This window comes from Malania oleifera, chromosome 12, assembly GCF_029873635.1.
Source record: "Malania oleifera isolate guangnan ecotype guangnan chromosome 12, ASM2987363v1, whole genome shotgun sequence".
Lineage (NCBI taxonomy): Eukaryota > Viridiplantae > Streptophyta > Magnoliopsida > Santalales > Ximeniaceae > Malania > Malania oleifera.
This window is the reverse complement of record NC_080428.1, coordinates 64,246,004-64,317,198: the sequence shown is the minus strand read 5'-3', so window position 1 is coordinate 64,317,198 and position 71,195 is coordinate 64,246,004. Positions and strand designations below refer to the sequence as shown.

The window sequence follows — 71,195 nt, the reverse complement described above, 5'->3', positions numbered from 1 at the left end:
TCGTTAATGAAATTATACAACAATAATTAAATAATGAAATACTTTTGAGTAAAATGAAATAAAAGTAAAAATATTTAAAATTAAAAATTTTAATGAAATTTTCCAATCGATAATCATTTATGCCCACTCAACTGTGTCATTTGCACATCATTAATCAAATCTTCTACCTCTCATCATCTCTCCAACTGACAATTTAGCCATGGTGGATCGATGAACTGCACAAAGACCAACCATACTCTCTCCCTCTAAAATTTTTCAAATTATGAATTTATTAATTTATTTATACTTAATTATCTTTTTTAATATTTTCTTTTAATCATTTAAGAAGCCAACTATGCAATACTCGAGTATTAGAAACATTAGCTGGTAATTCCTAGTATCGCATTTTTTGCACATAACTATCTCTAAAGATTGTTAATGGTTAAAAATAAATAAACAATTTTGTTTGATAAACTTTTTTAATTACAATTGTTAGTTCTCAATGCTAATTCAATAGATCTATTTGATTAAACATGAGCATTTTGATTCCTAAAAATTGTAAATTCCAAATACTCCATTACACAAAATTTGATATTCACTATTGTTTAATTTGTAAGAAAATTATATCTCGTTATAAATTTTTAATTTTTCATTATTGAAATTCATTTATTTATTTATTTGTTATGATTGATCATGGTGGTCGGAGCGCGCGCAACAGGGACGGCTTTGTTTTTTTTTTTTTTCTTTCTTCTTTTAGATATGTAAATGTATGACGTTAATTAGAACATTTGACATTAATTAGAACATTATATAGGGTAGTCGAGATTTTTCCCCACTAAGTTCAAGATGTTTTCTAATTTCTCTATGTAGGTCTTTACTTAATTGCTCACCAACTTATACACTAAATCAATGATGAATTAAAAAAAAAAAATTGATAGCAGAAATTTAACTTTCCATTGTAGTCAAAAAATACCAAGGGCTTGTTCACGTATTTAATCAATTTAACTTTCCATTGTAGATATATTTTTCTAAAAAATACAAAAATGACACTTATTTTTCAATTTTTGGAGTTTTGTCTAAAAAGGTTGAAAATTGCTTTTCATTATTTTCTATTTTTTTATATTAATGATAAAAAACTAAAAAATAATGTGACGCATTTATAATTATTCAAAAGTTTTGAAGCAAAATACACTAATTTCTCTTGCGGTTTGATAAAAAGGGAGGAACATTTTATGAGATTTTAGAAATTTTATTGATCTCACCTCATTGAGGTTTCAAAAATGTCATAGACCTCACTTGAAATTTGGCAAAAAGAGACAAATTTTGTCTCAAAATACTTGTCTTCTTACAAAATATAAGGGAAAGTTTTGTGTCTTTTTGAAAAATCTCAGGGAAAGTCTCTAAAATTCTCAAAATCTCAAGAATGGTTTTTGAAATTTTTGAAACCTCAAAGAAAGTCTGTATCCTTTTATCAAATCTCAAGAGAAGTCAAATATTTTTACAAGATTTTACCGTTATTGTGAGCAACTAAACATGTTCTAATATTTTCATAATATTTAACCAATTTTCATGAGTTATTGATTCTTTTTGCTATTCCTCTAGTCTCTCCAGATTTATTCAAAATTTTAGACACGTTTATGAACATTTCCCTCTCTAAAAAGTTGCTAGATTTAATTAGTTTGTTGCTCGCCTTACATATAATAATATTTCTTATCAAGACCATATATTGACTCTAGCATCACCTTTGGTTTGCAAAGTAAAATGCGATGAGACTTGAAAAGATCGAGTGAAAATTTTGATTTTGTTCTATTCTCATCCAATGTATCAAAAACCAACCAACATAAACATTAATTGATGCACTTTATGTTAGAAAACGAAGACACAAAATTAGTCGAGGAGAAGTGGAGAAAGAATAAAACACTTTGAAACTTGATGCAAATGGTTTGAGTACATGACTATGCATAGGCTTTAAACATATGCTTGTACATGTATTAATGTTAATTACAATTAACATATTTAACGTGATCTATTTATTTAGATACATAAATTCCTATAGACACATCGCTTCATTCGAGAAATCCTCCAACTACGAACCAACACAAAGAAGATCCGATTTAATTTAATATCCAACATGCATGGTTGATAGTGTACTTACAGTCAAGTTTATCCCCCATTAGAAAACACCATATAATTAAATTACACAAACACGCGCGCGCGCGCACACATATATATATATATATATATATATATATATATATATATATATATGGCAGATGAATTCTACATGGGCATTTGAAAAGACAAATTTGCCCTCGCAAGAAAACTGACCCACGTACAGATAGCAAGCTATATATATGGTATAGCTCCAAATTAATGGAAGTCATGGGTTTCCCTTGAAATGTACTTCCACTATATGAGTAATTAATTAATGGGATACACGTACTTACCTACTACGCACACTTAGTTTTGATTAATTAAGCTAACATTTCCAGGCTTGTTTCTGCTGAATTGCAGCTGGTATCACCGAGTTTCTGAGAAGTACTCCACCAGCACTGATCCATCCATGGTCGCCTCCGGCCTCCATCATCATCGCTAGCTTGAAATTAAATTAATTACCCATAAGATGAATTCCAAAAACAAACGTGGAAATAGCAGCGGCAATTAATTCGTATAATCCCCCATGACAGAACAGTAGCAAAATTACGGATGCAGGGAAAGAAAAAGGAACTCGATCCATGCATGGAAAGATGCCAAGAAGGTGAAGAAACTAATGGATAAATTAGAAAGAAGGAAAGAAAGATGAAGGAAATTACTAAAGATTGGGTTGAGAACTTGAGGGTTGGCTTCTTGAATCTTCTTCAATTCATGGGTATGGGCGAAAACGATGATATATATATATATATGCAGAATATGTGAGGAATTTTATACTTATAATTAATTGTGAAGGGGGTTTGGGCCGGAGGGGACTAGTCTCTTCTGCACGCCGTATCTTGGGTCAATCTCGTCCGGCTCCGGCGGCGGCGGTGGAATGCTGCGAGAATAATAATAATAATAATAAGGCTTGTGGTGGCGGTGGAGGTGGCGGTGGCGGCGGGCCATGATGAGGAGGTGCCGTGAGCCTGAAGAAGAAGGGGCGTTTGGGTTGTTGGAGGAGATGATGAATTGGGCGGGAGATGCGTGTGGAACGACGTCAAAGAGGAGAATAATAATAATAATTAGAAGAACCTGCAGGGTTGTTCTTCTGCCGCTCCTGCAGCATATTGAAGAGAGAGGGCTCTTCTTCATGCTGAGAGAGAGAGAGAGAGAGAGAGAGAGAGAGAGAGGATGATGATTTGGGAGTGATGGGTAAGAAGAAGGTATTGTGATATCTGCAGGAGTGGGGAGGAAATTAAACTATTAAAGAGAGAAGAGTATTTTCTCGTGATTGATTGATAACGGGGATAGCAATTAAAAGGAGGAGGGGAGTAATGGGGATGGGAGTTGGAGAAGAAAGTGAGTCACGTAAGTACACGCGTGTGATGTCGTATTTATGTATTATGGAGGGGTAGTGATCAATTTTCAGCACTAACTTGTTGGGATTTTGGACTACACCCATTTAAAGAATGTGGGACACCCTTCTTCATATCATCCACATCCCACTCAAATATATATGTTTAATTTAATTTTTTACTATACTTATATTCTCTAAATCATCTAACACTCAAAAATTCTTTCTTTACGAATGTAAAACTCCTATATCTTAGATAATATTAAGTATTAAATCGTCGTTTGGGATACAAAAATCAAAAAGATTAGTAAAGTACATCAAAATTTATACTAATTAAGCCTCCCAACCAACTCGATCTAGAGCGTCAAATTCTTATGCCTCCACTCTCTTTTCACCTTTTGATTGGATTCGAAAACGAAATATTAGGTAGTAATCTTGTGTGGCGTCAGTATTGTGTTTTTTTATGATATATCTTGTAAGTTAGATATGTATTAGCTTTTTAGTTTATATAATTTGAGAAATATTAAGTGTAAATATTTTATATATATATATATATATATATCTTAATTTATACTATTGAATAAATGGAACCATAAATTAGCAAATATTTTTTGCTTTGGAAGTGTAAAAGTAATTGTTTTCATGCAAAAGAGTTAAGGGAATGCATATTTAAGAAAATAATTTTTTTTTTTTCATTCTCAATTTTTTAAAGAACTACAAAGATGCCCCCTTATTTTTATTTTTAACATTTTTATAAGATAATTATATGAAATATAAAAAAGAATTCAAAATTTCTATACATATATTAGAAATTAGGAAATAACATGTAATTTTATAATTTTTAGAAGTTTAAAAATAAAATATTCTCTTTTCCACAATTGAGTACACCAACAAGCCCTAATTTCATGCACTTTGGTGTTTTGATTTTGCAAGAAAAGAACTAAATGAAAGGAAGATAAAGAAGTTGTTACGTACATGGCTAGTCTATCACATATAATAATGTTACACAACATTTAATATTGCCAAAAATTGTATGGTTTTTGTTAATTAAACTATCATTCGATTGCAACCACTTGAAAGGAATCAAGCAAGAATGACTTTAAGAACTCGGGGTGTACTCTGAGGATCACTCTGATGTCTAAATTAAGGAATGAGAGATTCAGATTGCAACAGTAAGTGAGAATGAGATGTTTACCTCCTCCTATGATCCCCTTTTTATAGTGGTGGAGGCAGACTCTCCTTTAGTTTGGCATTTATGAGTGTGTCGTTATACTTAGGGGGTTATGGGTAACTTAAGGGCAGTTATTGAGGATATCAATAGTGGCTCTTATAACCGTACCAAGGGTTATAGATAACCTAAAGGTAATTATGTGAGGCACCAAATGTTGGTCTTATAATTATTTGACCCTATAAGCGTGCCTATCAATTTTGGATGTATTAGTTGTCCCCCTTACTCTCAAATTTTTTAAATAGGTTTCTTTTATTCAAGAGCTTTTCGAGGTCAACTATACAAGCTTTCATCGTAATTCGAGCTAGTTACTAGGCAACCAGCTCAATTTGGGTGTTCTTTGTCGAGCTAGTTACCGTACGAGTTGGCTCCATCTGAGCTGATTGCTTTCTTTTTTGGCTCAATCTGAGTCGCATACTTCAGTGTTTGGCTCAGTTTGAGTCAGTTGCCTCCGTGCTTGGCTTAGTCCGAGCCGGATGCTTCATTGTTTAGCTAAATTCGAGTCGATGACTTCACTATTATGCTCAAATGGTTGCTTCAATATACGACCCAATCCGAGCCAATGCCTTTACTATTCAACTCGATCTAATCCTATTGCTTAACTCTTTGGCTTAATCCGAGCCAATGCCTGCACTGTTTGGCTGAATTCTGAGCGGATACATTCACTATTCGGCTCAATCTAAGTCGGTTACTGCATCTTTTGGCTCAATTTGAGCCAACTACTTTACTCTTTGTCCTAATCCGAGCTGATAGCTTCAATGTTTGGCTCAACCCGAGTAGGTTGCTACATCTTCTGACTCAACACAAACCCGTTACTTCACTATTTGGCCCAATTTGAGCCGATAGCTTCACTATTCAGCTCACTTCGGGCCAGTTAAATAGCTTTTTGGCTCTATCTTAGCCGAAATCTCCATTAGTCAACTAAATCCAAGTCGTGGCGTGTGCTTGGTTGTCTGATGAGCAATGCTCATCAATATGGGCGCATCTTTTGGGTTCTCATTAGTGGTGTTCATCATATGGGCCATTGTTGGTGAGTCATGCTCACTCCTTCCTTGTCTCATGAACTATGCTCATCAATTGGGCATATTTTTGGGGCCTCATGAGTGGTACTTTGCAGGTGAGTCATGCTAACTCATTCCTTGCCTCATGAGCTATACTAATCAAATGGGTAAGTCTTCAGGGCTCATGAGTGGTGCTTATCAGAGGGGTCGTTGCTGGTGAGTCGTGCTCACTCATTTGTTGCCTCGTGAGCTAGGTTTATCAAATGGGCAAGTCTTCGGGGTCTCATGAGCAATGCTCATTAGATGGGTCATTGTTGGTCTAGGTATGTTGATTCGCACTATTGGGATTCGCATCATTGGGATTCTCGCCATTGAGGTTCACACCACTGGGTTCAAGCATTGTGAGTCTATAAGTTGATTCCTTCCCCTCTTTAACAGCTTTATCCAAGTCCCTCTGACACTCCTTCCTTGTCTCATGTGCTATGCTCATCAATTGGGCATCGAGGCCTTATGAGTGGTACTTTTCGGGTGAGTCATGCTGACTCATTCCTTGCCTCATGAGCTATGCTAATCAAATGGGTAAGTCTTCAGGGCCTCATGAGTGGTGCTCATCAGATGGGTCGTTGCTGGTGAGTCGTGCTCACTCATTTGTTGCCTCATGAGCTGGGCTTATCAAATGGGCAAGTCTTCAAGGTCTCATGAGTAATGCTCATTAGATGGGTCATTGTTGGTCTAGGCATGTTGATTCACACTATTGGGATTCACATCATTGGGATTCTCACCATTGGGGTTCACACCACTATGGTTCACGCATCATGAGTCTATAAGTTGATTCCTTCCCCTCTTTAACAACTTTATCCAAGTCCCTCTGACTCTTCCTTTTTAAATCAGTTTGTTGGCCCGGTTGAGCGTCTAGAGGGGGGTGAATAGACGTTTCTTGCAGATATACAAATTTTCTACAAACACAAAAATATTGCCAAGAACAAGTGCATAAAATCACAATATAAAAGTGCAACAAACCATAATGAATAAGCAGTATAAAAGAGAGATGAGAGAAGAGAAACTTAACACGGCGATATTAACGTGGTTCGGCACCCAGCCAATGTCCACGCCTTGAGACCAATTTAAGGATTCCCAAAATCCACTATACGATCCTCCTTCAGGCGGAGAAGCCAATACACACAACTGCTCACAAAGAGCTTCAACAAGGTACTCACTTAGAGATACCCTACAATGGCTCACAAAGGGCCTTTCTTTATAAGTAGTTAATGAGAGGTGAATACAATATTGAATGCTCCCTTTGAGCTGAGTATCAAAACAATATCCTCACACTAAGTCCTCTTTTCAATGGAGTAAGAACAAAAGCAAAAGCAGCAAGAAGAGGGCAAGTGAGTATTAGGGAAACCCTAAAATGAAAGCACAATAAATGATCTTGATGAGTAAATGAGCTTTCTTGGTGAGAAGTAAATGCAATAATAACCCTTATTTAAACACCAAATGGACAAGCTGGGTGCTGGAGAGCCGTTGGGCATTTATTGATGCAAGACAAGGGTCAAACTAGCCATTCTTGTGCATTTAATGAACCCTGCAGCCCGATATTCGTCGACGAGGTCTGTACTTCGTTGACGAGCTCTTCAGTAAATTCGTCGACGAAGCCCTATGTTCGTCGACGAGTTGCTAGTTCTGAATTCATACAGGTCTCAGTTTCTTTTCATCGATGAGAACCATGTGTTCGTCAACGAGCTCTTCAATATATTCGTCGACAAAACCCTATATTCGTCGACGAGTTGCTGGTTCTGAATTCAGGTGGCTCTCGGTTTGTTTTCATCGATGAGAACCCTGTGTTCGTCGACGAGGTATGTGTTGTACTCATCGATGAAACCCTGTGTTCGTTGACGAGTCCCTTCTTACTTCTTTAGAAAAAATCCATTTAAGTTCTAAGAAAGGCCCTTGTCTGTTTTAAGGGTTTTTGTACACCTTAAGTAGATTTACTTGTTTTTGTTGTGTGTGTGTGATATGCCCATTTCTTGCTCTTTATTTGAGTCACTCCATATACAAGGGATTTTACAAAATAATCTCTCTCACTTTCACACTCAGTCTTTAGCACACTTGCATATGATGTAGAGTCCATGAATCCTTTGAGTGGCTGAACTTTTGGTCATGTCACGAGTTGCTTCTGGCTTATTTGAACTTATTGCTTTGGTGCCATTCTGTGCAGCTGATCATGACTAGAGAAAAAGGTTAGTAGCCTTAAAGAACTGCTAATGGGTTGTTGTCATCAAAATATAGTTGGAATGAAAGACTCTTAACCACTTGGTCAAACATAGTTCGACTTATTCTTGTGGTTATGACTTCTTATAAATCAATGTATTTATGGGCTTGTGTGACCAATTCCCCCATATTGGCTAGGGTTTTTTTCCCCAAAGAGTTTAAGAAGTTCCTCAATTGAAGATTTATTGTTAAAGCTGCTATAGCTACCCCACGATCCAGATTTCAAATCTTTAAAGTGGCGTTGACAAAGCGGCACATGAACTATGTTGACTCTATGAGCCTGATCCCGTTTTGAGTATGACAAAACCAATGTTTCTCACCTGTGCATTAAACTTCTTGAACAGGTTCATCCTTAGCATGCACTAATGGTAGGAACTCAAGGAGGCCATACGGACGACAAAGATCGTGCTTCATATATATGACATTTGAAGAAGCAAAAGAATGAAGACATTTTTTATATTGTATTTGCATTCAATTTTTGCTTGGCCTATAACATAATATGGTCTATAATAACTACATCACATGCATGATAGAACTAAATGCTCAAGACCATAGATTGACCTTAAAGATCACCCTTCGGTGTCAACCGACACCGGCCTTTTAGTACTAAGTAAAAAGACCTTAGATAGACCCTAGGTCCTTGCACAAACACTTAGAATAATCCACACTATCAACTATGTAATCAAGGGTGAACTTTAAGTCATAAACATGACCTAATCTTAAAAGTGTAAGGGTCTCGAGCGACCGAACTTGCGCGTTGAAAATGCCTCGGTAGACCAAATGTAGAAAAGTAAATAATGTTGACCTGACTTCGGGCGACCGAATCAATTTGAACTAAGTGTCATCGGTTGACCGAACTCAAATCCTAACTTTTTTCAACATCCTCGGGTGCTCGAACTCCACTGTCATTTTGACCTCGGACGACCAAACTGAGAGGTTCGGCAGACCGAACTTAGGTTCAAGTGATCGAACCTCGGACATTTTCAAAATCGCCTTGACCTCAACCACCTGAACTTAATCTCGTGCACCCAAACTTCAAAAGTAGCTTTTTGTATGTGAGTGTTTAGGCGACCGAACCTATAACTCGGTCGACTGAAACTCTCGAGTTGCATATTTTTTAACTATGGTAATTAAGAGTAAAATAGGTTAAAAGGTCATTAAACATTTTTCAAAATTCCAAATAGGTCCCCAATAGTCAAAATTTTAGCATTTCATTTGACCTAATTAGCAACTTGATCAGTAAAAGTGATTATAATTTTTCCTCTCAAATTTTCCGTACTCTTTTGCTATACTATTTTCATTCCAAGCTCATATTTGTGAAAACACTCATTCATACTCTCTTGTAAACATCTTTTGAGATTGAGTGTTGGTTTTATTTGTTCCCATCTCTTGCAAATCGATTGCAAGATAGAAGGGAAGTGATTGTGGTTATTACATACATTTTTACAAATCCTTCCTTTGGCAAATACTCTCTCAAACGCATACATTTTGAAAAACCATTTTGAGAGTTCTTGTTTATTTGATCTTTCCCATAGTATTTCATTTATAAATACTCGATTGGGAAGGTCTCGATATTTGCTTGCTAGTTTTGGCACTTATATTGCAAGACTTGAAGGCTTGCATATTATCCTTAATATTGATTTTGCCAAACTCAATCCAAATATTTAGTGTGCTCTTCATTTGCAAAATCTTTGAGATATTTGACTTGGATTGTGTTTAACTTCCTTTGATAAATTGTTTGTTGAATATCATAACTTGAATCAAAGGTTGAAACTCTCACATATACTTTCACTCACACATTTTGGAGAGTTTACATATTGGATCTCACCTGAGCATTAAATCCATATCATCTATGAGTGCATATTTAATAGGATTATATTGTGGTACATATATGCTTGTGTAGAAGCACTTAAATAGTACGTAAATTTCAATTATTTGTTGTATTCCAGGCGTGGCCTGAGGAGGTTTGATCTAACCCGGAAGGATAAGTTGTTTAGGGTATACTCTGCCCTACAAGGAGAGTGTGTAAAGGTTGAGGTTAGCCCTGCTTTAATTTGACCTAGTTGTAAACGGCGTCACTCCACCCGTTAAGTGAGCCGTAGTGAAATATTTCAGCTTGTGAGCCAAGGCGGAGACGTAGGCATAGTTGCTGAACCTCGATAACATATCTAGTGTTATATCTCTTTACTTGATTTACTGTGCATGCTTGAATATTTTAATTGTGCAATTTAAATTTCAGCTGCGTTTATTAGTTCATTTCATTATCTGCTTTAGATTGACCCTAGGTTGTGTAATACTACTGCTGGATAATTGACCTAGGGGAGAAGAATTTTTAAAATACAAATTCACTCCCCCCCCCCTCCCTCCTTGGATTGCACCAAAGTCAACAAACTCCTTAAGTGTCTCATTTTTCCCTTGGACAAGACTCATTAGATGAACTGAAGCTTTTTGCAATTTTCCTGTTGTTGACAAAATGCCCGAAAAATTGAAGCTCCATTTCAGAAAAAGGATTCAATAGAGTTAGGCTTTAGGATTCGATACCATGCCCTGACATTCCCCATTAGGGTGGTTGCAAATGCTCGGCAAATGATTGCATCAGGCTCGGCTTATAATTACATCAACACCCTAAAGATGTCTATATGGTCCAAAGGATCGGTCAAGCCATCATACCCTTCAATACTTGACATTTTTAAATTACTTGATAAAGGGATCTTTACCTATTTGGTAAAAGGAGGGTCCAAATATTTGGTTGATGATTCTCCCACGAAGGGGTAGTTGCGTACTTCCTTCCCCAGTTTTTTCAATTGGTCAATTTTTTTGAACTTTTCCTCCAGCTCGTTGGACCTTTGTTCATAGATGCCCACATTATTTGCATCCTCAACCTTCACTACTAGATTTGAGGCCTTCACAGCAACTTCTTGTGGGGCAATTGCCTTCCTACCAAATATTGCTTCTATCCAGTTAGCCTCGGGACCATGCTCCCCATTGTAACGACCTTCTTAGATATTTATATAATAAAAGCAAAATAAATAAAATAGTCAACCCAAACTCATGGGTAGCGGGGACACCTGTCATACACAGCAGAACCTAGACAGCAGTAAATGTAAATCACATTCATCAACCAATAATTACATAATACTAGAGTCTACTATATTCCTATAGATACTGTATTTATATATACAATCTCCAAATATCAAAATAAACCTAGGATTTTATAACAAAAATCTTCTGATCATAGATTATAACTTACCCTTCTAACAGGGAAGCTCAACTCACTCAGTGGCGGCCCTGACCCGTCGGTCTCTCTAGGTTTCCTGAAATAGTTTAAACTTAGGCTGAGACACCTCTTAGTAAGGATAGATAAATTAAAATCAGTTGTATGGCAACATGAATATTTATGTTGTAATACATATACCGTACATTTCACATAGCATAAAGCATAAATCGTAATATGGTTAGATAAACATATAATTTCATACTTCCAAGTAATCATACTAATCATGTGTTATCTGATATAATCTATTATACTAAAACCTACCCAAAATGTATAGCTAGTTGATGTCATGTATTACCCCCCATGACGGGGCTGTGCAGCCCGAAGGCGAGACCCGACAATGGCTGGCTGACCACTACCGAGTCAAAAATGTCTCTAAGTACGATGTGCCCGCCACACCCTGGTCCGGACTGACATGTGGACGTCTACACTCTACACTAAAAGTCACATCGACTATCCATCTCCCACCCCCTCATGGGGTGGTTAGCACCAATCTAATCATAGATATCGGATCTATAAGCTACGGTACCGTGCTCCTGAAACTGAACTAAACTAACATCCGGATTCTGATAACATATAGTATATAAACATATACTGTTTATCGTAAATCAAATAATAACATGTTCTGAATCTTATATTAACATAATAATTACAGCCTCGTGCCGAAAAACATGAATGAATGCGGCCTTGTGCCGAATAACATGAATAATTGCGGCCTTGCGCCGATCATCAATTACAGCCTTGCACCGAACATATCATATATTCTGAAATCATAATTTACTGTGTTTATCATGTTATTCCTGAAAAGATTTGTAAACATGCTTTATTTTGCAAATCTAACTTAACATGATATAGTATATATTTATAAAATAATATTCACGCCACACGAATTGAATGAAACCATATATTTTGTTCTGAAATCACATTTCCTATAACAATTGTAGTATTTTCCCAAACTTACATTTTCTCTATTATACTCATATATAATCACATGCTTTCAGAAAATTATTCTACTATTAAATAATATTAATTTCAATGAAAAATAACTGTTTTAATTTATCCCCTTTCCCTTACCTGGCAACTGAAAAGCCCCTCTATAATACTGGTCTTACACCCGTAGGAAACCTTAAGCAGTACCCTGAAAATGATAATTTTCAGAACTAAATTTCAGTATTTATTCGAGTACATCATTTCCTTCAACTGTGGAAAGAACAAATTTCGAATAAAAAACCTTACCTCAACTCAGGGATGAATTTCAACGGAGTTCCACCGACGATCTGCTCCGTTAGGTATGCAAAAAACTTCTCCAAGAGCGTCGTGGTGGCTTCAGATCCTCGAACCGGTGAAAATTCAGCCCGAAATTGAAGAGAGAAAGGTGAAGAACCGAAGGGAGGAGAGAGAGAGAGAGAGGGTTTTGCGCCGAAAATTATACTTAAAAATGAAGTTCGGGCATTAGGCTTCATTGACCAGCCACGTCACCTCGTCGACAAGGTCAAGAAGGCTCCTCGTCGACGAACTCTCCCCTTCGTCAACGAAATACAGAGTTGCCCAAAAACCCCTCTCGGTATCTTCTCGTCGAAGAAACTCACCCTCGTCGGCGAGACCCTATGTTATCCTCGTCGATGAATCCCCTGAATTTGTCGACGAGTCCTTAATCTAAATTCCTCAATTATTACTCCCAAAGTGCAATGTTGTATCATTATTCTTCGGGTCTTTACATTCTCCCCTCCTTATAAAATTTCGTCCTTGAAATTTACTATCCATATAATTCATCATCCCTTAATAGGCAAAATGGTCTACTTATTTTATTACTTGCCCTCACTTATGGCGGAGGAATACAGTAGTTACATTTCAAGTCCTGGGAGATTACATATACAAAAGAAAATTTCCCCCAAAACTAAAATATCATTTACTACCTAAAGCATTACATGTACCTGCAAAAGAAACATTACATATTTACTCACATTTCTTAATCACATATGGACTTCTTGAAATAATTGCGGGTATTTTTGTCTAATTTGTTCCTCGAGCTCCCAAGAAGCCTCTTCTATTGCATGATTCCTCCATAGAACTTTTACCAAAGGAATCTTCTTATTACGCAGTTCTTGTTCCTTTCTGTCCAGAACTGCACTGGTACCTCATAAACTAGTGAATCTTTGAGCTCTAACTCACTATAGCTGATAATATGAGAAGGATCTAAGATGTATTTCCTCAATATAGATACTCGGAATACGTCGTGCATCCTGAATAGTGTAGGTGGCAAAGCTAGCCTATAGGCCACTGGCCCCACTTTCTCTAAAATCTCAAACGGATCGATAAACCTAGGGCTAAGTTTACCATTCCTACCAAACCTCATAACCCCTTTTAATGGAGCTATCTTCAAAAATACATTATCACCCACATCGAACTCCAAATTCCTGTGGCGACTGACGACATAACTCTTCTATCGGCTCTGAGCTGTACTGATTCTATCCCTGATGAGTTGAACCTTATCGTACGCCTATTGCACCAGTTCTGGCCCCACAACTGGCCGCTCACCCATCTCGTCCCAATATAAAGGAGATTGACATATCCTACCGTACAATGCCTTAAATGGTGCCATACCAATGCTGGCATGAAAACTGTTATTATACGCAAATTCCACCAGCGGCATGAACTAAGTCCAACTACCCCCAAAATCTAATACACATGCTTGGAACATATCTTCTAGTATCTGTATCGTCCTCTCAGTCTGCCCATCTAACTAAGGATGGAATGTCATGCTAAATGATACCTGAGACCCTAGAGCTTCCTGCAAGCTTCTCCAGAACTGTGACCTAAAACGGGGTCTCGATCTGACACTATAGATATGGGCACTCCATGAGAATGAACAATCACCTGAACGTAAATCTCCGCTAAACAGTTGAGGAAATAGCTAATCTTGATAGGGAGAAAATGGGTGGTCTTACTCAACCAGTCTACTATTACCCAAATTGCATTCTAGTCATACGATGTTGACGACAGCCCTAAAATGAAGTCCATGGATATATGATCCCACTTCCACTCTGAGATAAATAATGGTTGCAACTGACCCGCTGGCCTCTGCTGCTCAGCTTTTACCGGCTAGAATGTCAAGCACTGGGCTACCTACTCGGTAATTTCTCTCTTCATACCACTCCACCAATAAAACTCTCGCAGATCTCTGTACATTTTCGTACTGCCAGGATGAACTGTATACAAAAATCTATGAGCCTCCTCCAAAATAGTCTTCCTAATGTCAGTATCGGCAGGAATGCATAATCTGGAATGGAACCGCAAAACTCCGTCGTCTGCAACACTGAATTCATCCCCCTGACCACTCTGCACTCTGTCCATCACCTCTACTAATTCTAGGTCTTCTTTCTGGGCCGCTTTTATTCTTTCCTGCAAAGTAGGCTGTACCACTAGGCTGGCGATACATACTGGAGGATTACTCTGGATCAATTCAATGCCGAGTCTCTCTAGATCCATCATGACCGGACACTGGATCTCCATAGCCATCAGCACTGATTCCTTGGACTTTATGCTCAGTGCATCAGCTACCAAGTTTGCTTTCCCTGGGTGGTAACTGATAGTATAATCAAAATCCTTAATCAACTCTAACCACCTTCTTTGCCTCATATTCAATTCTTTCTCGGTGAAGAAATACTTTAAGCTCTTGTGGTCAGAGAAAATCTCATATTGCTCGCCATACAAGTAATGCCTCCAAATTTTTAATATGTGACCACTGCAGCCAATTCAAGATCATGGATAGGGTAGTTCTTTTCATATTCTTTCAACTGTCTAGACACATATGCCACTACACTGCCATGCTGCATCAATACACAACCAAGTCCCTTCAAGGACGCATCACTGTAGATAGTATAACACTCACCCCCAGACGGGATGGTCAGTACTGGTGCTGTGATTAGCATCTACTTCAATTGCTGAAAACTCTGTTCACAGCTGTCGTCCCATTCAAAGTTGGCATTCTTCCTAGTCAGTCATGTCAAAGGCCCCGATAAAGCTGAGAATCCCTCAACGAAACAACGGTAATGACCAACTAACCCCAAGAAACTCCTGATCTCCTGTACATTCCTCGGTCTAGCCCAATTCACTATCGCATCAATTTTATTGGGATCCATAGAAATTCCGTCTCCTGAGATAACATGGCCCAAAAATACAAGTTTCTCAAGTTAGAAGTTACATTTACTGAATTTTGCATACAACATCTTCCCCCTGAGCATCTGCAAAACCTGCCTCAAATGTATCTTATGTTCCTCATAGCTCCTCGAATAGACCAGTACATCATCAATAAAAACAATCACAAACTGATCTAAATATGGATGAAAAATCTTATTCATCAAATCCATAAATATTGCAGGAGCATTCAGCTGTCACACCCCGAACCCGCAGGTAGGTCCCAAGTGTGAATATAGTACCTGTCTCTGTATCAATTTAAACATACATGATACGATATAATAAAAGGGTCCGACCCCGTGGGGTACACAGATGCCTTATACACATACACATACAAATCCATACTCATCAATTACGCAGCGGGAAATGTTTCTATCTACATACTATACCATACCAAAGTTTGTACAAAGCTAGGATACACATACCCAATAACACTAAAGTTTACATTCCCATAAATACCGTACATACTCCCGATGTCTACAAAACCATGACAACAACCCGGTTCCAAAAACTCGTACCTAAACACGTACTCATAGTAGCTAAAGACACCCCTGCTTCCGATTGCTAGGATGCTAAATACGGCTACCTGATGGACCTGAAAACATTGTATGTACATTCAGGGTGAGACACCTCTTAGTAAGGAAGAAAACAAGTTATATCAGTGTGTGGCATATCAGTGTTATTTTACATACTTCATAACACTATAAAATACGATACAGTTCAAAACATTTCCATACAGTTTCAATACAATTACATACAGTTCCAATATTTTCACAAAACCATTCCAATACATACGATACCCAAAACATACGGTCTGTGTCGTCACACTAGTACGCAACTACACAAGGTCACCTAAGTCTCACAGGGATTACATTGCTACATACGCAACTACGCTGTGACGACCGAGGCCCAATAGTGATTACATTGCTCATACGCAACTACACAAGGTCACCTAAATCTCAGAGCGATTACATTGCTACATACGCAACTAGGATGGGACGACCGAGGCCCACAATGATTACATTGCTCCATACGGTGTAGAACACACCCATCGGTGACCAGCCGGAACACACTGGTGATATTTCACACCTCGGATATAAAGTCGGCCACTATCGCCCATGGTAGTTAACTGGTACATAGCGCAGCGTACGGTAATTAGCCGCCACATAGCTGTTTTGGCGTACTGTAATTAGCCGCCCCTAGCCGATTTCACAAAACCTGGAATCATTTTGGAACTCACGTTCCTATACATTTCAGCGTACGGTAATTAGCCACCACTAGCTATTTTACAAATACTTAGAACAATTACATACAACCATACATACCACACTTATTTAGTTTACGGTAAATCATATCATTTTCCATTTCAAGTATACAGTTTATGCAAATATGGATAACAATCATCTCAATAATATAGTTTAAACAAAACGAATGATTTTCCAAACAAAGTATAGATGATACCCGAAATCCCCAAATTTTTTCGAAAACTATAACCCAAAAATCTCGTATTTTACCCAATAGATTTTCCCAAATAAGTTACCAAAACATACATACGATCGTAGCCTACAAGCTTACCAATCCTGATTTTGAAAATAACTGATATAAACAGAATCCCTTTACCTTAACCCGAATTCCAACTATGAATTCTACGGTCCTCAAAACTATGAACCGAGACTCCAAAACCTACAAACCACAATACAATACATACTTACAATCTGTACTATTATACATATACTGAATCATAAACAAAAATTGAGCCTTACCTCGATTTTAGCCCGAAACCCGAAAATGCTCGAAACGAGATTCCGATCTGCCAGAAACATAGAGAATTCTTCCTTGATCCTCGTAGTAACGTTGGATTTATGGATTAGGCAATGAACGGTGAAGAAATCTAAAGAGAGAGAGTTCCTTCGAGTTCTAGAGAGAGAGAGAGAGAGAGAGAGAGAGGATTTAGGGAAACTTAGTCCCAAAGCAACCAAAAATATCATTTATAGAGCCTTTGACCCGAGTGGATTCATCGACGAATTGGCGTCCTCGTTGACGAGTCCTTCATTGGCTTCGTCGACGAGACGGTGGCCTCGTCAACGAGCCGGATATTTCCAATTTCCCCGAACCTCTCGTCATTCCCTCGTCGACGAGCCTCTGAATTTCATCGATGAGAATAGAAGAAACTTCGTCGATGAACCCTGGCCTCGTCGACGAACTCTGTTCAATTTACCATTTTACCCTTCTTTTACATAATTAATCCATATATCCCGGTTCGGGTTCTTACGATTCTTCAGACCAAATGGCATAACAAGGAACTCATAATGCCCATATATGGTCCTAAAAGTCATCTTCGATACATCTTCTGCTCTCACCTTTACCTGATGGTAGCCTGACTTGAGGTCGATCTTAGAGTATACCCGTGTACCCTAGAGCTGGTCAAACAAATCATCGATATGGGGTAGAGGATACTTGTTCTTGATGGTCACTTTATTAATCTCCCTGTAGTCTATGCACATCCTCATAGACCCGTCCTTCTTATTCACGAACAGTACTGGAGCTCCCCACGGTGATACACTAGGTCGTATGAAGCCTTTATCAAGAAAATCCTACAACTGATCTTTCAGTTCTGCCAACTATACTGACGCCATTCGGCATGGTGCTTTAGAGATCGGCGTTGTACCTAGAAGTAGATCAATGGGAAAATCTACCTCACGATCAGGTGGCAAACCAAGAAATTCATCTGGAAACACATCGGTAAACTCCTTTACTACAGGCGTACTGGTGGTCTTCATTTCATTCTCTGTTGTTTCCTTCACGAAGGCCACGAATCCCTGACAACCACTCAAGAGCAGTCTCCTCGCCTAAACAGTTGAAACCATCTGAGGTAGAGATTGCACTCGTGATCCTGTAATTGAATTCTAGTCTTCCTGGCGGTCTAAAAATTACTTCTCTCGCAACACCTGCAGCACCATACTCAGATGCTCCTCATGCTCCTCTGGGCTCTTCGAAAACACCAGTATCATCAATAAATACCACCACAATCTAATCCAAATACTGATGAAAGACCCTGTTCATCAAATCCATAAACATCACCAGAGCATTCGTCAAACCAAATGGCATAACTAGAAATTCATAATGGCCATACCGTGTTCTAAATATCGTCTTCGGAACATCTTCCACCCTAACTTTCACCTGAAGATACCCAGAGCATAAATCTATCTTCGAAAAGATTTGTGTCCCCTGTAACTGGTCAAACAAATTATCGATACATGGGAGCGGGTATTTATTCTTGATAGTCACTTTGTTTATTTCCCTATAGTCGATGCACAACCTCATCGAGCCATCCTTTTTCCTCACAAATAAAATCGGTGCTCCCCAGGGCGACACACTGGGCCGAACAAATCCCTTATCTAACAGCTCCTACAACTGCTCTTTCAATTCTTTCAGCTCTACTCGTGCCATTCTATACGGCGCCTTCGAAATCGGCACTGTCCCTGGAACCAGATCAATAACGAACTCTACCTCACGATGAAGAGGTAGTCCCGGCAAATCCTTGGGAAATACATCAGGAAAATCCCTCACCGCTGGGATATCCTCCACCCTCAGCTCCCCTTCTGATACTGCCTTCACATAGGCTAAATATCCTTGACAACCTTCTAATAGCAATCCATGTACCTGAATAGTGGATAGTAACTGAGGTGGGGTGCACACACGTGATCCCACAAATCAGTACTCCTGTCCCTCTAGAGGTCTGAATACTACCTTACTCTGATAGCAATCAATGCTGGCATAGTGGGCAGTTAACTAGTCCATTCCTAAGATTACCTCAAACCTATGCATATCAAGAACCACCAGATTAACTAACAAAGAACTCCCCTGAATATCCACTGGACAGTCTCTAAGTACCTTCCTATATATCCCTACAGCCCCAGTTGGCGTAGCAATAGACAAACTAATATCTAACTGATGAGGCTTAAATCCACACAACTTCACATAATCCCGGGTGATAAATGAATGTGTCGCCCAGAATCAAACAAAATAGTAGCTTTAAATGACAGTATTGAAACCATACCTGTCACCACATCTCCCTCCGCCTCAACATCTCTTGCGTCAGTGCATAAACTTGTGTCGGAGCAGTATTCATCTGTTGTCCACCTCGAGGTGCCTGGTAGCCTCCTCTATAAGGTTGAGGAGCAGCCGCTACCGCTGGCGGTGCCTGGAAGTTCCTCGCAATATGCCCAGGCTGATGGCACTGATAGCAAACAACCTCTCTCGCTCGACACTCTCTTGGGTGCCTCCTCAAACATCTGGGACAAGGAGGGAGCATCTGTCTGCCCTGTACTGCTCACTCTCCTCCTCCCTGTCATCGTCTTCCCTTGGTATCATATCTCCTCCACGTCCCTCAACTGGGCCCTACCTAAAATCAGAAGGCGCGGGCCTCTTCCTCTGGCTCTGGGCTGCTGCGCCTTTCTGTATGCTGCTCTTAATCATGCAGCCCTATCCACTATCTCTAAGAAAGTATGAGCTCGGAAACCTACCACCTACTCATACAGGTTCTACCTCAAGCCCTCCTTAAACTTCCTCGCCTTCCTCTCCTTATCTGGCACCATATACGGGGCGAGCCGAGATAGCTCAACAAATCTCGCTGCGTACTGTTGCACCGTCATAGACCCTTGTGTCAGATACAGGAACTTTGACGCCTTCACACTCCTGACCGCAGTGGGAAATTACCGCTCGAAGAAAATCTCCTTGAAGCTACTCCACGTCATCGCTACAAGGTCAGGCCTCTGCTCCTCAAGTACTTTCACTAACCTCCACCAACGCTTTGCCTCCCCGGTCAATTTAAATGTAGCAAATAACACCCTCTGCTCGTCTGTACACGAGAGGACTACCAGTATGTCCTCTATGTCCTGAACCCAGTTCTCTGTTACCAGTGGGCCCACTCCTCCAGCAAAAGATGGGGGTCGCATACGCGTGAACTGCTCGATCGTGCAACTCCGCTCCCCCAAGCTCCTAGCCATCTCAGCCATCACCTGCTGAGTGACGCTACGCATACCGTGTCAGGGTCTGCACCACCCATACTGGAAGGTCCTACTCCATCACCTCCCGCACTCGTGTTACTGTTCCCTGGATCCATCCTGCAAAGGAAACAACTAATCTCAACATACAATCACTATCACACAACCCATACATTACAATAACTCATAAATTATTCTTCTATCCATATCCTTAATCCCCATTTAAAATTCAGTCCTACCACTCAGAAACAAGACCAGTGATAGTATCCATGGTTTTTCTGAAATCGTCATCCTAGGAAAAACACAGAAACAACCCCGGTACTCCTGTCTCTAGGCCGCAAGATAGAATCCTAAATTCTCACCTCATCCACTAACAACCACTAACTCACATTTCAATCTACCCATCTTCTATTTCCCTCAAAATCCACTCATATACTCTGGTATTGTATTCTGATGTTTACTAAAGTCTATAAAACCTAACAACCTAGGCTATGATACCAAACTGTGACGCCCTGATTTCCGTATAATTTTTTTTTCAATAATCAATAATAAATGAATAATCACTCGTCATTAACCACATCCAAAAATCGGCCACGTCAACAACCCTACTATCATTCATACAACCCGACCCGCATTGGGTACCGGGTAAAAAGTCATTTTATTTATAAAACTTAATAGCGGAAGACAGTATATTTATAACATCCAAAATGCAATACCCAGAGTATCAACATACATAAATACACAATACTATCTCATATCCAAAAACAATACAACCCTAGAGAATCACACCTCCCTAGTCCAAACTCACCCTGTGTATCAAGGTCCCGGCTCCCTATGATAATGGATCTCTATCACCCGATCTATCCCTGTTCCTCGAAAAATTTCGATAATTTGGGTGAGACACAACTCAATAAGAAGGAATAAATTATTCACAGTGTGTGGCCATATGAGTTCAGTTATAGCATGCTTTACTTTTCAAAATAACATTTCATCTGAGAAAATACACTAACAAATATATTCTCATAGTCATATAGATATACAACACAAGCTTTTATAAGCTTTAAAATTATTTCTCAAAATCAATCATTCCAACACATTTTTACCTGTGAAGTTCCTAAGAATAGGGAAGATTACCCGCCTATATAAGTAACTTCCCTCTGCCCTAACACGTTATGCAGTCGGGTATGGCCACATCTGATACCTATCAGGGCACTCACCTTACTCAGTAAGCCCTCAGGCGGAGAGTTTCACTTCGCCTCAATTATTTATGTCATTAACTCACACAATTCATTTCTCATATTTATAATTCTTTATTTCTCAATTTCCATTCTTTCTCTCATTTCTCATTTTAGCCAATTTTATCATTCTTTCACTTTCCATTTTCATTTTACTTTCTGGCTCACAAGTATCATTGGTATCAAATACCAACATCGCGTCTGTAACTCATGGCCACCCTGAGGATCTTTCTATCCATGTCATGCTTGCCCCCATGGTCAAGGTTGTGCGGCCCGAAGACTGGATCTAACCGCGGTTGGCCGACTCGGTTAGATAAAATATCATATCACATATCGCGTCTATAGTACGACTGACCGGCCTATAACCCTGAGCCGGACTCAATGGGCACACAACCCTATAGAATGGCATAGTCGACTGTCACGCCACACGCTCCAAGAGTCCGTGTGGTTGCACTAACACCACTAGCAACAATACCATGCTCAATATCATAACCATCCAACAGGGTTCACTACCACATACCCGCAATCATTATGCGGTATTGGAATTTAATCATTTATATTCCAGTATATCACAATTCAGTTCAATATAAATATTCTCATCGTTTTCTGTGCACATTTCCTCATCTCGTAATAACATATATCATATTTCACATATTTTTCATTTTTTCCTAAAATACTCATATCAATAATTTGTACAAACTCATTTCTCATGCAAATAATTTTTACTTACAAATAAATACCACATTTCATTATTTTTCACTAATCAAATCAATAATTCTCATTTCAATATTTTCTCAGAAATTACTCATCGTTATATTTCACACTCCAAAATATCATAATTTAAAATTACTCAAATGCCACACTATTTATCTAATATTTATATCATAATAATTTTTAGATAAAATATCATATGCTTATTTTCACATATTAACTCAAATAGTAATTCTAAAAACACTTCTATAATTTATTCCCCTTACCTGACTTACTGAGAGACTCATTAACACCCAAATTCTACGTCCTTGGCGCCCGAAATTCAACTCCTATAATTTGCATTTTTCCTAAATTAATTAACCTATTTCCCCAAAATAATACCCATCTAACCTTCCCTAGGATCCATATACCTCAAATTAACATTTAAACTAACATTTAACAGGCCCACTTAATTTTCTGAATTTTGCCTGCGGATCCCAAAATTATACCCGCGGCGCTCACTCGAACCCTAAATTTCAAAAATCCTACTTCAACTCCAGATGCTCAACATTTTAGCATTTCTAAATTAATCCTAATTAATTAAAAATAAGCCCCTAATAACCCCCGTAGCCCAAATTTGGGATTTTGCCCACGACGACCCCACAAGAATTTTGTCCCGCTAGACTTGTAGAGAATCATCTCTAGATTCTCGTAGTGGTGTCCGTTCGTCAATCAGGCTTATAATTTGAAAGAAATTAAAGAAAAAGGGTAAATTGGCTTACCCTAGGAGATACGTTTACGCCACTCCTACCACCAATCCGCTCTGGTAGAAATGACGGCAGTGGAGAATGGAGTCCAACAGTAACTTCCGATTTTTGATTAAGAGAAAATCCATCACGAAATCGAGGAGAGAGGGAGAGAGAGAATGAGAGGAGAGAGAGAGAGAGAGAGAGAGAGAGTTCAGAGACTTGGGGGGGGGGGAGCGTGAGCTGCGTAGAGACCCTCAGGGTCTCTCTCCCTTTTCTTCACTTATATTGCTTCCTTCAGGATTCTTCCTGAAGGATGGATAATAATAATAATAATAATAATAATATATTTAATTAATATTAATCATATATTTTATTAATAAAAAATAAAAATAAATTTTAATTATTTTTTTAATTCGATTAATTAATTAATTAACTTTTTTTTTTTTGGAATCACCCCACTAATCTTGTATAGCCCTTTTTGGGGTCATTACATTATAAATCCCAGCAATTGATTCGGTAAATATACAAATAGGGATTAAGTGGTAAATAGATTCAAAGAATTTTAAAATACCCAATTCACCCCCTTTTGGGATTACACCTTGATCAACATATTCGTCAAACTAAAAGGCATAACAAGAAACTCATAATGCCCATACCTGGTCCTGAAGGTCGTCTTTGATCCATCTTCTGCATTTACCTTTACTTGATGATAACCTCATCTGAGATCAATCTTAGAATACACTTGTATACTCTAGAGCTAGTCAAATAAATCATATATACGAGGTAGAGGATACTTGCTCTTGACTGTCACCTTATTAATCTCCCTATAATTTATACACATCCTCATGGACCTACCTTTATTTTTCACAAATAACACTGGAGCTCCCCATAGAGATACACTAGGCCGTATAAATCTCTTATCAAGCAAATCTTGCAATTGATTTTTAATTCTGTCAACTCTGCTAGTATCATTCGGTAAGGTGCTTTAAAGATCGGTGTTGTACCTGGAAGCAGATCAATAGGAAAATCTACCTCACGATCAGGTGGCATGCCTAGTAACTCATCTGGAAAAATATTGGTAAAATCCTTTACTACTAGCACTAGTGAGCTTGAATTCATTCCTTGACATTTCCTTCAAAAAGGCCACAAATCCCTGACAATCACTCAGGAGCAGTCTCCTCGCCTGAATAGATGAAACTAACTGAGGCGGGGATGTGCACCCGTGACCCTATAAACCTGAATTCTGGTCTTCCCGAAGGTCTGAATATTACTTCTTTCAAACGATAGTCTATGTTGGCATAATTGGTTGCCAACCAGTCCATACCAAAAATTATATCGAACCCATGCATGTCTAATACTATTACATCAACTGGCAAAATTTTCCCCTGAATATCAACTGGACAGCCTAGGAGCACTCTACTACACCTCACTACTGACCCTGTCGGTGTAGTTACTAACAGTTCGATGTCTAACAACTGTGTTTGTGGCCCACATAATCTAATACACTTCATAGACACGAACGAATGTGTGACTCCTGAATCAAATAATACAATAAATTTAAATGTAAACATGTTAATCATATATGTCACCACATCGTCGGTTGTCTCAGCATCCCTAGGCGTCAAAGCATAGACCCTCGCTAGAGCTACATTCCTCTCCTGGCCACCACGGTGTGCCTGATAGCCTCCCCGATATGGTCTGGGAGCAAGTGCAGTTTCAGGTGGTGTAGGGCAATCTCACACCAGATGTCCCTATCTACCGCAGCGATAGCAGACAACTCTTCCCACTCGACACTCTCTCAAGTGTCTCTTTTCGCAAGTTTGACAGATAGGAAAATTCTGCACCGTATGAACCTCACGACCTCTAGTCTCCTGCCTCTGTCCTCTGCCATAGTTTCCTCTCCTCCACTAACCCTACCTAAATCCCTGCTGGAAACCTGAAGGTGCAAATCTCTTCTTCTGTCCCTGCTCCTCTGCATCCATGCGCTCACTAGCCTCGGCCAAGGCTGCTCTGTCAATTAACTCAGCAAAGTCTTGTATCTTCAACACTACCACCTGCTTATACATGCGTCACCTCAATCCTCTTTCAAACTATCTCGCCTTCTTTACTTCATCGGGAACAATATACGGAATGAAGCGAGATAGCTTTATAAACTGCGCCACATACTACTGGACCGACTACTGTCCCTACTTCAAATTCATGAACTCTTCCACATTAACTTCCTTGACAGTGGCTAAGAAATATCTGTCAAAGAACAATTCTTTAAATTGGTCCCATGTCATAGCTATCGGCATCGTCCTCTACTGCTCCAGAAGTCTCATAGTAGTCCACCAACTCTTGGCCTCCCCTGTCAGTTTATAGGTGGCGAAAAGGACGCTTTGCTCCTCTGTACACTACAATACTGTCAAAACTTTCTCGATCTCCTACATCCAATTCTCAGCGGCTATAGGATCAACTCCTCTTGAAAATGCCGAAGGATTCATCTTGGTAAATTTCTCTATCGTGCACCCATGGCCTGCAGTCAGGCCTCTATGCTCTCTGGAGCTCCTAGCGATCTCAGCCATAACCTGCTGAGCTACGCTGCTTAGTACCGCATCAAAATCAGCCCCACCTGCACTCGAGGGCCCTGTACCGTTACTACCACTCGCATGGGCCCTACCTCCTCCAAGGTTCATCCTAAAAACCAATAAACGTGATTTAGAGACTCTATCCTTATAATTTACGCACCTAACATAGTCCCATATCTTGACATCCTCATCTTATTTCTAGATCCAGTCCTATATTCTAGGAACACAACTCGACAATAGTTTATTATGGTTTTCCTGAAATCGTCACCCCAAGAAAAACTCAGAAACTACCACGGAAGTCGTGCTTCTAAATTGTAGAACAAAACCTCAAATCCTTTCCCTATACTCTAGTATTGTTTCCGCTACACTTTAAAGTTTACAAAACCTAGCAACATAGGTTTTGATACAAAACTATAACGACCTGCTTATTTTACCATAAATTTTTTTCCATAATAATATCCAATATAATAGTCCTGACAAATCATAATCAACCTGGACCCATGGGTACTAGGGATATACCTAAAATACAACATGGATACCTAAGCAGCAAGAAAAGTAAAATCATACGCATATCAATTTACCAATCAACACAATACTAGAGTTTACTACAACTGTCATATACATACACGCATCCCAAAATATCCAAAAGTGGCCTAGGGTCACCATCCAAAAATCTAACAGACCCTAGCAAAATAACTTACCATTTAGATAAGGATAGAACAGTTAAATTATAAAACGCTTCGGAGCTCTATTCGCTCTTCTATCTGGGGCTCCTCTAATGTTTATATAGCTGGGGTGAGACACCTTTCAGTAAGGAAAATAAACTAATATCAGTGTGTGACAACATGAGTATTTTCGTGTTAAACATATAACAGTACATAAATCATATTTGCTAAAACTATTTGTAACATATCTGGGAAAAAAACATATTTTACCAAAATGGTATAACATACTGAATTTCTATACATATAAATCATCTCATATAACCGTAAATGGAAAACACCCCGAATGGATAGTTGGTTGGTGTCATGTCTACCCCCACATGACTAGGTTGTGCTGCCCGAAGGTGGGACCTAACAATGGCTAGCCGACCACGCTAGATCAACATAAGTCTGTAAGTACGACGGGTTTGCCCCTCCTGGTCTAGACACCAGAGGGACGCCTATGCTATAATAAACCACATTGATTGCCGATCTGCCACTACCCCTTACGGCAAGCGGTAGCACTAACATAAGCATGATTGTGATCATATAGCTACGGTACAGTGCTTCGTGAAAGCCTAAACCAAGCCAACCAGGTTCTGATAACATATAATATACTTCCAAATAATGATACATGGTTTTTTCATAATAATATTTGTCATGTTAATATCTTCATAAAACTTTGCATAACATATCATATAAAATTTACGGCCCTTACGCCAATATTTTGTATCTTGTAAATCACGGCCTTTACGCCAGTATAACATATCATAGAAACTTTCGACCCTTACGCCGGTTTTTCATATAAAACCTCGGCCCTTACGCCGACATATCATATAAATTCCTTAGGTTGAAAAATTCCTGTATCATTTTAATATTTTCCTAAAAGCAGTAATAACATACTTATTTTGTAAACATAATATTTCATCATCATAATTTCTATGGTAAATATTACTCATACGATACAAAAGAGATAATAATCATATTTCTGATCAACAACATTATTTCCAACATAATTCTACAATATACATATTTATCTGAAATTAAATGCTATAAAATAGTAAATATATTTTCATGAAATCCTGACTTGGTTTATCCCCTCACCTGACTACTGGAAAGCCCTTAAAATGACTATTCCTGTACCCGCAGGGTTCCCCGTTCAACACCCTGAAAACAACATCGCCTCGAACAAAACTGCAGTATTTCTTCGAGTGCTACCTATTCTACAACTGTAGGAAAGTCATATACTCAACATAAAATCTTACCCTAAACCTAGGATGGAGTTCAAGTTAGCCCCACCAATGATCTACTCCAGCATACTTGGAGAGAACTTCCCAAGGAGTAGCGTGGTGGCTTCGGAACGTTGATCTGGTGAAGAATGGACCTAGAATCTTTGAGAGAATGGAGGAAAACCGAAGAGGAGAGAGAAAATCTAATTTACTTGAATAATCTGTGCTGAAATCCAAGCTTAGGGCTATTTATACACCTGCTTTTGTCAACGAGACACGTCACTTCGTCGACGAGGACATGAAGGGAGTTCGTCGACGAATAAGATTCCTCGTCGACAAAATTCAGAGCTGAAAAATAGCCCCTAGGTAACTTCTCATCGACGTGACACATGTCCCCGTCAACGATCCCAATAAGTCACTTCGTCAACAAATGTTTCACGTTCGTCAACGAGGACCTGCTCTAACTCCCTTTATAGTTTCCTTTTTCTCCTCTTTTATTATTTAAATACCATAATTCTCTGGATCTCTATACCACCTCTGTTGAATTTGATCTCCAACTATCATCTCCATCCATTCCTATATATATGGAGATGTGTGTGTATGTAATATATGTGGTGTAGAAGAGGGAGAGTAACCAGTGAGAAGAATAAATTATGTATATTGAGTTATCTGTATTTTTTCAAATTATTATTGAAATCAAAAAGTGTTTGTGTGCAATTAAGTGCTTTTCTCATTGAGTTTAATCACAACAACCAGTGATTGAATGAGTCTCCTCCACCATCAGTACTTGCGTCTTATTATAAATTTATAAAAAATGTTGCATTATACTATTTTTTTAATAGAGCATGAAATGCTTTTATTGTAACTACTTCATTTTTAGGAAAAACATTAGTGATTCAAACATAGCTTTAGTGAAATGACCAATTGTATAGTTGAAAATTTTTCTTGTAATATTATATATATATATATATATATATATATATATATATAGAGTATCGCTTTATAATTAAAATTTTCAACTATTATAAAGATTTATATATTTATATTATTTATTATTTAACCCAAATAAATCTAAACTAAAAATTCCCAAAACTAATTTTTGGAAGGGCACGTCCTACCATATTGTTGACCAGTCAATTCTGCACCAGGAAAATAAACCAGCCAAAAGTAAGGGGAAAAGATGGTAAACGCCGTCTGTGGGAATCGAACCCACGACCACATGGTTAAAAGCCATGCGCTCTACCGGCTGAGCTAAGACGGCTTAATGTGGGGACGCCTACAATTCCTTAAAGAATCGTATTAACATTGCCAGGATGCTGGCAAGTGTTCTGTGAGGAGCAAATGAATTGACAACTTTGTCATCATTATGATGTCCAATAACAAAATTCAAAGCTACGGAAACTTACTCCATTGACAACGAATTTAAGATTTTTTTTTTTTAATTAATCATCAAAATGATAGTCTTAGGATATTTTATTCTTTTCAACTGGTACTAGGTTTAGTGTTTTATATATTATCTTAATAAATTAATTGAGAAAGGTGTTGGTGATAATTTGTTATCCTGACATAATGCCTCAATTTAATTTATTTGAGCACTCGAGTAATATTAAAATCTCAAATAACTCGGAACTTCATAACCTCTCATTAGGGCATCATCTATGTCGAATACCAACTCAATAACTTGAATTTTGCTCTCAATAAAAAAGTAAATAATTAGAATTTGCATTCAAATTGGCTTTATCAAATTTCGTTTTTATTTTTTTTTCTTAAGTTTTAACTTTTATTTGATACTTGAATATTAAAGTCATTACATATCTACATAAGTAAATATAAATATATAATTATGTGTTTATGCGAGCACACGTGCAAATGTATATTTTGCATAAATTGAATTTTTCAAGTAGGATGGGATAGAGAAGTTTAAGTCTATTATGATCTCAAACTTGTGTAAGATTATTGTCTCAAGTTTGTTTCCAAACCCTAAAATTTGCTTACATAAATATGAATTCGGAAAAAGGGATCTCTTCTAATTCACCATGCATATCATTTTTGGACTCATCTTGCATATTAAAAATTTGTTTGGATTAAGAATTTTATTTGAAAAACATAACCGAAAAAAGCGAAGAAATAAACTCATTTTCATTGTGTCTTTCTTTTATATTAAATTATCAAAATTTGTTCAAATATGATTTTAAAAATAAGAAGAATCAAATATTGATAACCTCGTGCGAAATCAAATTTCCATGTTGCTTAATAATTAGAACATTGCTTAAAAAAAATTAATTCTAGTTCTAAAAAACAACTAAAAATTAATAAATGCAATTTTATTTTTCGTTTCATCATTGTATAGAAATAAAAACAAAAAATAAAAATGATAGACCTCTAAAAATCTCTATTTAGATTTTATTTTATTTTTTCACAAAAGAATCAGATAACTTACTTATAAATCAAAGTTTCAACAAAAACCAAAATTTTAAATCCACAACTCCGAAAAAAAAAAAAAAAAGTCATAATTTCAAGAAGAGATTTGATTCCGCAAGAAAACGACCATATCATAAGAACAAAAAAATAATGTATTAATGGAAAATGAAGCAACAACGTAACGTTTAACCAATCAGCCCCTTATAGATTTCCCAAGCTCCACACCTGAACTCAGCTTTAATTTAACCATGATTTCTCCACGCCCTCCTTTCTTCTTCTTCTTCTTCTTCTCTGCAATTCTCCACCTATCCTCCTCTTCCTCAGCATCCATATCCATCTATCCCCAGGTTCTACCCAAATCCGGCGACCCAGTACGAATCAACTGGACCGGCATCGACTCCCCCTCCGATCTAGACTGGCTCGGCATCTACTGCCCCCCAGACTCCCCCTCCGACGACTTCATCGGCTACGTCTTCCTCTCCTCCTGTCCAACATGGCAATCAGGGTCGGGCTCGGTCCATCTCCCTCTGGTCAACCTGCGATCGCCCTACGAGTTCCGGATCTTCCGGTGGGCTCGGGACGAAATCGACAAGAAGCGGCACGACCACGACCACAACCCCTTGCCGGGGACGAAGCACCTGCTGGCGAAGTCGGGTCCGCTGCGGTTCGAGGCGGGTCGCGGGCCGGAGCAGATCCATTTGGCTTATACGGACAGGGATGATGAGATGAGGGTGATGTTCATCACGGGTGATGGGAAGGAGAGTTTGGTGAGGTATGGGTTGGGGGAAGATCGGATGAGTGAGGTTGTGGGGACTCAGGTGACGACGTATCGGAGCGAGGATATGTGTGATTCGCCGGCCAATTCTAGTGCTGGGTGGAGAGATCCGGGGTACATACATGATGGGGTTATGAGGAATTTGAAGAAAGGGAAGAGATATTATTATCAGGTAACGTTAATGATTTGACGAGTTCAGTACTTAAGCTCGTGTTTTTAATTAGTAAATTGTTTCTATAGCAAGTTTCAATAGACTATGCATATTCATTTTCATTATGCATATTCATTTTCATTGCTGTACTCATTTTTCAGTCAGTTATTGGTAAAAATTTGGTCTTCTTTATATGTTTGATTCATCTTTGTATCTTTAACAATCAACAGGAATGCAACAACTAGGAATAGTTGTGATACTTTTAACATCCCGGATCAAATATCTAGTAGGAGGTGGGAAAACATTATTCCGAAATTGGAAACTCTCTTGTCATGTTCGACTTGTGGATGGAATGGGAGTAGGAAAGGAATGAAATGAAAATTTGATTAGGAAGTATGACGAAATTAAGTGATAAATTTAATTCCATTCCATTACTATGTACAAAATGTGTAGCGAATGGAATGACCATAATTAGCTAGAGAATCAGCTACCCGATTAGGTTCATGATATACATGATAGATCACTACACTATGCAAGGAATTGAGTAAAAAATTGATATTAGAGTTGTATTTCGAATGTTCAATTCCTTGAATGCAATCAATGCTGGTCTGGAAGCCTTGCAGTCAGTTATAAGGACTGGGCTTTACCTATGTTGAGTCGTTACCAGCATCTCTACCAGGAAGGTCTTCTACATGATATTTGGAATGTTCAATTCCTTGAATGCAATCAATGCTGGTCTGGAAGCCTTGCATTCAGTTATAAGGACTGGCCTTTACCTTTGTTGAGTCGTTACCAGCATCTCTGCCAAGAAGTTTGCTGCAAAATTATGAAATAGTAAAACCAATAGATGATGAAACGATAGCAAATGTAGCCAATTGATCAAAATTTATTTAACGAAAGAAGGTTTCCTTTCAGTCATCCTCTGCTTACCTTCTGACAAAGACAGCAAAAGTTAACATTGTTATCTGAAATAAGCTCCTCAATAGAAAACCTATTCAGAAGATCAGCAAAGTTTGTGAAGAATTATTAAGAACCAAATGAGGCGTTAGCTCCATGCCTTGAAAAATTACCTTTTTAGGCCCTTTCTAAGCACTCCATAAAGTGATAGAGGCTATAGAGCGCTTTTAATTGGTTTGGCATGTTAAATATCATGATTTCTCCTCGCTTGATGAATATTATCCAGCCACTCAATCACATCAACCGTAAAACTATCAGAAGTACACAATCCTCCTCAAAGTGTATCCAACTGCTACCAATAAATGGACAATGCAAATAAAGGTGGTCAATTGATTCTTTTTTTTTTAACATGGGTTTTTTTTGGGTTATCTTACTTTTTGTTCTCTAGTTTTGTAAAATCACTTATGATTCATATGATGATACTATGGGAAAGATTAATTAAACAAAGAATAAGAATAAAAACAAGGTTCTCAAAGAATCAATTTGATTTTATGTCTGAGAAATTGACAACATGATTAATGGAAAAGTTTAGGGAAAAGAAGAGGGACTTGCATATGGTCTTTATTGACTTAGAGAAAGCGTATGATAGAGTAACTAAAGAAGTCCTTTTGGTGGATTTTATAAAATAAAGGGAGTATGTAGTAGATATATTGATATTATTAAGGATAAGCATAAAGCATGATTGAGTTATGACTAGCATTGAGACTATAAGAGGAGAGTCTAGGGAGTTTCCAATCACAATAGGTGTACATCAAGGTTCTACTTTGAGTCCATACGTGTTTGCTTTAGAAATTGATGAACTCACTGCGAATATCCATAATGAGATTCTATGGTGTATGTTGTTTGCAGATGATATTGTTCTGATTGATGAAAGTAGGAGGGGGGGTAGAATCTAAGTATCTTATTTAGAACTTTGGGGAATTGCTTTAGAGTTTGAAGGTTTTTACGTAGAAACTAGATAGAATATATGAAATGTAAGCCATGTAAGGAGGAATATTGAAGATAAGATTATATTTGATAATCAAGAAATCAATTACATTAATAGATTTCAATATCTTGAATCTATTATGTAAGCGGAGGGATAAATTGAAGAGGATGTTGTATATAGGGTTAAAGCGGGGAGGATAAAATGAAGGAGTGCTTTGGGTGTGTTGTACGATTGTAGAATACCATTAAAACTAAAAGGAAAGTTCTATAAAATGGTGATAAGACCTGCAATACTATTTGGATTAGAATGTTGGGCAACGAAGACACAACATATTCAAAAATTAAAGTGTCTGAAATGTGCAAGCTAAGGTGGATTAGTGGTAAAACATTAAAGAATAAACTAAGGAACGAATATATCCGCTATAAGTTACTTATTGCACCACTAGAAAATAAGATAAGAGAGGGACGACTTAGATGGTTCGAGCATTTGAAACATAGGCTCAGTAATGTACAAGTGAGGAGGAGTGAGCTAGTTATTGTTAAAGGTACTATAAGAGAGAGAGTATACCTAAAATAACTTGGAATGAGGTTGTGAGGGACTTAATGACTCCTAAGTTAGTCCAAAAAACGCCCTTGATTGAGTGAATTGGCAGATAATGACTCATATAATTGACCCTGCTTAGTGGGACTTAAGACTTGTTATTGTTGCTGTTATTGTTAGTTGGTTTTGTAAAATCATTTACCCTATGTTTGGAGAGACCTTGGATTTGAAGTTGTATTGGGTTTAGATAAGATGTCATATAAATTCTCTTGAAATTTGTCCTAATCCACCAAAATTCAAATTCTAAGTCTAAAATCCATGTTCCCTAATGTAGTGTTATAGTTGAAGAGAACAATATCTTTGAATAGTTGTCTTCAATTTTCACTTGATTTCAAGTATACTCGATCAACTGCTGCTTTCTCAAACCTATAATATTTATATTGTAAGCCATTGAATCAGCATGCAATTTCCTTATAAGTTTTGAACTTTTGATGTTTTTGGGAATTCTTCCATACAAAACTGTTTTCTTCTTGCCAAAATCAAACATCTCATTTTGCATGGTTTATTTGTGAAGATCCATAGTTGTTGGAGAAATGTTGACCCTCTCTTGATTACTGTTATTTTTAGTTTCATTTCCTTGGGTTAATCTTCGTGTCCATTATAGATATGATTTTCCAATGCTTTTGTGCGTAAGGAGTTGGGAAATTATATCTTTTGATTGATTGTCATGGTCAGCAGCCGTCCATTAATTTTTTATTCAAGTAATAAGAAGAATTTTTACCACCTGGTAAATCATTTTCATTTTCTTCTCATGTACTAATATGTCATTGTTCAACTAGGACCAACTCACATTTGCTCATCCAGTTAAATTGCAATATACGCCTAAGAGTTTCCTCTGGTACACCTCTGTAAAAGTATATCTTGCAGGGAGAAGAAAGAACTAATCGTTTTATTTTCTTACACTCACAGCATGGTTCAAATACACAGGTTGCAACTTGCAACAATTATTCAGCCTAATAAAAATCCTGATGCTTTTCATGGCAGGTTGGAAGTGAATCTGGGGGTTGGAGCATAACTCACAGCTTTATGTCAAGAAATGGGGATTCTGATGAAACAATAGCTTTCCTCTTTGGAGACATGGGAGCTGCAACACCATACTCCACCTTTATTCGTACACAGGATGAAAGCAAATCAACTATAAAATGGATACTCCGTGACCTAGAAACTCTTGGTGAAAAACCCGCCTTTGTCTCACATATTGGTGATATCAGCTATGCAAGAGGCTACGCATGGCTGTGGGATACCTTTTTCACACAGATTGAACCTGTGGCCTCCAAAGTCCCTTACCATGTGTGCATTGGTAATCATGAGTATGACTGGCCATTGCAGCCTTGGCGACCTGACTGGTCCACAACAATATATGGAAAAGATGGAGGTGGTGAATGTGGTGTGCCCTACAGCCTCAAGTTCAACATGCCGGGTAACTACTCAGAACCAACTGGAACTCGTGCCCCAGCCACTCGGAACCTCTTCTACTCTTTTGATATGGGTGTAGTGCATTTTGTGTACATATCAACGGAGACTAATTTTCTTCCAGGAAGCAGCCAATATAACTTCATAAAACAAGATTTGGAGTCTGTTGATAGGAAGAGAACTCCTTTTGTGGTTGTCCAAGGACACAGACCAATGTACACGACAAGCAATGAGTACAGGGATACCCCCATAAGGGTGAGACTGCTCAAACACTTGGAACCATTGTTTGTGAAGAACAATGTCACTCTTGCATTGTGGGGTCATGTCCATAGATATGAGAGGTTTTGTCCACTGAATAACTTTACTTGCGGAAGCATGGGCCTGAAAGGAGAGGACTGGGAAGCATTACCTGTACATGTTGTGATTGGAATGGGGGGGCAAGACTGGCAACCCATATGGGAACCCAGAGCAGACCACCCAAATGATCCGATCTTCCCACAACCAGAACGATCCATGTATCGTGGGGGTGAGTTTGGGTACACTAGAATTGTTGCTTTAAGGGAGAAGCTGACACTCTCTTATGTAGGAAATCATGATGGGGAAGTGCATGATATGGTTGATATTTTGGCATCAGGACAAGTTCTCAGTGGTAATGGAGGTGATGGTGCTGCTGAAAATGGTGAAGTGGTGGGGTCTAAATCTGCTGAAAACAGGGGTGAGGTGGTGGAGCCTAAATTTTCGTGGTATGTTAAGGGAGCTGGTGTCTTGGTGCTTGGTGCGTTTATAGGCTACATGATTGGGTTTTTATCACATTCCAGGAAAGGAGCTGGCTCAAGAAAGGATTGGATGCCAGTGAAGAATGAGGAAACATAAAAACCCCCGTGTTGTTGTAGCATGTTGCCTCACAAAAGAAGTGAAGGTCTGAGTTTTGTATGATGTGTCAAATCTTCAAAACGTTATTGCATATGGGCATAAAGGTGTATTGATAAGAAATGATACCCTTGTGTAGTATTTGGGAGTATGAATTTGGAGTTTTGCATCTGGATTTGTGGGGATTTGAATAAAATTCAATACAATTTTGTATTGTATTTTTTTCAAATTTTCTCATTCAAATCAAAGGTCTAAAATCTAAACTCCAAAACACAAGGCCAGAGTATTTGGAGTAATTGTATTTGTAAGCATATATTTGTTGTATTGTCTTATAAACTCGTCCAAGTGTCTGTAGATATGAATTTTTTTTTTGTCATTTGGATTTTTATGTGAATTGATGATGATACGAGTGTTTATATGGTCAAATTCGTATGCGTTCAGACAGATAATTTTCTTTGTAGTCAAATTTTAGTGCAACAGTGCCTGATAAACTGATATGAAGAACCAATAGATTTATTTGTTGCCTGATCGATAATGTTGGAAGACAGCCACTAATGCAGATTAGACAACATATATATATATATATATATATATATATAGAATTAAAACCAAAACCTTCTTCTTGCACTGCACGTCATTGTACACATGCAATTTCACATCATGAAAGACTTACAAGAAATGATACCTCCATAAAAGCATATTTTTCATTTGTTTGAGCCCAATTACTAACATAGAATTTTATAATTAGTGGTTTCAAATCCAATACAATAGTCATTCCTTACAAGTATTTATATTTCACATCTCTGAGTTGGATGGTGAATATTAGTAGGAATCAAATTTAATAGTATTTGGGAATTTGAATTGAGTTGGATAGTGAACATTAGTAGGAATAAAATTTAATAGTATTTGGGAGTTCGAATTTTTCGGTCTTGGATTTGGATTTGTGTGGATTTGAAGAAAACATAGAATACAATTATATCAAGTTTATTTTAAATCCCCAAAAATTCAAATTTAAGACTCAGATTTGTGCTTTCAAATACTACCCTCTGACTTTCTTGGGAAATAGCTTCTTATGCAGGTCACATAAAGGTAGCCACTGGGAGCTTCGCAAGGTGGTAAATTGAAAGTACTTTCACAGTGGGAATGATTTCATTGTCGTAAGCAGCAACCATGAGCCATGCAATGTGATTGAAACTTTTTTTCTATCCGCTGGCATGATGCCCATTAATCAAATGTTTGTTCTGCTGTTCAATGTGATTGAAGCTTTTTAAACTTTTTTCCTATCCGCTGGCATGATGCTCATTAATCAAACGTTTGTTCTGCTGTTCTTGTTAGCATAATATTGATTTTATATAATAGTTCCCATTTGCTAAAGTTATACAAGCCCCCTGTTTTGAACCCAAGACCTCCTTCCCAAAGGTGGGGGGGGGGGGGGGGGGGGGGGGGAAGGGGGGCGCTTTGGAATAATTTCCTACTCCATCTGTTCTGTTAAGGGCAAACCAATTGTCCGAAAAAGGAAGCTGATTTTTTTTTTTTTCATATGCTTCCCTGCTTTATACATACTTTCATTATATATATACACATACACACACTTCAAAAATTAGTAGAAGAATGGACTTGAAGTTTAATACACCAGTAGCAAATGAATTTAACCAATTTAAGGGAAAACAAAAAAACAAAACACAAAACAATTGATTGATACGGTAGAAGAATGGAATTTTTGTCAAATTAAGGAAGCTGGTATTTCAAACAATTGGCTTTTCATTTCCCAAGCAAACGGCGTGTTCGTTGATTGGCACCTTTAACGCGAGAGTTTAATTCATCCACATCATCATGAAGATGATCAAGAGCTTTATTTTGCCTGCATTTACCAGATTCACCAAAATGTGAGTGGAAAAAAAAAAAAAAAAGAACTAAAATAGATTAATGACTACAAAAATGATCTTTTGCAGAATCAACACATTTTAAATCTTTCTACATGAATGAGGGGAAAAAAAAACTGAAGTCTATAGTGCTGCCTAAGATGCCATAGGAGCATCATTAGTGATTGAAAAGTATAAGACCAGATCGCAACCATGCGTGAAAAACCTTTGTTCGTTTGAATTAAATTGCAGTTTTTTTTTATCCCTCCAATTCCCAGATGAAAAAAGAAAGTAACCTCCAAAACACATGACAAGCGAACCCAGCATTTTAATATTAACTTAAAAAAATGGAGTAACTTCTTAGTATTTTGGTTCAATGAAAATGGAAGTGAAGTCAGCAATAATGCCTATAAGAATTTGTTCAAGTGTTCTTCACAAAAAAGGATCTCTGCTTCTTAACTTGAAGCAGTCACTCTCCCTTGCAAAAAGCCAAAATACTCCCAAAAGAAGGAATATTAAACTAATCAAGTTACAATAATTTTCATTTTTCAAATTTAAATGCAATAAAAATGCAATACCTTACAAAAGTTGAAGCTAAAATATATTGAAATTTACAGATGTTAAACGCAGCGTGACTGACCTTTCAAGTTCAGTTCCCATGTCAACTGCCATGCTCTTTAGATCACCTAAGATATTACTTAGATCAGAAAGGGCATCATCCTGTTTTGCTTTCTCTACCTGGTTTAGATAACCCAAGAAAGGACAATGAGGTCAAAGATGGATAAAGTTGCTATTGTTATGGTTTCAAGATCATCAATGATACAACCCAGACCTCAACTTTCTGTAAGGCATTTGTTGGTTCAGAAGGAGGTGTTCGAGTAGTTGTCTGCCCTTTAGGTGCAGGAGTTAAACCTAACTTTTCCCTTTGCTCTTTGTTTTTCCCCCCTGTTTTCTTTGGCGCATCTGTGAAATCAACATTAAATCAAATATTAGAATGATCAATGGGTCAATCACATATGTTTTCATTGGTTTATCTGTGAAATCAACATAAGAATCAAACATTAACATGATCATCTGGCCATCCACTTAACATTTTAATATTTAGATAAAAAAACCATATTGTTTATAAATAGTAACAAGCTAAGCAGTAACTGAAAAATTGGGAATGGCCGAGTATACTAGTGAAAACATAATACCTCCTGTAATGACAGGCCCTGTAATTGCCCTGGTCTTCTTTGGCTTCCATGTTCTAGAGAACATGCCTCCCAGGCTGCCTAGAAGCTTCTCACCCTGAAATTAACAAAGTTTCATCATTAAAAATAGATCATCACTGCAAAAATCAGCCATACAGGGTAGTATTAAAAACTATTTTAAGGAGCATAGAAGAGAAACACCTTATGATGGTTGTCCAGCATGTAAAACATAACAATTATCTTAAATAAGCATTATGATCAGGCTGATTTTGGTAAAAAAGATAGTTGATTTTGACCCACATGCATTTAAGCATGATGGTTTGGATGGAGCATAGAAGAGAAACACCTTATGATGGTTGTCCAGCATGTAAAACATAACAATTATCTTAAATAAGCATTATGATCAGGCTGATTTTGGTAAAAAAGATAGTTGATTTTGACCCACATGCATTTAAGCATGATGGTTTGGATGGAGCATAGAAGAGAAACACCTTATGATGGTTGTCCAGCATGTAAAACATAACAATTATCTTAAATAAGCATTATGATCAGGCTGATTTTGGTCAAAAAGATAGTTGATTTTGACCCACATGCAATTAAGCATGATGGTTTGGATGGATCATAGAAGAGAAACACCTTATGATGGTTGTCCAGCATGTAAAACATAACAATTATCTTAAATAAGCATTATGATCAGACTGATTTTGGTCAAAAGATAGTTGATTTTGACCCACATGCATTTAAGCATGATGGTTTGGATGGGTTAACCAATCTGGCAGAACTTTTCCACCTTCAATTAATCAACGCATGGAGATCTCTTTGACCAAATTTCTCACACGCAAGATTTCAGTCATTTGCTACTAATCCAGGGGCCACTTGAAGAAAATGATGCATAAGCACAAACTGTGTTCTTGATAAACTTGAGTCATAATTTAGGGCAAATTGGTCATAGTGGAAGTAAAAGTCTCTCTCCCTCTCCAACACCAAGGTGCACCAGCTTCCATAATTGGGTTCCTTGGTTTCATAATTAGCTTTTTTACTGGAATTTTGCAGGCTATTAACGCTCACTCAAGAAGATAAAGCAAGCTCTGTTCCTGTTTAATAATGAAGTAAATGAACAAAACATTTTGGTTGTAAATATATGTGTTATATCAATATCGAAAATGATCTATGCTAAATTTTTATTTTCCCTATAATGCCACAAACCATTGACCAAGAACCTGAAAGTATTAAGTTTATAGGAGAATACTAAAAAATATGTCTCTAGGAGTCAAACAACAATATAGGGTCAGGGCTTCGCTTGTCAAACAGTCTATGGATCAAAAACACAATTATAATCCTTTTTCTGCTAACGGGGAAAGGTAGAAGGCTGCAGCTTGCACAATAAGGGAACAACAGCTCAGACAATATACTGGCTTTCAAGTGTTTTTGTTAAAGTCATTCCAACAGACAGAAACAAAAGGAGGCTCCTTGACAAGAAAGGTTTTTAAAAACAGAAAAAAAAATCCTTTTTTGGTTATCGGGGAAAGGTAGAAGGCTGCAGCTTGCACAATAAGGGAACAACAGCTCAGACAATATACTGGCTTTCAAGTGTTTTGCTAAGACCTGGAAACAGACAGAAACCAAAGGAGGCTCCTTGATAAGAAAGCTTTTTAAAAACAGAAGAAAAGATATACTCCATAATCTGCAACTGAAATCTTGAAGGGTCAAAGCCTAAAAACTTGCATATTATAACTCATACGGCATTATCATGGAAATGGGATGTACAGGTTTCTTATAGTATATTTTGGACTAAGTTTACATGATCTACTTCTCATGATTAATTCCTTCTTATCTTTCATCCTCATCCTTGCTTCCCACTTATTCGGTTGAAAAAGAAGAATGTAGACATACAATCAATGTCAAGGTGTTGCAGCTGCAATCATCTGAACAATTTATAACCTTAGAAATCTCAAATGTCCAACAAATTAATGATATCTACTAACCTTCACTCCATATGTTCCATGCATACAACCTATTTATGCATTGAATTAATTATTAGACATGGATCTAATCAAACCATGCAGAAAATTTTACAAGTAAAGAACAGTTTCAATTTTCAAAACTCCATAGGTTGCTGCAACATGACTCAACGTGCCACATAGGTTGCTGAAGAATAGTTCTAGCAGGCTTGCAGCCCATACTAGGTTAGAACTCAAATGTTCTGACAATGCAAGACAAAGAATGAGGAACTGAATACCACTCCCAAAGCACATAAATCTTCAACCATCAAACTATAGTTTCTAAACCTTTTGGATAAGCAGAGCCAACGAAGATGAACAAGATATTTAGGAGAAAAAATTGTATAAATGGTGACAGGTCCCATTGTATGGATTACCATGTTTTAGTTGTTCTTTACCAAACCAAATAAAATTACGTTCACTGAAAACGAGCATACCCGACTCAAATCACGATCCATATCAGTGGCCATCATGTGGGTCCTGGTAATTTGTTCACCTTGCTGGTGCAAGGTGACAAGGGTCTTTGAAGCATCTTCTCTAATGTCCTCAGCGATCCTCAGACAACTGTTGACTGTCTTTGTTGTCTCCTCTGCCTTGTGCACAGCATAATTCTCCAGTTCTTGCACAGACTGGCTCTCCACTCCTCCCGAATCACGAGAGTCATTCTTATATTTGTTCCTTGCTGTTGAAGAGGTCCCTTGGCCCCAGTCGTCATCATCATCGAAAGGATTGGTACTAGAGCTTGGCATAGGGAGAACAGGCTCAGAAGAAGACCTTTTCGAGGGTTTAAGTGTTTGCTTCTTGTCCGATTCAGTATCAGAATCAAAAGGATTAGAACCAGAAGATCCTTGAGGTCCTGAATCAACTGAGTTTTGCTTAAAAACCTTGACGGGTGATTTCCCAAACCCGAACATTTCTAACTATGTGCAGAGACAGCAATATCAAGTTGATGATTGTACCTGAAAACTTAAAACAATGTCTGTTAGAGGATGAAAAAAGGTGTTTGTGAATACATTTCCTATAGCCTCAAATGCATTCTCATTATGGAAGAAAGTGCTTTTGAAAACAATGCTGAATATCTTGACAGGAAATAGAGCAATATCATACCCAGTAACAAGTCATAAATACTTGTGTCAAATCATGTAAATCAAAAATTTAATAGGGCAGAAGATAAACTGCCAAAGTAACAGAACCCAGATTCATTTAAATAACTTTCATATGGAATGGGCATCTATTCAACAAATATAAGAAACAGACTCAAAAGTCAAGACTTCTTAAAGGGATAAAATTGTTGAGTTGTGACTTATATTCAGAATGATGGCCCACTGGTCCAGTTGAAGTCAGTAAGGGAGGTTTCGCATGGACCCTCGCCCCCCAAAAAATAAGAACAATAGAAAAAAAATACTTCAAGAACGACACTGATTGATGAGAAAGACAGGGATAGAAAATTAGGGTTTTGATACTGGGCTTTTCGTTGCTTGAGCGAGAAAATGCCCCACCTGAACTGAACCAAACACGACTAGCCGTAAAGCTTAGCCGAGGCAATTTTCTTCGCCCCTTAAGAACTCAAAGGAATTGAAATGCAAAATTTAACGCAATAGCATGAAATACCAAATCTTAGTTTCTACGCTTTTGTCCGCAATCTTGTAGAAAGAAAATCGAAAATGAAAATTGCAAAGCATCTCAAATCACAAGAAACAAAAGCAAACACAACAAAAACAAAAACAAGAGATCAATTAATTACCACGAAAGAAATCCATGTCTACCCCCGAACCCCACGCCAGTCCCCCACAAAAACTGCTATAACAAAAACCCAGAAATATAATTTGAAAAAAGAACAACTAAGATGAAAAACACGACAGATTAGTACCTGGGATTCAGAGAAATCTTGGAAGAACCAAGAACGAAAGTTTCTATACACAAACCACCCCCGATGGGGGGGGGGGGGTGCTTGTGTATGGAAACTTATAAAGAGGAAGGAGGACTGAACGCGTAGAGAAGAGAGAGATGCAGTCAAGAAATGGGTTATTTGATCTCCTATGGAATCTTCTTCTTCTTCTTCTTGGGTTTGTTGGGAGACTCTTCTCTGTATTTGAACAGATCAAACAAATGGAAGGCGCCGCGGAAAAGCGGACCTTTTAAAAAATTCCCCACATCTGACCGTTGGGGACCCTGATTTATCTGAGATTATTTCGCTTTAAAAAAAAAATTACCTTTATTTTTGAATGGTTGTTCAGATATTCAGGTACAGATAGCATTGAATTTTTTTTTTTTTTAAAGAACTTCGCTTAACTTGCCTAATGGAAGACTAGTTATAGTTATGGATAATGGGTATGTGCCTGGCTTTAAAAAAAAAAAAAATTTATTCATCTCTTAGAATTTGATTACAAAATATAAATTTTTATTAAAGTTAATTTTATAAATATTTTTAAAAATTTTAAATTTTCATAAATCTCTAATATATGATTTTTGAGACACTTTTGTCACTATTTGTGTTTATTTTATATGCCCCTTGATCAATTTTAACTTACTTTCAAATTTGTCATGTCCTCAAATCATGGGGTGTCTCTTACTTAATTTATTATTCTTGAGAATAATGAGAGTTAAAAATAATAATAATTAAAAAAAATTATTTAAAATGTAAATGCATATCTTACTTTTAAAATTTAAATGTGTCTTACTTTCTTAAATTTTTAAAAATATATTTAAATCTTGAATATTTTAAAAATATATTTAAATTTTAAATATTTTAAAAATATGTTAAATTTTTTGAATATTTGAATTAAAAACAAAAAAAAATAGTGTGTTAAATTGCTTATTTATAAATATATTCTCTTTATAAGATAACTTGTAAAAATATGTAAAATTTACTTAAAATTTTAATTCCATAGACATTTTCCTAAAGTTTTACAATTAGCTAAAAGTTAGCATAAGAATAAATATGCCTTATTCTTTCTTCAACAAATTGATGCTTATCGTCCAAAAATGAAATTGCATTTCTATCCCCTAACATATTTTATATGTTTAGATTCAGAAAGTGTGCGCGTGTTCGTGAATTTCACAATTGTATTCATGTTAATATGAAAAAGTCCATAATACCCCTTTGAATAAGAGCACAAAGACTAATTAATTAATTAGTCTGACCAAGAAATGAATAGACTTACGAAGAAGTGTATGATTAGTCAAAATGTAATAATTTGATAAACACTAATTGTGGGCCAAGCATCTTTGACTACTCTCAAAATCTTTAATTCCTAGTTTTAAAATAATTAAATTATTATTTTCCATCTCATGAAATAGAATAGAATAAAATATGAAAAGATAATTTACAAAATCTTAATTTCCTCCAATTATCCATCTCTTCAAGTAAATGGTAATTATGACCATAACACAATTTTCAATTCTCATTTTATGTATGAGAAAACATTTAGTACACCGACTCTATAAGTTGGAATCAAAATTGTTAGCCTTGGTGGTTACGTAATCTTGTTTTATATGTTTTGATGATATTAATTTATTTGTTGTTCATAATTTATCTTATCTTTGTAGATCATGTTTAGTACAGGTTCAAGTGGCAACTACATGAAGGCACTAGATCTAAAGTAAATATTGGATCGAGTAGACGTCAAGTAGGCAAGATCAAAAGGAGACTCACTCGAAAAGAACCCAAACACAACCAAAGGAAGCTTAATGTAGAATTATATGTAATGGGGTGTGTTTGAGATAGTAATTGTTGTAACTCTTGCGGTTTTGTTTCTCGCATGGTTTTTGAGCAAGAGTTAAGTAATAATGCACATGCATACTAGGACACAAGAGTATTAGGATTTCACTAAGTCACAAACTCAACATTTATAGTTTTCAAGATAATTCAAGAGTTTGACAAAGGCATCCTATACTCAAGTATGTTTTCTAAAGAGACAAGTTTTCAAACATTTTGGTATTATGAACATTTGCACGCTGGGTCCCACTTGAGTCAAAACAAGTTTTTTGTCCTAAAGCCTTAAGAAAGTCAAATATATTTTTATAAATGACATAAAAGCATATAAGATATCAAAATAAGCTTTCAAATTTGTTTTCATAAACAAGATATCTTATATTCAAGATGAAACTCATTTGGACAAGTATTAATCTTCATTAGACTTAATATATTTCATATACTTTTGTCCAAGAATGTTTTAAATCATTAAAAGACTTATTGGCATGGAAAAACAGGACATTAGTCGACTAATGGGGTGCATTTGTCAACTAATTAATCTAGTAGCCTAATGAAGAATGGGTATTAGTCGACAAATGGGTATGACTCGTCGACGAATGGGGGAGACTCATTGACGAATAGGTTTGACTCGTTGACGAATTTTTCTAGTAGCCAAAACGAGTTTTTCAGCCTAGGTGACTCGTCGACGAAAAGGCATGATTTGTCAATGATTGGGGGTTACTCATTGATGATTGGGATAGACTTGTCGATGATTAACATCGTGAACTGAACACCAACGGTTAGAAAACGGCTAGTTCTTGAGCTAATCTTTTGGGATTCTCTCTCAACGGTCAGATAACGGTTAGATAGGCTCTCTAGCTATAAATACAAGTCCATAGACTTGATTAAACAAGTTTTTGAGAGTTTACAAGTTTTTAGTGAAAAACATATCCTAAACATCAACCCTAAGCACTTTGCATTTTAATTCATATTCATAAGTGCTTAATTTCTCTCTTACTCTCCAATTGCGTTTGATTCATTCCTTGAGAGAATAGTGTGAGGTTTGTTTTGTAATTGATATCAGCTCATTTGAGGAGCATCATCTTGTATTTCATCTTCTTCTTGTAAAGGTTTTTTGTGAACCAAATTGGTGAAGGTTCTTAGTGAACTGTTTTGCAAGGCTTCTTGGTGAACCTTGCAACTTTTGGTGAGCGATAGAGATTTGTTCCTTAGTGAAGGCTCTTGGTGAGCGTTGAGAGATTTGTCCTCTCGTTGTAAGGCTTCTCCGCCGTTGAAGGAGTTTACAGTAAAATTCTTGAGTTTGTCTCAAGGCGTGGATGTAGGCTTGTGCCGAGCCACGTAAAAATACCGGTGTTGAGATTTCTTTTCCCTACACTCTTTTATTTGTATTGTACTTGATTTACTTTGCTTATATTGTGATAGCTTGAATCTTGCCAAGAATTTTATTTTGTAGAAAATGTCGTAAATACGCGAAAGAGTCCATTCACCCCCCTCTGACTCTATATACTCTCGGGCCGGCAAGTGGTATCGGAGCATACCACCACTTTCAAAAATGATTTCATTATGTGTATGCATTCTAACTAAATTAAATAATTATAATTAATTTTTTTTGCACAATATCATAAAAATATATTGATTTCAATGTGTACACCCATTGTACCTACTAATCTTTTTTTTTTTTTTTTTTTTTGTCAATTGAAAGCTGTTTTGGCTACAAAATGATAGGTAGTCTATCTCTCATCCCTTCTAGGTTTCGAACTCGAAACTTCCAATAAAAATGTTTCAAATTTTAACCACTAAAACATCTCTTACCAGAGACTAACTTCTCCATCTTAACATGCCATATATAACTTTCATAGCACTGTTTTCATTTTTGAGGAATCTTATTTAAGATTTTCATTCCATATGTTCGTTTTTTAAGATTTTCATTTCCATTTCCCCAAAACATGGGAATCAGATTCTTGAATTAGGTTAGATATATATTCCATGATTTTAATCCTGAATCGTTGCTTCATTCTGCCAAATCGTTAGGATTTCTTTCCTATTTTTCTCCTCCAACAATGTATCCATCTCCTTCTCCTTCACCACTCTCAGTATTTTCATCAACTATTAATATTCTTCTTCTTCCTTCTTCCATGAAAGAAGAATTTGTTGAAAAGATCTCAAATCAACTAAAACTTACAGAAGGAAGCACTGCTAGAATTATTAACGACCAAGCAGCAGCCGACCATTCAATATTTTCTCAAATTCCAATTCCTGTAACTCGGTATTCCAAACAAGAACTTTTAATTTCAATTTCGATTCTCTATCAAACCAAATACGAAACTAGAATTTGTCATTTCGATTTCAATTCATGCACCTAACTGGTCCCGAAACTATTCTCTCCAAATACAAAAGTTTTAGTATTATTATTATTATTATTATTATTATTATTATTATTTTACACCTTTATAACAACAAATTTTTAATTGTAGATAGCTAGCTGGTGGTGGCAATTACGATCCAGTCATGATAAATAAATGGGTTAGGATACATCGGTATAGTTATATAAGTCATAAATGGGTGACTCCTTTAGACCTATTTGTTAAATGGGTGTACTCGTTTAACCTATCAACTTATTTAAATTTTCAATCTTAATTAATTTACTGAATTTGTCACATTTAAAAATATACAACAAATAAATAACTAAAATTATAATTTGAATTTTTACATACGTAATTGTTAAATTTGAATATTTATATAATTACGTACATAATTTGACTTGATTTTCAAATTAATTAACATGTCTGCATGTTTATAATTGCATGATTGGTTCGATTTACACGTGTTCGTAATTATTTCGGTATGTGATTATAGTATTGTCTTTATTTATTATTTGTAATTAAATTATATAATTAATATTATAATTAGAAAATCTATATGCATAGTTTTATAATTATGGACAACTTAATTATAATATGTACGTAATTATGCACCTATGTATATCTAAGTAATTTGATTTACTTTAATTTTTCAAATCAATTAATATGCATGCATGTACGTAGTTTATATAGCTGGTTCAATTTAGATATGTCCATAATTTTATCGGTATGTAATTATATTAATTATTAACTACATTTATGATTTAAAATTAAACTATATAATTACATAATTAATATCATTATTCAAAAATCTATTTACGTAATTTCGTAATATAAAATTGATTTTATTCATATGTATACATGTCTAATTCGGTTTAATTATATACTTATGTAATTAAAAAATACAATTACATTGTTATAATTTGAAAATGTATGAATATAAGTTTACTATCATGGATAATTCTATTTGAATACGTACGTAATCACAATTATGTATGTACATAATTGATTTGATTTAGTTTTCCAAACTAATTAATATGCATACATGTATGTAATTACGTGATTAATTCGATTTAAATATCTATGTGATTATATAAAAATGTAATTATAGAGTTAGTTACGCATGTTATTTGAAAATTAATTCATAGCAATAATTCGGATATCTATGTACATAATTTTGTAATATGTTAATAGTTTGGTGACAATAATAGTGTATTCCCAAGAGGGGGGTGAATTGGGTATTTAAAAAATCTTCCTAGGTTAGGCGTGTTCAATTTTAAACCATAGCCAGTGCAACTTAGGGTCTTTCTAAGCAATTACAAATCTCTCAAATAATTAAATATGCAAATATTTAAAACAAATATAGCATTCACGTCAAATTAAATATTAGCATGCAAGTACAGAAAATAAATAGCGTAGGGAATGAGAGAATGACACAGTTATTGTTATCGAGGTTCAGCTAATCCTGCTTACGTCCCCGCCTTGGGCCAACCACCCAAAGATTCAACTATATGCTCACTTAACTGGGCAGAGCGACGCTGCTTACACTTCTCCTTATGGGACATTATCTCCCTAGCTCACTTACGGGCAAAGCCAAACCGTTTCTCCTTGTGGGGCGGAGTCTCCCCAACTCAATTTACCTGGCTGAGCTAAACTGGTTCCTCCTTACAGGGCGAAATCTCCCTAACTCAATTTACCAGACTCAGCCTGTAGAGACCCGAACCCGTAAAAATAAAAAAAATATAAAAAAGAGATTTTTGCAGGCTTTGTCAATGAAGCCAATGTTCTCGTCGACGAATGCCCTTCAGTGCTTCGTCGCTTAAATTCAGAACCTCGTTGATGAGGAGATCCTGACTGACATGAAAAATATCAGGCTTGGGTTCATTGACGAGGGAGGAGGTTCAGCGATGAACAACCTTCTATGTCTTGTCAACGAGGGGCCAATTCATTGGCGAATCTAATCAGGTCAAAAGGCCTATAAATATTATTTTTTTCATTACTTAGGGGTTAAGAAACCCAAAACTCTCTCTCTCTCTCTCTCTCTCTCTCTCTCTCTCTCTCTCTCTCTCTCGTTCTTCATCATTCGTCGCCCGTTTCGACAATCGAAAGATACTGCGAGGATTAGGGAGCTAGGATCTACAGTTCTAGCGGATTAGATTTTCGATTTGGTGAAAAGGGTTGGGATTTGGTTTCCGAGCATTACAATTTCAGTTTCAAAATTAGGTAAGGGAATTATGTTTAATGTAGTGTTGTATCGTTTTTGAACCGATAGAAATGTTTGCGGGGCGAGTATGTTATATTTTCAGTTGAAATTTCTAAAAACCAACCATTTAAAAGGCTTGTTTTCGAGTTTAGGATATACTATAGGATATTTTGAGTAGAAGTGAATGGTGGAAAGATCGATTTGTTTCTACAAACCATTTATACAATGTTTTCATGGTTGTCTACGGCCTATGTTTTTAATATAGAAAACTGTGTGGCAGGTGAATGTTATTTTGTGAGTTATGGAAACACTAGAGATGAGATGTTTGTGTAATACTGAACTGTTTGCGAAAATACTGGAATTGTTTTGAGAAATGCAGGAACTTATGAGAGGGCCAAGGCCGAGTTTGTATTAAATGATCAAGGCCGGGTTTTATGAGTAACAAAGTTTATTTTGAGGTTGGAGTTTGTATTAAATGGCCAAGTTGTAACAGAGGGGCCGAGGCCCGAGTTTGTACTTTATGAGAGGGTCGAGGCCCGAGATAGTATTAAACGACTGAGGCCGGGTTTTATGAAATGAGTTTTAAAGTACATTTTTATTTACTTAAATTGCACGATATGTGACTCACTTCTAAAAATGAGTAGCACTAGGGCTATTCCAAGTATAGGATTTACGTCGTGTAATAATTAGCCCAAATAGGCCAGATCGTCTCCGCGAGGAATGCAGATTAGTTTCAAACTCGCGTTAAATAAAAAGAAGAAAATAAGAAAACAATTTACTGAACATAGTTCAGATTTGAAATCTTGGGGTTTTTGAAAGTTTGTGGCGAAACTAAAATAAAATGAAACCTAGAATAAGAACATAACATGCATAAGCAATAAAATAATTACCATGCAACTAAACAAATGAACCAACTATGTCAATCCAGTACAATCCATTCAATCATTCAAACAAACAGTACGAGATTAAACAAACAAATTAACCAATTCTTTAAACATTTAAATAACGAATTAAGACAGAAGACTTCATTAATCTCTTAAAGGCACTCAACAACTAAATGAACTTAAACAAGATTCTAAAGAAAAATAAGACTACACCTAAACAAAATCTTCAAACAAAAATAAACTCAACATAAACAAAGTCTTAAGCAAAAATAAACTAACTTAAACAAAGTGTTAAACTCAACCAAGTACTTAAACAGATTAAATCCACATTAACTGAGTTTAAATGAAAATTAACCCAACAATATTAAGTTCCATTAAATACTAAAATGACATTGAAGTTTAATCAAACTAATTAATTAAAGTAATACGAGAACAAGAGAGAGAGTGAAACAATAAAATAACTCAACTTAACAATGAAACTAAGATAAAAAAAATTAAAAAAAAAAAAGAGAAAAAACATGCTGAACTTGACAATAAAAATAAACTCAAACTAAATTTAACAATAAATAAACTTAAACAACATTTTAAATAAAATTGACTAGACTTCGAACTAATAAAAAAAAAAAGCTCCAACAAGATATTTAAATTGACATTAAAGTGAAATAATAAATTAAACTCAAACTAATAGGGAACCCCAATTATAAATTTAAAATGATATTAAAGTAAAAAACTAAACAACAAAGTTCCAATAGAATATTTTAAAATGATGTTAAGGTAAAAAAAAAAAAAAATGCAACTAAAATAACAGCAAGGTATTTAAAAAAAAAAAAAGACAAAGAAGTAAACTAATACAACTAAATGATAACAAAGGAGAGAGAGAGAGAGAGAGAGAGAATAATCTCAACAACAACTTTGAAGATAACTATTTAATGCACAAAATAGATCAAACTACACATTAAAATATCCATGAAAAATGACAAAGAAAAAAGTATTAATAACTCAACAAAACTATTTAAATACACACACACACACACACACACACACACACACACACACATAGAGAGTGGAGGAAGGAATGGAGCCGTGGAGTGTTGGAGCTGCTCGGGTCCTCTCCAGCAGTAGACCTGCTGCCTTCCTACGGCACACGGCCTTCACGCCCCCCAAAAACCCTAGCTTTCCCCCTTTTCTCTCCTTTCTTTCTTTTTGCTTTTTGCTTTTCGTTTTCTGCCCTCACTCCCCAGCGCCTCACTCCTCTCCCAAGTTCACACACACACGATTGCTTGCCACATTTGCATAGCTGAGTGTCACAGTCCGACTATTTTCACACCCTTGTGAAGGGCCATGCGGCGCTAGCTAAAGCACTCTTGTTTAACTAGCCAGTCTATCGTTTACCAACATTCATCCACAAATCACTTTCATTAACATTCATTCAGATAGCAGTGGAAACAATAATCAATTCATGAAAGCCGTGGTAAGCAAGCAGTAAACATTGAAGCAAACATAATTCATTAACAAATCCTCTGTTGACATGTTGTACTTAGCGAGGGAGGCAAGTAGGCTAAGCATGTTGACAATTGCCAGTGAGTTTTACAATGACTGATGAACACTCACCCTCCCCTAAAAAGGTTTTTATGTAATTATCATCCTGGCACTAGGAAACATCAAAGTGACTGAGGAGTCATACCGCTTTATTTGGCTTACAAAGACTCTACTAGCAGAAAATAACCCTATATTAGTATTTACATGATGGAAACTCATCCTAAGCACACGAGATAAGCGGTCACAGGCAAGCATAATGCCCTGAACAAGCTTAGCTCGTGACATTCTCCCCCACTTATGCGATCGTCGTCCTTGTAGAATTTTGGCGATAGGTACACTTCAACTTTGTCCACGAATGGCTTCAAATCTTCCGCAGAAATCTAGCTGATTTCTTTGTCATCAAAGCACTTCCAGTTCACTAGGAACTTCTGCCGCTTCTTCCTTGAGGATATGAACTTTCTGTCTGCAAGGATCTTTTCAACTTCATGTCTGTCAAGTTGCACTATCTTCAACTCTACACTGTTTGACTGACTTATGCTCAGGTCGTTAGTGTTGGCGTTGAATGGCTTGGGGCAGTTGACATGAAACTGCGATCTTCTCTCCTTATCTGCCCACTTCTTTATCTGCTTAGAAGCTTTCTCCAGATAGGCTTGGGAAAACTCTACATTCAGTCTCCATTCTCTGGTGAAGATGCACACCTTGGGACTCTTTCGTCTATACAGCTTGCCCACTGTGTGAGGTAACAGCGGCAGCAGGCCTGTAACAAGCTCAAAAGGGCTCTTGTTGGTTGTTGAGCGTCTTTGGGCATTTCCACAGAATGGAGCCACATTAAGTAGTTGCACGCCATTCTTCTGGTTGTCGTTGACAAAATGGCACAAGTACTCATCTAACAGCTCTCTGAATCTCTTTATCTGTCCGTCTGTTTGTCGATGATAACTCGAAGAGATGTCAAGGTGTGACCTGAATATCCTGAAAAAATCTGTTAAGAAGTTGTCAGTGAACATTTTGGTCACAAATAATAACTTGGGGAACACCCCAATGTTTCACAATAGTCACAAGGAACAATTGTGATGTCTCCTCTGCCGAACAGTACTTTGGTGCAGCCATGAAAGTACCATACCCCTTGTCTTGTTGGCAAGTGAGACAAGTTTTGGTATAATTAACCACATCATCCCTCGTGTGCAGCCAATAATACCTCCTCAGTAGTCCTGTCATTGGAGTTATTCTCCACGAATATCCCTCTACGAACTTCCTGTAGTATCTAGTAAGGTCAAGAAAGGAACGCAACTCCTTCACTATCGTGGGGATCTTCCGTTCTTGAATCATCCTTACCTTCTCCATACCCCTTCGGATACGACCTTCTTCAACCACTTAACCAAGGAATTTGTTGCTCCGTCGAGCGAAAGAGAAATTTTCCTTCTTCATATTCAGACTGTTTCCCCTCAGCCTGTCAAACACCTTCCGTAGATGCTCTTTATGTTTCCTCTGAAACAACACCGATGCTCCCAACGGTGTTTTGGAAGGGCGAACACATCCCCCTTCCACTTCATCAAGATGTTTCCCAAACTCTAATATCTCAAGAGGCGCAATCTGATGTGACCCTTTAGCAAGTGATTTCACTCTTGATAACAACTCGATCTCATGCTCCACAGTCCGTCGTGAAGGCAAATTGTGAGGCAGCTTATCCGGCAACACCTCCTTATGCTCATCCAACACCGCTTGGATGGTCATAGGCTCTAGCTCTTGGCCTACTTCTTTGTCTACCACCACCATGGCTAGATGTGTCTGCTCACCCTTACCCAATCCTTCATTGAGTTGTATGGCAGAAATGGACTTCCCGTCATCTCCTTTCGTTGCAACGACTTGCACCATGCACAAGTGATCTCTCATCAGACATGGGGAACCAGCCAAAGGCATTAGCACTGCCCTCATCCCCCTTAGGAACTCCATTCCTAGAATGATTGGAAAGTCATCCAATGGCACCGTTGTGAAATTCACATGACCTTCCCGTTGTCCAAGCTTTATAGCCACTTGCTTGGCTACTCCCAGAGTAGGCTAGGCTACAGAGTTAACTACTTTCATGCGTCCTGTATCCTTCTCTAAGGATAAGTTGAATCTCCCTGCTTCCAACTGCGAAACAAAATTATGAGTAGCCCCCGTATCCACCATAGCGCGAGTACTCTTTCCATTTATCCTCAAGTCCACAAACATTAACCCTTTTGCTCGTGTAACTTTCAGTGTTTTTGCCTGCTTTTCCAATGCGTTCACCACCCACACTGAACCCACCCTTGGGGCATCATCCTCTTCCTCATTGTCTTTCATTACCTGCTCTGCAATGGAAGCCTATAAAGCATTAAGTGATGCTTTGTGAGGGCACTCAAAAACTCTATGAGGACCTCGACACAAGAAACACTCAAGTTTATTCTTCTCCTTTCCATTGGGTGTGTTGAACCCTTGAGACGACGAAGCTTCCTGTGAGGTTGATGATTTAGAGTCGGCTCCCCCACTCTTGGGTTTGCCATTCTTGAAAGACTTTCCACTGTTTCCCTCTCCGCCAAACCGTTTGGATGAAGTGGTATCATCCCTAGCGTAGTCAGTCAAGCGTTTTGCAGCCGCTTGTGCAGTTGACAAGTCTTGAACCCTTTGCCTATAAAGTTCAGTTCTTGCCCATGGTTTCATCTCCTCTAGAAAATAGAACAACTTGTCCTTCTCCGACATATCCCGGATATCCAACATCAAAGTAGAAAATTGTTTCACATATTCGCTGATCGACTCCGTATGCTTGAGATCTCTCAGTTTTCTCCTTGCATTATACTCAACATTCTCAGGTAAGAATTTGGCCTTGAGCTCTCTCTTCAAGTATGCCCAACTATCAATTACACAGCTTCCATTTTCAATTTCTCTGTACTTGGTACGCCACCATAGTTTGACATCACCAATTAAGTACATGGTCGCAGTATCCACCTTTGCCTGCTCTGAGGCCATCCTCACAACGTGAAAGTACTGCTCCACATCAAACAAGAAGTTCTCTAACTCCTTGGCATCTCGGGCACCCCCATACGTCCTGGGTTCTAGCACCTTGGTCTTGCTAACTCCCAGAGTGTTGGAGTTCCCCATAGCAAGAACCACCAGATTCACCTTTGCACCCAGATTAGCTATCCACGACTGCAAAGCTTCAACTGTGTGGTGAAAGTCCTTTGACATGTCGCCTATCAAACCTGTTTGATGTTTTTGTGATCCCATCACCTCATCAACAAGTTCTCTCATCTGGGCCACCTCCACGGCCATAGTATTGGTTGTTGTCTCAACCTGTGCTTCCAGCACGCTGATCCTCTCAGCAGTGTTTGGTGTCATGGTCACTTACCAAAGCTTCCCAAATCCAACAACGAAGGCAATTGAATTCACATAGCAACTCAACCTTGGGCTCTCACCAAGTGTCACCGACTTGGCTCTGATACCAAATGTCACAGTCTGACTATTTTCACACCCTTGTGAAGGGTCGTGCGGCACTAGTTAAAGCACTCTTGTTTAACTAACCAGCCTATCGTTTACCAACATTCATCCACAAAGCACTATCATTAACATTCATTCAGATAGCAGCGGAAACAATAATAAATTCATGAAAGCCGTGGTAAGCAAGCAGTAAACATTGAAGCAAACTTAATTCATTAACAAATCTCCGTTGACATGTTGTACTTAGCGAAGGAGGCAAGTAGGCTAAGCATGTTGACAATTGCTAGTGAGTTTTACAATGACTGATGAACACTCACCCTCCCCTAAAGAGGTTTTTATGTAATTATCATCCTGGCACTAGGAAACATCAAAGTGACCGAGGAGTCATACTGCCTTATTTGGCTTACAAAGACTCTACTAGTAGAAAATAACCCTACACTAGTATTTACATGATGGAAACTCATCCTAAGCACACGAGATAAGCGATCACAAGCAAGCATAATGCCCTGAACAAGCTTAGCTTGTGACACCGAGTCACATCAAGGACCCGACCCACCTTTTTTTTTTTTTCATTTCCACTCACACATACTCAGCGCATGGCAGCACCTCCATTCACCAGCCTACGCACACCCAATCTCCTTTTGGATTTCACATACGGCCCACATTAGAAGCCCATCACATTGTGCTTATGGGCTTCTAATGTGGGCCGTATGTGAAATCCAAAAGGAGATTGGGTGTGCGTAGGCTGGTGAATGGAGGTGCTGCCATGCGCTGAGTATGTGTGAGTGGAAATGAAATATATATATATATATATATATATATATTTCTTTTTGATTAAATTTCCAACAAGACCCTCTTCATACTCGTGCGTGGTTTGGTTTTAAGTTTCAAAAAATTGTCCTTTAAATATCCTGAAAAACCTCGGATGCTTACGGTCTCGAGTTGGACTCCGACTCACGTACGCAGCTCTTTCTGAACACGACAACGTACATGTACGTGCATGGCTTCATGTACGTTTTTAATTTCAATCTTGATTTCCAAATATTGTCCTGCAATATTAAATCACGAATGATCGTAAATTTCCTCGACAAAATAGGATAATTATCGAATGAACTCATTGATTAAAATGGTGGACCTAATCGAGCATTTAATTAAAATTATGACCTTTAATGCATGAATTTAAATGTTGAATTACCCTATTTTTGACACGCAATCAATATGCTGTAGGAAACCTGTGAACTCAGTGTTGCGAGTGTGGTACCTATGCTAGAGAGAGTTTCACCATTTGACTGCGTGCGCCCACATTTACGAGTGTGTGGTGTTGGGTGGTCCTAGCCGATTGACCCGAGATGCAATTGAACCCGTAAACGAGCTTGCGAAAGCCTGCTGATGTATATAGCAGGGAGTTGACTTGGCTTGGGTTGATCTCCCAGGTTTTTGTCCAACCTTTGAGCCACACAACCTTGACCACGGGGGTTTATACATGGTGAGTAGTTCCAGGGTGTATCTTTTATGCATATCCATATATTTATGTAATGATGTAAATGTTTTCCCAGTATTGATATGTTATGAGAAATGAGAAAAGAGTATACACTGAAAAGCATGTTGTCACACATTGTCATTAACTTAATCTTCCTTACTAAGAGGTGTCTCACCCCGTTGTACAACATATCTTTTCAGGGAATCTCAGAGATCAAGTTTAGCTGGATTTAGGGGGTGAAGACTAATTTAGTTACTTTTTTATGAGTGTCTTCAAGAATTCAGATATGAGTAGTTATTGTAGAATGCCTTCGGGCTTGTATCTTTGGTCATGTGGACCGAGCATGTGAACTAGTTTTTTTTGGGATGTAATATGTGTATGGACAGAACCTTGATGTATATTGTAGTTTAGACTCTGGTAATAGAAAATGGAAAATGTTTCATTATTCCGCTGCATATCTTGTATGTATAAGATGGTATCAGGTACACAGACGTTACTAAAGTAGCACCCTAGGCCCATGTGTCGGGTTGGGGTGCTACAAGTGGTGTCGTAGCGAAGGGACAACTAATGTTTCTCAATCCCCGGGAACTCTCGCTTATGAATGGTTGTGGCGAAGTAGGACTCTCCGCCCAAGGGCTTGTTGGTTTGGAGCAACTAATGTCCCCCACTCGCAACGAGTGCTCTGATATGTACCTGTTGTTGTCACGGGCGCAAGGCCCATAATGAAAGTGACAACGGCCAAAATGTGGGACGTTACAGAGCCTAATTGGTTCCTCCTTACAAGGTAGAGTCTCCCTAACTCAATTTATTAGGCTGAGCCAAACTGGTTCCTCCTTACAGGGCGAAGTCTCCCTAACTCAATCACTGGGCTAAGCCAAATCGGTACAACATATATGAATTTGCATACAAATATATGCTTCTCAAAATAAGCAAGGATGTACAAATTTAAGCACTAGATGCACTCTCAAATGATATGAAGTTAAGCTCAGTAGAGTAAGGGACTATTTTCTCAAAGTTATTTTTGCAATCTTTGAATGAGATGTATGTGATAAAAACTTCAAAGATTAAACCCTAATGAATATTTCTCCAAAAATATTTGTCAATGAAAAATGTAGGAGAACCTAGGGTTTTGCTTTCAAATGATTTTGGCACAAATAAATGTATATGATCTTTGATTTCAAAAATAAGATATGAAATAAGTGTTTTCAAAGATCTTAAACCCTTAAGAGATTTTCCCAAATAAAGATATTAAAAAATATAGTTCAAGGGAAGTTAGGGGTTTTTAGTTCAAAAAGATTTTTACAACTAAACATAAATGAGCTTTTGAATCTTGCAATGAATGTGCAAAAAGATTCACAAGCTAGAAAAGAGTTTCCCCAAAAATATTTATCAAGAGAAATATATGGGAGAAACTCTTGATTTACTCTCAAGAAATGATATTAAAAAATGTAAGATTGAAAGAGAGTAAATGCTATTGGTGATAAAAATAAATGCCCCAAATTAAATGCACTCTTTCAAAAATGATTTTGCAAAATAATGAGAGAAAGAGAGTAAAATAAAGCCCTAAAAATTTGAGAGGATTTGCAAGATGATCTCTTGCTAATTAAGCTTATGAAAGGGGTATATGTAGAATTCCCACAAAATTTGAATGTTAGGGACACGGAGAGGATTATTAAAATTATTTAATTAAAAATTAAACCTGTTTAGAGTTAAAAAAATGACCAACTCGAGAAGTTTGGTCAACTGAAGGCTTCGTCGGTCTGCTATCCTTTATTAAAATTCAAATTTTCAAAGAGGGTCGGTCGACCGTGGAAGGCACCGATTGGTTGCCCATAGGCTATTTCTCAACCTTCGTTGGTTTGGTCGGCAATAGTGCCGATCAGCTAGACATTTTTAAAGCAGGCCAAAAATGTGTGACCATTCAGCTAAGCGTTAAAAAAGAAAACATGGTCGGTCGACTGGGCCTATGTGTTCTGGCCAAACAAGCTACGGTCAGTCAACTGAGGTGAGTAATATGTTCAAGGGCCGGTCAACTGAGGTCAATAGAATTTTTAAGTTTAGCCCTATTTTTGGCCCTAAAACCTTTATATGATTTTAGACTTTCATGAAAAATGTTTTCCATGAAAGGTATGGTCCCCTAAGGTTAGTATATGATCCTGTTTGAGCTTAGCATTCATATCATGCAAATAATGTATTATTACAAACAATTCTTAATGCAATTACAAATAACATATTCTTCTTTCTTCTTTAATCTTCTATCTTCCATGGAATACACCAAGTTATATAAGCTTAAAGTCTTCATGGTTACCATTTACTTTCTCTTATGTGTGTGCTGAAATGTAGACATGTTCAAACACTTAAATACACACATAAGATACTTGTACTTTATCAGCATCAAAATAAGGATCGGACTCAAAAAGTCAACAATTCGAATATGCAAGTACTGACATAATTATATGTACATAATTAATTTGTTTTACTTATGAGTATACGTAATTATATAATTATGAGTGTACACAATTAGTTGTATTCATTTATACAAATAAATTAATATGCATGCATGTATGTATATAATTACTGTAACGACCTCAAAATTTCATACCATTTTTTTTCAAATAAAATATAAATAGACTGATAATCATTTACTTTAATGCCCCTATAATGACTACTGAAAAACACCTATGCAGCGGAAAACATAATACTGTACAACCATATACACGATACCAGAATTTAGTATTTCTTCAAAATATACGTACATAAATACATATCTTTCTAGTCTCATCTGTCAAAACTCCTGAAGTCTACCCAAAAATACTTCTCCCTGAAAACACTTACCCTACAAACGGGACAATGCAACTGACCTCCCTACCTTCGAGCCTGATCTGCTTGTCTAGTTAGATCACCTGAAAAATGTTAATTCACTGGGATGAGACAACTCTCAGTAAGAAGAAATATGTTATTACCAGTGTGTGGCAACTGAGTTTACATAAATAATTTACTAATAAATAACTGAAACTAAGATAGCCTGTAATGTAGTACATAGCATAACTCACACTTATGTGGCTTAAAAATATATCTGCAATATCTAAACTTTTTATTTAATCATACTTCTAGTATTATAATATATCTGATGTTATCATGTAAATCTGTATATATATGTATCTGTGAAAACTATCCTGGAAATCTGTATGTCATGATTTGACCCCTCATGACAGGGTTGTATGATCTGTAGGCGGGATTTAACTCTGGTTGGCCCACCAGGATAAGTCAACTAAAACTCTATCAATCATCAGACCGGCTTCTCAACCCAAAATACTGGGGAGCTTGCAATCCCTCCAGGCACGATAATTGATCTCTCTCTTGTCAAATTGGCCACCTCAACCCATATCTCTGGGGAGCCTGTAATCCCTCCAAAGGCACGGTTGATAGAAATCCACACACCATCTGAGATATGTGACTGCGCTCTGATATGAAATAGCAACAGTACCGTGCTCTGCTGACTGAATCTGACTGAAATAATTCATCAGAGTCTGATACTGTATAATACTAGTATATATAATTATCTTACTATTTCATCATGATTCCAAAATAATCATAACACTATAAAATTGATGTGAAAATACTATAATATCTTACAGAAATAATTGTAATATTCGATCTATAATATCTGAATTGAATAAAATGAAATTTCTGATATGTAATATCTAAACTAAATAAACTGTAATATCTGAGTGTTGTTTTGAAATTCTGGAAATTATGGTATTCTGTAAATACTGTAAAATATCTGTCTATATATACACTGTAATCTATAATTCTATAAAATCTGATAAACCATATTTTTATGCAAAAATACTATAAATCATAATATTCTGAAAAAACTGTATAAATTCTAAACTGTTCTAATATTAACTCATGTCACACAACTAAATAAATAAAAATTCCTATACAGAAATCTGTATTTTTTGATAATGAAGATAATTTATACTTTGTAGAATTTATCCCAAAGTACATATATATTAATAATAAAATTTCTAAAATTCATAACATAACATATTTCCCTTACCTCACAAACTAGGCTCATTTACTGATTTTTAACTTACGCCCACGACATTCATAATTTCACAATCCTAAAATTATATACATACATATTTTCCTATTAATCAATTGAACTTTGAGAATAATTTCTATACTCAAATTTCTTGAATTTATAAACTATTATCATTTACCTGGATTCCTGAGAACACCCCTTGCAGTATAAGCCTCAAAAACCCTGAATTCACAACACCCAAATTTAATCATCCTAAACACTAGTATAATAATATCTACAACCAAATTTGGGTTCAGAAAAACCTACAAGTCAAATAATTCTTAAATAACCTACTTACTCTGATTTTGGGATGGTTTCCAAACTTCTCAAATCAAAATTCTGCTCCGGTTAAGTTATAGAAAATCTCCCCAAGGTTATCGTGGTAGCTTCTGATCGTCGAATAGGAGAGAAACGGAGCTGAAAATCAAGAGAGAAGTGAGAGAAATCAAAAATCTAGTGTGTGTGTGTGTGTGAGAGAGAGAGAGAGAGAGAGAGAGAGAGTCAGCTGAATTTTCACGCAAAATCCGATTTTGTGTATATATATATACTGCTGTCACGTAGCTTCGTTGACGAGATATGTGGACTCGTCGACGAATCGAAGAAGGAAGTTTGTTGACGAGAATAATGAGTTCGTCAACGAACCAAAGGGTCTGCATGTCCCCCTCTTGATATCTCTTCGTTGACGAGGTACTGAATCTCATCCACGAACCATATAAGAAAGTTCGTCAACGACACCAGGGCATTCGTTGACGAACCCTGCTTTACCTCCTTAAAATTTTTCTTTTCCTCTTTATTTAATAACTATTATTTTCTGGGTCTTTACAATTACATAATTGGTTGATTAAGATATATTTGTAATTTATATATATGTACATAATTATTAGTATTGATTACAATTACCTCTTAAAAAAACTTTATAATTGATTTCAAAATCAATATTATAATTTGAAAATCTGTATACATAATTTTATAGTTGTAGATGCATCGGTTTAAGAATATATACGTAATTATATAATTATGAGTGTTAGTTGAGTTTGATTATGCAAACCAATTAATATGCATGCATACATGTACGTAATTACGTAACTCATTGGTTAAGATATATCTATAATTATATTGACATGTAATTATAGTATTTTCTATAATTTTCATTTGAAATGAAACTATATAATTTATTATATAATTAATACTATAATTCCTAACTTTTTATATAATTTGTAATTATTGATACGTCAATTCAAATATGTATGTAATTACGCAATTATGAGCATATTCAATTGTTTCAATTAAGTCATGCAAACAATTCATATAAATGTTTACATTTATGTAACTTACATAATTACATACATATTTTTTAATCGAATAATATATCAAATAACCTTCAAAGATAACTATACGTTGTGACAATAATAATGTTTGAAGATAGTTATAAGTAGGGCTATTTAAAATTATTTGAAAATCGATTTGATTCGAAAATCTGATCCGAACCAAATCGAAAATTCAGCTAACCATTTTGTTCGGGCCTATTTCAAATTATGCTTTTTTACGATTTTTGGTTTTCAGTTAAATTTCGATTTTTTTGTTAATGAACTGGTGATTACCCAAATCGAATTGATATATGTATTTATTTGTAATATATATTATTCATATTATACACTACCATATAATAATTTATATAATATATTTTAAAGTTACAAAATAATATGCATTAAGTATTTTTAGGTGATTACTTTATATAAATAAAGTATAAATGCAAGCAATAAATCAAAATTCAAGTAAAATATCTAATTTTTCTTTAAAAAAATTATAATGATTTAAAAATCAGTTTGAATCGGATAACTGAACCGAACCATCGATTAACCAAAGAGTTTGGGCGGGTTTCAATTAAAAAAAATACCAAATCGTAACTTTTAGTTCAATTAAGATTTTAAACGTCCGATTCGGGTAACCGAACCATGAACACCCCTAGTTATAAGTTTTGATCCTTGTCCAATAATTTATTTTGTACACTTTAAAATAAAATGGATTAGTTGATTGACTTATGCCTAAATGGGTATGAGTCATAAATGGGTAAAATATTTTATGTAAACAAATGGGTATGAGTCATAAATGGGTAAAATATTTTATGTAAACAAGTCATAAATGGATCAATGGATCATTAATGATATGACCCATTTTGACCTTATTGATCTTGAGTCATACCTACCTATTTAACATATTTGTAGATAGCCATATTTATTTGTGCTTGAACTTTTAAACTTTAAAGTTGTAAAATTTGAGTTTAGAAGGAGGCACTTGCTGCTTTGTATTTGAGAAAATACCATTAATATTCTACATTTATTTTTCTTACACATTAAATAATAATTTTAATCTTTGACTTTTATTCTTTGAAGTTAAAAAGGCAAAAGAGTAAGAGAAACAAATTTGTTATTTTATTATGAAAATAAAAAGATAAGAAAGTAATTTAATACATAAAAAATAATTACAAACCAATAGCATCTTTTGAAGTGTCAATATTTCCAAATACAAAAATGAAAAAGAAAAATACTCAGAAGAAGTTCCTTCTTGTAGGATTCGGACATAATTGGAACCACACTTTATAATGTCTTTCATTTATAACGGTCCACACTCTTACTGGCATTGATAATAATAATTATTTTGGACAAAATTTAATATAATTTTATATTACATTATATACAACCTAAACAAATTCAATTTTAAAATCTCTCTTAAACATGAAGTAAGATTTAGTTTGTGATGACCAAAAAATATTTATACAATTAAAACATAATAATAATAATAAAATAATAAAAATAGTCATTAAGTTAATATCAATACAGAAATACTTTTCTGTAAGATCCTTGATTCCATATTTGATGTTTAAAAAAGACCTTGTCTTAACGAGTGCTCAGAGTAGGGGTAAGCAAACGGTAGGTTCGGCCATATTCGGTTAATTAACCGAATTAACTAAAAAATTCGGTTAAATAATACCATTAACCGAACCGACCAAATTGATGAAGGAAATCGAATTGATTCCGACCGAATTGCCCATTTGGGTAATTCAGTTAACCGATTTTAACCGAAATTATTTAAAATTAATGGTTAGAAACAGAAAACAATTATAAATTTTTTTTAATGGAAGAATATCTTGTTTTTTTTTATATATATTTTTAATAAATAAATTCAAAGATAAAGAAAGTTGGATTCAGATAATTATATTACTAAAGAAGAAGAAGAAGAAGAAGAAGAGGAGGAGGAGGAGAGGAAGAGTTATCAGGTTTGCACGACGAGCTGGTGTGGTGGCCGCCGAGCTGAGATAGAGAAAAGAGGCTGAGCCGCTGAGACGCTGAGTTGCTGAGGGCTGAGTGGAGTGGTTGAGACGCTGAGGGCCGAGAGGCTGGACTCTAGAGAGCCGAGTTGCCGAAGACTCGAAGAGGGGATTCGCCAACTCCGAGAGGTTGTCCGATGACTCTGATGGAGAGCTGCGGGCGGTGGGCCTGAGGCGCAGATCAGTAAAGCACAGAGAAACGGAAACCTTAGCCCTAACTCTAATCCCCAATCCCCAATTCCCAAATCCCTTTTCTCCCACTCAGTGTCTCAGTGAAGTGAGACCCCTCCATGGCTCCGCCCTTCTTCCCCCTAGGCCCCAAGCCCCAAGCCCGAGTCCCTCGACTGCCCACATAAATTATATTTAAAACGTAATTAAGTAGTAATTCGGTTAATCGGTTAACCGATATATTTGTTACCATTAACCAAACCGAAACCGATTAACCGGACTTTTATAGAATTTTAACCGAACCGACCGAATAGAGTTTTTTACCCGAACCGAATCGGCCAATTTTAGCCTGTTATTTCGATTAATTTAGTTTTCACCGAATTATGCTCACCCCTAACTCAGAGACTATTACGGCTCAATTGCTCCCTGGAGGTCAGCTTGGTCAAAATAAAATTTCATAAGATAAACAGTATAGACATTGTTTGTACATGTAAATAAGTATATATACATAAAATAGTGTTTTAACAAACATAATTTGTAAAAATACATGGTAAAATAATAATAATAATAATAATAATAATAATATAAGTATCCTATGTGGGACCCACAAGACGGTGTGAGACCCACATGAGTCCCAAAGTCGTGTGAGGTTCACATGAGTTCTGAAACTATGTAAGACTTATAAATCGTGTGAGGACTATTAGAGTTACGTATGACCCACTTGGGTCTCGAAGTTGTGTGGGACCCACAAGACCATGTAAGGCTCACATGAGTTTTCGAAATTTGAATTTAATTCTTTAAAAAAAAAATACTAAAGCATGACTTGAAAATAATAATAATAATAATAATAATAATAATTTTAAAAAATTAAAAATAAATAAATAAATAAATAAATAAATTAATTAATTAAAAATTAATTAAAGGGGAGTGGTGGCAAGCACTCTCACACGACCTCCATCCCTATCTCATACCTAACCCATGTTTAACCCATCCCATGCCTATTCTTTAATTTTAAAAAATTATAATTTCACCACTCTCCTTATACTTTTACAAATTCTGTTTTTTTTCTCAAAATTTTCCTATAAATAGGAAGCTTTCAACCTTTATTTTTCATAAAAATTTTCAAAGGAAGAGAAATATTAGTGAGTGAAAGAATTAGTGGTAAAAAGAGAATTTTTGAGTAAATTCTCACTCACCCACTCTTTTCGATCTTATTTCTTGGGTTCGGGTCCTTACATAGTTTGATTCCGAGTGACTTTTTAAAAGGAAGAAATTAATGAAAATAAACTTTTCAAATAATTGTAAAAGTTATTTGGCTGAAAAAAGAGTTGTTGAAAAGAAAAATTAGTGTTGAGTGTTTGGTAAAAAACCTATAAACTGACTGAAATATTTGAAATGACTAAAATAGCATGTCAATTTATGAGTGTTTTTTTTTTTTTTTTTTTGAATTATTTATAAAATACTAAACTTATTTATAATAATATTAAGAACATAAATTTTAGAAACCAACGTATATTCATGATATGATGCAAACGGTTACTAAATTATTAATCAAAAAATTATTTATATAAAATAATATCATTACCAATATGGGCCCTAAGTTTTGATTTGAGTTATGAAAAAGAAGGAAAAAAAGATTGGCGGGAGAGGTGATTAGGAGATTTTGAAATGTTAAAAAATTATTGGGAACATTCATGAAGTAGAATTATGTCCCAACAAAAAAGTCAATTTTTTTTTTTACTTTTAAAAGCTTCAAGGTTTCCTAATTTTTAGGCTTAGTTTAACCTCTTTGTAACTTGGAGCTTATTGATATTATTTAAAAAAATGTTTGGCCTTCTAAAAAAAAGAAGTTATTAGAAAGAAAAAATTGATTTTAAACATTTGGTAAAAAAGTTGTAAGGTACTTAAAAATATTTAAAATGACTAAAATTGATATATATATATATATATATATATATATATATATATATTTGTTAGCACCCATCAAATACTCACTTTTTTTAATGTGGGACAAACTTATGAGATAAATTCTTCAACAGTTTGCTCAAGTGGGCCGTCTTACGTGTCTCGGATTGTATTCAAAATGACGCTTCTAAACCAATCCTACCTCCCATTTCTTGACCCAATTTGGATCTATCTTAGTAGCTTAGATGATTCTTCTTAACCTCGGTCACACACTCGCACATCCAAAGTTTTGAACTGTCGGCTCTAATACCACTTGTTATAACCTATCAAATACCACTTGATACACATAAGTGAACACTAACTTGATTCAAAAGTTTAAGCCTATTAGGTCTTGGCTATACTATGTATATAAGCACCCATCAAATACTCACTTTTTTCATTGTGGGACAAACTTCATAAGTAAAATTTTCAACAATATTTAGAAAAAATATAATTAATACTTTGATAGTTTTGTAATATTTGAAAAAAATTAAGAAAAATAGTAAAATAGAATATTTTTTGTTTGATAAAAAGTTAGCTTTTAATTTTTAAAAACTTCAAATATTTAGCTTTCAAAAGCTCTTCAAAAAAGACAAAAACGAGTTTCTAAAAGTTAGAACAATTAATTACTAAAGATTGTTTGATATCATTGTCAAAAATTAGAGAAGCGAAAATAAAAAAATTAGAAATAGAAACTAAAACTAGGAACCAACAACCCGTTTGGCTAAGATTTATAAAACTACTACAAATTAAAAACTTAATAAAAATGTTCATTTTCATCTTTAAATCAAACAATATTATAAAAATATAATTAAAATAATAAAATTACAAAACTACACATTAAAAAATTATTATAATAAAAATAAAATTATTATAATTGTTTTACTTAATTGGTATACTTTCAAAATTTACTTTACAATAAAAATTATATTGGACATGACGATTGAAAAATAGTAAAAGTATTTTATAATTGGTTTTATTATTACTTTTAAAATTTATGCATATTTTTATTTTAATTAAATTTAAATCCAAATGATCATTTAATTTTGATTTTAATTTTAAAGTGCATAAAATGAATAATTTAATTCAAAAAAATTATTTTTAAAATTTAAAATTTCAGACAACAGATTGTCAAAACAACTTAAAATTATAAATTTGATTTTCAGTTTTTTGACAAACAACTGAAAACTAGTAACAGAAACAGAAAAAATTGATAGTATAGATAAATACATTTTTATAATTTATTTTTTCACTGTGAAGAAACATAACACAAAAAATAAAAAATAGGAATAAAACCAAACATTCCCTAAATATGTTAGATTATTTACTTTTAAAAAGAAGAAGTCAAGGTAAAAAAAGGGGTCAAACTCACCCTTAAAAGCTTCTCAAAGGAGTTAATTGACTCATAAAGATTAGAAAAGTTATTTATCAAATATGATTGATTAAACATCTAATTTTAAAAAGGCAAAGTTGAAGCAAAAGAGGGAGAGGCCAAACTCACCCTAAGGTCTGTTTGGATCAAAAGTTTAATTTGGGAAAAGAAGTGAAAATTAAGAGCAAACTCATCCTTTATTGTATTTTTTTATATTAAATTTTATTAAAAAAATAAATATTTAATTTTATATGATTAAAAATTAAGAAAAACTAAATATTAAAAATGTGTAAAATAAAAAAATTTGCTCAAAAAATTAGTATATTTTTTATTTTCTTTCTTATTCCATCGATAAGCAAATATGAAAATGTGGATTTCATGAAATTTTCTTTTACTTTTCTTAATATTTTTCAAATTCTACATGGACACTACGTGTTTCTAAAAAAAAAAAGGGCTGTAATGTATTTTGCAGAGAAGGATGGCTGGCATCGGAAAAAAAAAAAAAAAAACCAGGTTTGTTTTCCAATATTGAAATCTACGGTTTGAAATGATTTTCTTGAACAACAAAATTCACTGGATCAAAAGATCACCGATGACTTCGATACTAAAACCTCATTTGGAAGTTAGAAAATATTAGATAAAGAAAAGTAAATTTTAAGGAGTCCACGTTCTCATAATTGATTTTCGAGAAAAGTACAAAAAAAAAATAAAAAATACACCAAATTCATGAAGAAAATTTTAATTTTATACGTCATTAATATTTAATTTTTCTCATTTTTTAATCATATATAAATAAATTTTCATTTTTAACATAATTTAATATGAAAAAAAAAATTTCCTATTTTATTTTCTTTTCCTCAATACGAACCGTAATTTTTTCTCTACAAAAAATGAAAACACCCAGTGCACTGCTGGCTCACATCTTCTCTGTAAATTTGCGTCCTGTGTTGTATTTTGATGGCAAATCTGGCTATGATTTTGAATCTCCGTAAATTGTTCTCCTAATGTAAACTTGTGATCAGCCATTACGTTATCTCTCCGATCCGGTTTTCGCCTTCCCAGACATTCTGTGCAAGTGCCGAAAGTGTTCTCGATTTGCATATCATTAATTGGAATGCAACGTGATTTCTACGAGAAGATGTATGTAGAGCTGGCGTATTATTTGTCAATGGAGTTTTTACAGGTTCATTGTAGGTTTTCTTTGTGCAATTGAAATCTTGATTTTTGGTTCTATGCTTGCTGTTCATTTGCGGTTAATTGTAGGTTTTCTATGCTTGGGCACAGTCTGGGGGATGTAGCGTCAGGTTAGTTGTATGATAATTTTCACTTAATAGCATTTTTTTTTTCTGGATCAATGTCAAGCGACTTTAAAGAAGCCTTCGTGGTCTCCTTCTCTTCCGTTAATGCCACTGTTGCAGGTAGTGTCAATCATGAAAAAAGAGGAAAACACAATTATCCCTATTTTAAAACCATTGAATCTACTTATTATAATTGACATTTATCTAGCTCAACTCCCCATACAATGATACATTTATAGACCTCAGACCTCCTAATTTTTAACTAAACTGCTAAACAAGAATCCTAAATCAAATTTAGACTGAAAAAACTATGCCTAATAAGTAACCTTTTATAAAAAAAATGCTTTCTTGTCTTCATACTTTGAGTTTTGCCTTGATCATTAAAGCTTATCAACTTTGACAGCATTGGGCCACTGGATCAAATCGGAAGATTGATGTGCCACTAGGGAGTAGGAAAGGAGAAGCATACACACATACGCGCACACACACACACAGAGACTAATGCATGTATCTATGTATGGATATATATAGTACAATGTTACCTAGAATGCAGATCGTTCTGGTTCATGGAACAGGAACAGGATCGTGGTAGGGCACATGCTTTAAAATGTGGAATATTAGAGGTATACATATATAGATATATTGGTGAAGAATATGTAATAGCAGTAGCACTTGTATGTTGGGGAGATATTGAAGTGTTTCAAGATCTAAAAGTGATTTTCTTTCATGAAATGGGTAAATAATGAATTAGGATGGAATTATAATGCAATAATTCCCCACTTTAACTTATAAAAAAATATTATGTGAAAAATATTGAACTAACACTTAGGGTTGTCAGATTTAGCATTCTGGAATGAAAATGTACCACGTTCTGGAATGTTTGTACTAGTATGTGGTTTGCTAGGGTGTTAGCATTTTTTGGCAACTATGATATATCATCAAGAAATTTTATGGGGGAGCAGAGAAAGAAGCACAAATAAAGTGAGAATGGGGCATCCACTGCAAAACAGAAGGTTAGAAAAGAAAATAAAATCAATTTTCCAATCTAAGAGTGCCTATTGTGAAACTTCCTTTTAAGAGTCCCTTCATGAAAATTTTTTAAAGAACTCTTTAAATCGCCCACTTCCTTCTTTCAATTCCTTTTCTTATCACAATTATTTGCCTTGCTATCAATTTTCATGTTGTTACATCAGGATAAACCAGTCCTAATCACATCTTTTCTAATGAATCTTGTGATTCCTTTCAACATCATTTCATTCCTCTCCTCGTTCCAATTGTGAACAGATGACTAAGGGAATAAAAACATCCCAATACTTTTTGGTATTTTAGAAAGCTGTTTGGAAAGCAAGGATTCCTTTTAAAATCTGGGCCTTCACTTGGATGTTAATTCTTAATAAGATCAACACAAATGATATGCTACAAAAAAAGAGGCCTTGCAAAGCCCTTAGTCCAGACATTTGTATGCTGTGCTGTGCGTCTAATGAGACTAGTAGTCATTTGTTCATTAATTGTAAGGTAGTGTGTAACAATTTGTTTTCGTATTATGGCGAGGTTTGGGCGGTTCCATCTACAATTCAGGATTTTTTTAAAGGTGAGGTTTTGGTATTTGAGGAACGAGAGAGAGAGGATATTTTGGGACTGCTGTTTTTAAAATCTTGTGGTGGCTTTGACTGGAAGGAATGCTAGATAAAAAACTTCTCCAAGATTGATTTGGGAGAAAATTATTTTTCTTGCTTCTTTTTTGGGGTCATTCTTTTGGGGGGTTTTTGGGATCTTTTGCTGTCCGATATGGAAGGCAGCTTTGACGTAATTTGTTTCTTTTGCACTTTTTTCTTGGGGAATTTTCTGATCTTCATTTTATTCTTATTATGTTTTCATTTTAATAGAGTTATTTTATTTATCTAAAAAAACGTTAGCATTATTAGGATTTAGGAACTTGCAAATCTCTGAAATCTTCTTCGTTTACCTCAAACTCTGTAGTCTCTACCCTGGATCTTCTCCTTAAAAAATGCTATCCCCTACCAAATAGAATGGACTTTCAGAAATATGAGATAAGCATATGATTGTAGCTGTTTGAAGTAAGGGATCAAAAGTTGTCTTCTTACTCAATTTGGCGATTGTAATGGGTTACACTGCTAGTTTTTTCATCTCACACTGTTTGTCATGATCATGTTGTCTATGAGTGTCAGTACATACTGGAAATATGTAGGATAAAGCATATATAACTTTTAAACTGGTACATTTGATCAGAGTCATATCAATTGATAGTTAGAACTGATGAATTCACTCCAGACCCTCACAGGGACCACAAAAAATAACTAAATAAAGAAAATAAAAAGATTGATGGCACTTGTTCCCCCTACAAAGCCCTACACAGTACCCTCTTTGAAATTCTGACCAAGTTGTAAACTAATTGCTTTCAGATTTAACATTTATATATATATATATATATGATATATACTTATCCACCATTTATAGCTTTATACATGACATTTTTTGAGGCATTTTAATATTGTCAGTTGGTTATTGACTGGAGCCAGGTGCTGCCCTCGGAAATGAGGGACTAGTGTGGCTTGCTTC

At 36.0% G+C, this 71,195-nt stretch overlaps 3 protein-coding genes and 1 non-coding gene across 14 annotated transcripts in view; 2 read left to right on the top strand and 2 right to left on the bottom strand.

The window, feature by feature from the left end:
• Positions 1 to 28,802: 28,802 nt before the first annotated feature.
• On the bottom strand, positions 28,803 to 28,875 carry TRNAK-UUU (transfer RNA lysine (anticodon UUU)). The gene has a single exon. It is a non-coding gene; the product is annotated as a tRNA-Lys (tRNA).
• Positions 28,876 to 30,074: 1,199 nt separating this feature from the next.
• On the top strand, positions 30,075 to 36,155 carry LOC131144291 (probable inactive purple acid phosphatase 2). The gene is made up of 2 exons (XM_058092844.1): positions 30,075 to 30,982; positions 34,431 to 36,155. The coding sequence occupies exons 1-2, from the start codon at positions 30,284 to 30,286 to the stop codon at positions 35,730 to 35,732; spliced, it is 2,001 nt and encodes a 666-aa protein (XP_057948827.1). The 5' UTR covers positions 30,075 to 30,283; the 3' UTR covers positions 35,733 to 36,155.
• Positions 36,156 to 37,232: 1,077 nt separating this feature from the next.
• LOC131144290 (putative SNAP25 homologous protein SNAP30) lies at positions 37,233 to 42,937 on the bottom strand. The gene is made up of 6 exons (XM_058092843.1): positions 42,655 to 42,937; positions 41,222 to 41,743; positions 38,788 to 38,881; positions 38,424 to 38,554; positions 38,232 to 38,329; positions 37,233 to 37,590 (listed from the first exon to the last, which is right to left on the bottom strand). Exons 2-6 carry the CDS (start codon positions 41,696 to 41,698, stop codon positions 37,491 to 37,493), a joined length of 900 nt encoding a protein of 299 aa, XP_057948826.1. The 5' UTR covers positions 41,699 to 41,743; positions 42,655 to 42,937; the 3' UTR covers positions 37,233 to 37,490.
• A 25,289-nt stretch (positions 42,938 to 68,226) lies between these two features.
• LOC131144405 (uncharacterized) overlaps positions 68,227 to 71,195 on the top strand; it is a 15,140-nt gene continuing 12,171 nt past the window's right edge. For 3 of the 11 annotated variants that reach the window (XR_009133805.1, XR_009133807.1, XR_009133812.1), the window contains exons 1-3: positions 68,288 to 68,507; positions 68,581 to 68,621; positions 71,156 to 71,195. The exon at positions 71,156 to 71,195 is cut by the window's right edge and continues 132 nt beyond it. The gene's annotated coding sequence lies outside the window, so the exon portion shown is untranslated. Of the gene's footprint in view, positions 68,508 to 68,580; positions 68,622 to 71,134 lie in introns of all 11 variants that reach the window. The other 8 variants (XR_009133811.1, XR_009133806.1, XR_009133804.1 and 5 more) reach the window with 7 other exon arrangements.

Bases quoted from the DNA above. Each gene is read 5' to 3' on its own strand.
- LOC131144290 (XM_058092843.1), bottom strand. From the start codon at position 41,698: ATGTTCGGGTTTGGGAAATCACCCGTCAAGGTTTTTAAGCAAAACTCA. The intron at 38,555-38,787 runs GTATTATGTTTT...TTGATTTCACAG, and splicing joins AGGGCCTGTCATTACAGGAG to ATGCGCCAAAGAAAACAGGG. The intron at 37,591-38,231 runs GTCAGTCACGCT...TGGTAAATGCAG, and splicing joins ATGGGAACTGAACTTGAAAG to GCAAAATAAAGCTCTTGATC.
- LOC131144291 (XM_058092844.1), top strand. From the start codon at position 30,284: ATGATTTCTCCACGCCCTCCTTTCTTCTTCTTCTTCTTCTTCTCTGCA. The intron at 30,983-34,430 runs GTAACGTTAATG...TTTTCATGGCAG, and splicing joins GGAAGAGATATTATTATCAG to GTTGGAAGTGAATCTGGGGG.